Genomic DNA, 72,089 nt, shown 5'->3' on the forward strand with positions numbered 1-72,089 from the left:
TTATAACTTTGAGCCAAAGTGCTACACCAAAGTGCACCCGTGTTTTTGTTCTCTTCTCACGGTTAGATTGCATATCTTGAATTACAGTTTGATTGTTTGGCTGATCTTATCTGGAGCGAGTTATCATGAGTGCATCAGTAGAGTAGTAACCGTTAATGGTTAAGGTAATGGATTATGTATTATGCTCCCCCACAATTATGGGGGAAAGCCTGTATTTTCTGTGCTATTCACTGCATGCAGCTTTGACAAGAGTTGTGTGAGCATTGCACTCTACTGGCAGCTATTATGTACTACAATAAGGGGTCCAGCTTGCAGTCGAGACAGCCTTAAATTTTCAGGTCTATAGCACAATGAATACCTGATCTGATTTTTGTCATATAGCATCTGGAGCTGCGTGCCTCACAGCTGACAACAACAGCAAAAAACAACAACACAGCTGTCCCCAAACCTTCCCGCAGAGTTAGACCCCTGCAGTCGAGTTTGTGTTTTTCCTGAGTGCTGCTAATAAGACACAGGAGTCTTATTAAGTCTCACAAATTACAGAAAAACAGGGTACGTCACCATATTACCTCCAACTGTTCCTTTTTTGAGAGTGGTTTTAGAATTTGAAGCTGGCTGTTATATTAGCTTTTAACTACAGCCTAAAGCTTTTTGATTTCCCAGGTGAATCCACTGACATTTCTCATGCCTCCTTCAGCAAGCACACAGACGTCTTTAGGGCTCTGCAGACCAGCCACTCTGGGTCTTACAGTGACTATGCCACCAGATGGCAGTCAATAATACTGTAATCCCACAAATCCAAGAATCAATGCAAAGGATGCTTTTGTTGGAATAATTAAGATTACTTGAATTACTCAGCAGATTGTTTATATGGTGACATTTATTGCAACTTTCATTGCCTCTGCAAGACAAAATGCACCTTTATGCATTTCATTTCACTTTTTGTGTGCGCATGGCCATGCCCCACTTGTCTATGAATATTTAGACAAATATGTTGTGTGGATGTTGTTTTACAACAGAATCAAATCAAATCAAATGTTCATTGTATTTGCAGTGATATCAGTGGCTCCCACACTTTCTTAAATATCAAATTCAAGAAATATTTAAGGACTTTCCAGACTCAATTCTCACATATTTTAAGATATCATAGTCTAAGACATGGATCAAGGTTAATTACTGTTACAACACATAAATTTTGGAATGAAAACTAACAGGCTTTTTAAGCAACTCAAAGAGGGGGAGACTTCAGGCAGTTACAGTGATGCTGCGTTAAGTTGAGTGCCATACAATTTTGAGGTATTTCTAGTACTTGAGTATGTTCAGATACTTGCTTACTATGCTCATGCTTCACTACATTTCAGAGGCAAATATCTAATGCACCTATCAGCTGTAGCTACAAGCTACTTTGCAGATTAAGACGGATCAAATGATCAAACTCCACGATGTGATGCACTGTTATGGATTAAACTACCGAGCAGTGTGTGAAGTTGATCAATAACCATATATATATATATATATATATATATATATGTGTGTGTGTGTGTGTGTGTGTTTACATATGTTGTTTTTCTTTGTTTGTATACTGGAGTACTGTAACAAAAATAATTTCCCCCTGGGATTATTAAAGTATTTCTGATTCTGATAATACAGTTAGTGTTATCATTAGTAGGGGTCAAATACTACTTATTTTAATACCAACACTTTCATTCATTGTTAATGTGCCCTACACTTTGAAAGACACCAAACAAACATGACAGTATGACGCTAACACATATCAACATTTAAATATTAGCAGCAGGATACTGCAAAGTCACTATAAAGTCACTACATCAGGGCACAAACAAACCATAAGTCATTTTTTAATAACAATACATGCAAAGTCATCAATAAAGCTCGCTCAAAGTCTTTACGTGCCCAGGAAGACACTCAAGAAATGCTAAACAAAGAAATCCAACCAAAATCCAAGAGGTGGGACGTCAACTCTTCCTCCTCCTCTTTTTTCAGGAGCTCGTCTCTCATTGGTCAGCATCCAGAGATGCGCCACAGCTATTGGCTGGCTCTGGCTGTCAGTCAAGGACGGTGCTTGGCCGTTCGGTGTTCCGCTGATTCGGGATCAGAGAGGACGCAAATCAAGTGAAACAAATCTCCTGACAGCAGAAAAAGTTCATGCTGGAGTTTCCAAAGAGCTCAGAGGGACGCATGAAGGTAAGAAGACATACGGGAAATGTTTTTTTGTTGACGGTGTGAAGTTAGAGACGATATTTTTATCGTGTGTGTTTTTTCTTTTTTTTTTTTTTTTTTTTTTTTTTTTTGTGCCGTGTTTACAGTTTTTGGTCCAAAAAAAAAAAAAAGTGGCAAAAGTAGTCAAAGCTGCAGGGCTGAGCGTTTTGTCTGCATCTTCTGAGGATAAAACAACAATTTAATGTGTTTAGTTCGTGCTTAAATGTCTAAATCCCTAAAAAAAAAAAAAAAAATTAAAGCCACAGTGACATCTTCTTAAGTCGGCCTCTGATCTCCATGATGGTGTTGATTGAATTTACACTGGCTCCAGTTGTTAGATAACTCTTATTTACTGAGCCGTGGCAACGCTTTAGTTTAATTAATTACTTTTGATGTGTTTTTAGGTTGCATTTAAGTCAGTAGCTGTGCAAGTAAGTGAGGTGGCCTGCAGACACACACACACACACACACACACACACACACACACATAAAATAGGTTGGCTTCCAAATCCAATTTAACATCCAGACATGCTGCATCTGGTCAACAAAGACCTCTCAGGCTGTACTTACCCTCAGTTGACAAGTTTTTTGGGGGGGGCTGAAGATGTCTGTGACATATATTCATGCACACATTTATGTTTTTTTTGTTTGTTTTTTTTTTCTTGGGTCCTCCCCTTCCAAGTAAAACCAGCTGGAAGATGATGTGAGGGAAGACTGCACAATTCACAGAAATCTAAAAATAATCTGAAATGCTCTCCATATTGTTAGTATAACATTTGCTCTGATTCAATATGACTGCCCCGAGACTTTAAAAAAAAAAAGGGAAAAAAAGTAGTTTTTGATATGATTTGAGTGAAGGAGGTTCATTTTCCACTTATACTGTACACATTATAGGTCACAAACCGAGGGAGCCCCCGCCCCGGAGCAAAGCATATGTTTTTGCAGTGAAGAGCTCCTGTGTGTTTTTAATAACTTTGCACTGTTGCAGATGGGGCACATGGCTGACCAGGCTTAAAACAAACACGGATAAAGGGATTATGGACACAGGGCTTTTCGTGATCGGAAGTGCCGCTATGGAGAACGTGTGGGAATATTTGTATTTCCCATGCTAACGCTTTGTATAACTCCAACTTGAGGAGGGGAATTAGGTGGAATAATCAGGATCTAAACAAGCATGATGACACATGTAGGACCCCCGCTGGCCTAGATATTTTTCATAACACTGCGCACACTCTTCTCACAGTGATTACAGCGGCCTGTGAAATTAGCAAGCAAGCCTGTAAAACCAAAACCAAGGGAGGTGTGTACGCTGAAGTGTAATTAGCATTTTACCCCTGTGGTTAAGCCACAGACCATGAGTGCTGGTAAAGGCAGAACTAAAACACTGTGGGCCTTATTTGTGAGAGGTGGCTGCTGCAGGGATTAAGGCAGGCGGTTCAGTCCACCAGGGTTATTCCTCTTCTCACTTCTCCTTGCTCTGCATAAGTACCACAATATGTTTAAATACAAATGTGCTCATTAGCCGCATAGTTTTTGCACGTCATTGTCCGGTTTTCACGTTGCTGATGTTATTGAAGATCCCTGGGAAAATATTGGAGCTAAGAACTCAGATATGAAAAGCCGGTGGCTCTTATGTGTTATTTTATTATGCAACCAGTGCTCCCCTCACCGAATGACTTCATGATGTGGAAAGTTGTGGTGCTCAGCAGAGCCGGGCTTGTTGAATGAACGCTAGTTCAGGTGTGGATTACAATCTAGTAAACAGCAGTGAGTTAGATTTTCAAACAAGAGTTATACTTCTGTTATTAAGTAGTCAGTCAGCGCAGTGTACTTACAACATGTTGGTTCTCATCTGACAAAGGATGCTTAATGTAAAAACATCAACAGCTTTGATCTTATTTCAAAGAGGGGCCCGCATACGCTCACTTGGTCAGAATGCGGTTGGATGTTTGAGGTGTGGAGACCACAGGGTTTGTCAGCAGAACCAACACAGCTGTGAGATTAGAGTGCAGGGACACTACAAAGAGACCACATCGCATTTCCAACACAAAATAACCAACTGTCACGGTACCCACTATGAACGGGACACGCAGTGGGAAAACAAAACTAAGAGATTTGTTATTATTTTCAACACTGAACTTGAAAAAGTAAAGTCAGGCTGCACATTATCAGCTGGGCAGCTTGTGGAAGCCTGCTGTCTATTATTTGATATGCGATTCATCTGTGTCTGATGATGAACACGTTGGCTTTTATTGTTGCCATTTTTGTGCCATCAGAAATGAAATTAGCAACTTTGGTAATGGAAATGGAAAATTGAATCCCCAGATCTTAGTTGTAAGGTTACAGTTGTAAGTCTTGCTGTTGTTTAAACTAATTTATTCATCTTTTTGAACAGTAATTGCATTTTTTTCGCTGCAATATCGGCTCTACCACACAACGTGTTTGTTATGTAGTGCACATCTGCACTACTCGTAAAATTATCTCTTTGGCTTCTTTCCATGCAGGAGAAATATGTTACTACATATTTTGTAAACTGGATCTGTGCTGAAAAATTCCTCCCTCCCCAAAGATAATATATGTATATATCCCACAAATCCTCATAAGGCTCATAAATTAGGGGCTAGATCAGATAGATCAGTCTGGATGTCTGATTTGGGGGAATTGGAAAACACAAGATGCAATTAAATAACTGAGAAATTATTGTGGGAAAACGGTCTTCCAAGTTTAGTATAATCTACATTCAGTTAAGTTGACAAAGTTCTTCTCTTTATTCTTTTGTCCTCACAGTCCAAGCTGAATATGGAGAGTTTGTCCAAGCCAGAGTTGCTGATGCTTTTCAGCATCCTGGAGGGAGAGTTGGAGGCCCGTGACCTGGTCATCGATGCCCTAAAGGTACCCCGTCAATGGAGCTGTTAACATAATTGTAACGTTGAAGTGATTTTTCTGCACTGCATCTGTCTTTGTAATAGCAAACACTCCGGGCTTCAAACGTGGCTGTTTTTAGAGAACCATTTAATGACAAATGGTGACAAGTGCCAGAATAAACCTCTCAAAACACTGCTGTAGCATATTGTGACAACATTGCATACTTCATTTGTAGTTGGCATGGAGAGCTTCTTATGTTGGTCATTCATTAACAAACAACATTTTTCAAACACTTTTCTGCTCATCACTACTGCAAATGACATAAATTCAAGCTAACCGCGGCCACAGCTGATAGGAAGGAACATCAGCATTTTAAAGCCTACAGGAGACGTTGAAACCTAAATGCTTTGGTTATAGGTTATATATAACGAAATAAGAAGAACAAATCTAAAACATTTAAGATTTATTCTAAGTAAACCTCTTGATCAAGTTATTTCCTGTCAGAAACGTTCTCTCTATGGTAACAACAAAGTGTCTCTGAAGTGAAAAATTCCTCCTGATCTGTCTAATTTACCTCTGGAAAATAGAGCCATTGTCTAAAAGTAGATCCCTGAGTAGATGCATCCCACTGAACTTGAACATAAATTCAATTAAAAATAGCCATTATGTGGAGTATACACATACACACACAGCTTGACACAGTGCAGCTAGTTCTAAGCTTAGGTTGTCTTACTTTGGTGGGATTATTGCTGCATTTCAATTAAAGGATTGTCAGGCTATTTTCCTTTGCCGTGTCCTGCAGACCTCCAGTGGCTATTTGCATAGCCTAAAGGATGTTGTGTTATTTATTTAAACAGTTTTAAACTTCCGCTGTCACTGTGATGCTGTTAATAAACCACAAACTTAAGATAAGCAGTGAATAAGCAACTTACCGATGGATTTTTGCAAAAGATGTCTGCACCTGAAATGTTAACACACCACTGCAGACTTCATCCACACTGTTAATATTTGAGTTTTACAATCATTATACTCTTGGAGTGCTCTTCACTTTTCTGGTGTAAAATGGCCCATTGAAAGAACAAACCGGAGAGAAGGCCAGTGAACTGCAGAGCAGCCGTCTAAGAGGGCCTACTGCTCTGAATGTTCATGTGTTGTGTCTAGACCACATTCCTACATCTCTCCTGGGATCAGGCCATCTAAGGCAAGAAGAGTTACAGCACGCTGGGTGCCTGATGACTCAATGTGAGCGAGAGTAGGAGTGAACAAATAAACATTGGCCTTAACTGGAGCTTGAGGGGAATATGGCTGTGCTTCTTTCATAGCTCCACCAGCACAAACTGTTAACCCATTCAGGCCTGGGATTGGATCAATGCTGCAGTGTTCACTCTTACGACGCTTTAATTAAGGGTATAATCACAGACTTGCAGGGAATTAATTGCAGGGAGTAGGTGAAAACTGATCTCTTCTCTGCAGGATAAATGCTTTTCCAAAGGTGAATCATGAATTCATACCTTTCTGCTGTTAAGAACTTGGCGACGTGGAAGATTTTTATCAGTAAAACAGCTCCACATAATCCCTTTGTTTTTAGCCACGCTCGTGGCAGGGCGCTATGAACGGTGGTGTTTGTTTGTTGGTCCACCACTTTGGTTCAGACTGAGATATCCCATCAACCGTTGGATGGATTGCCTTGAAATTCTGCACAGATATTGGATGGCTGTGGCTCAGGAGATAGAGCGGGTAATCAGATGATCGGTGGTTCGATCCTTCACTGCATGTTGAAGTGTCCTTGGGAAAGATACTGAACCCCAAATTGCTCCCGAAGGCCTCGCCATCAGTGTGTGAATGTGTATGAGTGGTTAGCTCCTAAAACTGGTGAGCAGTTGGCACCTTGCATAGCAGCTAATGCTATCAGTCTATGAATGTGTCTGAATGGGTGAATGAGATATGTAGTGTAAAAGCACAGAAGACTAGAAAGCCACTATATAAGTACAGTCCATGTACCATTTACCATATTCAGGTTCCCAAGAGAATTAATGGTTTAATGGATTACCTGGTTTCAACTCTGGCCTGTGGTGATCCCCTGACTTTACCTCAAGTGCCAGCATGGCATTTATAAAATTTGATGTTCTTCTCAGGATGAATTGTAATAAATTTGGTGATGCCTCCAGTTTTCATCTAGTGACATCAGCAGGTCACAATTCTGTCCAAATTGGGCTTATGACAAAATACCTGCAAAAATATTGACATTCCCAGCTTCAGATGTACTTTGTGTTTAGTGATCAGCAGATGTAGCATGCTAACAAAATGTGACCCTGGTAAATATTAAACCTGCTAAACATCAGCATGTTAGGATGTTAATGTTAAGTGTTTTGCTGTGTCTGAGTCCACAGAGCTGCTAGCGTGGCTGCAGACTCTGAGTCGAGTTCCAGCAATAAGACGTGGACATGAAGTAATTAGAGAAGTAGGTCCAGTTGCTGACTTTAACTGACGTGTCACCGCTACACTAAGTGTCATGTGAGAAATGTTTATTTCAATCACAAATCACCATGGTAATGCAACACCACTGTTCACTTCTTTGCTTTTCACACCTTTGGCTCATCTGGTTAAAAAATATGGGAACTGGAAACTTTTCATGCGCAGTTTTTCGTTCTCTGTGTTTTAAAAAAACAACGAACAGTCTTATCAGTGATTTTCTACAGGATATAATGTAAGTACAGGAGGTTAATGATGTGGTTTTTCTGTGGTGCTCTATATTTAATTATGCAGAACTATCATTGGCATTCTAACTATCCGCTGCATTTTTCCCCTTGTGACTCACTTCTGCAGCTGCTCACACTGCAGCTTTCAAAGGAAGTTAGTCTTTGGCAATGCTCGTATTTGGCACACAAAGCCCTACAGTGATCCAGTAGTCCCTTTGCTTTGGGAAAGGCATGCAAGTCTTTACTGAAAAGTTAAAAGGGGGACTCAAATATGAAAATGAGCCTTTTAATTAACCATGGAGTTCACATGGTGTGGTTGACCAGAGCCTCCAAATGGACACACATAAAACAGGTTTACCTTGTGTGTTCTTTGGTAATGGCGCAGCACTGAAATAGGGCAATGTTTCTAGGTATGAGATGCACCAACTGATTAGATTCATCAACATTTATTGCATTTCATCCAGAATTATGCAATTATGATGGATAGTATTCTTCACATATTTAGTTCCTTTGCAGAGAACATTAAGTGCATATATCATATCATTATCATTTCAGGGTATTTAGCAATCTCCCCAAGCGGCTCTGAAATATACAAGATTCTAGGGTAGGAAGTTCACATATCAGCTTCCCTCAGTATTATACAGATCTTGTCGCCAAGCCTCTGCAACTAAAAGAGGTCCAGGTATGTGTCAGCAAAAGATAAGCTGGATTGGAACCAGTGCAGCCATGGCACAAAGACAGCTTCCCATGCAAAAGCACATTTGTTGCCAAGAACTGGAGCCAGCAGACAAAAACATGAATAATGGAGGTAGAGTGTGATGCATAGCACACATCGTCTGCGGGCTTATGGGTATTGTACATGTACAGTATGATGTAACACATAAGCTCTGGTAGATCTGGGCGAAGTGTTAAGTAATGTAAGAAATGTGTTTCCTGTAATCCCTCTTTTCGCTTCCTCCACCCTCTCTGCAGCAGCGGAGGATTGATGGAGAGGAAAATAGCCTCCCTTTGTATTGTAGCATTTGTGTGTGCACTGAAAGGCTGGACAGGGAGCTGAGAAAGAGGCATAGTCTGTGTTTAATAGGGGTCCTGTGATTTAGAAAAAAAAAGGTGAGAATATAAAGGCCAATTATCCAGTTATGGAAATGTGTGCAGGCTGAATAAATAGAAAAGAACACAGAAAACAAAAATCTATGCGTTTTCTTTTTGCATTGCGTTTTCCTCCTGTATGAGCAATGGTTCATGAATTAAGCGTTTTTTTCCCTGTAGCTGCAGATGAAGTCATAGCCTTGAGCAATGTGCTGTAGGTTTCAGGAAATCTGAGACTGTAAAAGTGACACATCAGTGCAGACAGTCATTGACAGGAACAGGGATGGGCTGTGGGCCATACATGTAGACAGATTTCTCTTTGAACTCGAAACTTAATGTCTAGTTTTAAGGAAAAAGACACCAAAAAAATCAATGGACAGTATAAAATCTTGCTCACTATATTCTATCTTCAGCTTTAGTATCTATATGAAACATGTTTGTATTTAAAGAAGATCTTTGGCAGGCAATACTGTCAATACTGTTGCATTGTATAAACACACTGAGGACAAAGAACATATTCTACATTCATAAAAGGTTTTCTTCAATGCGCAAAGACTTCTGTTGAGGTGCTGTGTAGTCACTGGGCTTTAGATATCGCCCACATTTGAGAGGCATTTTTGAATTCTCCTGGGCGTCCTGTGTTTTCCTGTTTCACCCTTCCACGCTGTTTGATCCACCTTCACACCATCCTCAGTGGACTGGATCAAATAACAGCCGCAAAACTTTGCAGCCTTGCCCTACTCCATTTAAGCCACATTTACGAGTGAGAAGATGATTATCACGAAGCCTGTTATCTGTTGTGGAATATTGTTTGAACTTCTGGTTCTTTGTCTGTAGCCATCCATTGTCAATCTCTGTATTTTTCAAACTGTTACCTTAGAGACTAATTTGTTTGCTTTGAAAATGCTTGTTGACTTCCATAGATTCATAGTCTGTATGACTATGGTATTTTTAAGTGCTTTGTCCTATGTTTCTTTCTCAGTGCTGCTCCCACCTGCTAATAAATCTGTGTAAGAAATTGTCAGTCACGTCAGATTGCCTTGATTATCGCTCCAAATGTTGGACATTTGAATCAATTATACTCAGCCCTGCATGCATAATTTGTGAGTCATTTCTCCTGTGAATATTGGGGATGTAGCAATCCAATATACACCTTATTAAGTGGGCCGGGTATGAGCAATGATGTGACTGATCCACTTTACATCCAATTTCTCTGTCAGAAGACTTCAGTTCAGATCAGCTAGTCGAATTCAGTCACAGTGGGTGGTTAACCTTTGTGGTGTTTAATACAAAAGAAACCCCTGGCCTCATGCAACTTTCTATACAAATGTTTTCAATAAGGTCTAAGCAGTAAAATGGACAGATTTTCAATTTGGGGAAAAGAAAGTACTGCTCATTACAGAGTGCTGAATCTGTGCTAGAGGAGAAAAGGTTTAATCTGAATCTAACCACAGTTCTACTTCAATGTAGTGCCATTCGTGAAGGATCAAGGGTACAATATACCCGTGTGCTCAGATATCACACCCATACACCCAGTCAGCACTTAAATGCTCTGTAAGAACAGCGACTTGGCTGAACATTACACTACAGGCACATCTCCACTCTTGACAACACTTTAAACTTCTTAGGTGTCTTGATATCAGTCATCAGGAGCTCTGTCCTCGCCGTGCAAGAGAGGAGATACTGTTCTCTCTAATCTCTTGATCCTCTTTTGTTGAAACCCCACCAAGACACATTGCCAGCTCTGCTGTAGCCCCCCCCTCCTCTCTCCTCCTCTCACACACACACACACTTCAACCCCTTTTCATGTAAGGCCCAAAGGCATCTGCTGAACCTGAAATCTCTTGCTGCTATTACCCCTCCTTTGTCGTGAGTTAAACAGAGAACAGGTCCGCCTTGGCCGAGGCCCAGTCCTGAGCAGCTGTCCTGCTAAAGATAGACAGACACACGCCATCTGTTGCTCCATCTTCCTGTTAGCGCTCTTTCTCTTGTATTTTGTGCATTTCCTTTCCCTCTCTTCCCCTTCTTTTATCGACTGCACATTTACCGCTCTAGCATTCAGAGATGTGATCATGGTGTGACGAACGCAGTGTTCAATTTCCTGTTTGAACTTCAGAGAAATTTGAACTAAGATCATCATATTGTATCATAATAACTTCAAAGTGGGATGTCAGTTTTGTGACTGAATGCTAATGCGTGCTAAATGAATTGCAACTTGGGTTAGATTTGACCATTGTATAGAAACTTAAAGGGCCATTATATACTATACACTGCTGCCATTATATACTAGACAATGATGCTATTCCTAGTTTGTAATCCAAGGTAGAAAATTGGAAAAAAAGACTAAATGTCTACAGTTGCTTTGGGCTAAAAATTAGGTCAGCATATTAACATGCTGATATTTGGTATATGGCACTAAACACAGTACAACTGAGGCTGATTAAAGTGTTTTGCAGATATTTGGTGATAAAGCATTGGACAAATTAACAATTAACAGCAAGATGGCAAAGGCTTTACAATTCATCACATTCATGTACTAAAATGAATGCCAGTCCTTCCAATAGTTACTGAGATATTTTGCTCAAAACCATAAAGTCATTAGGATTAATCCTCTGGGGAACACAATTGTCTGTACCAAATTTCATGTTGAGATATTTCAGTCTGGACCTAAATGTTGGACTGATGCTAAACTGTCTCTTTGAAAATGTATAGACAGAAGTCAACATAACAACCAGAAATTTCATCCAAGAGAAGATTCAAGTTACAGACCCTCTGTAAAGAAGGACATTTGTACAAAGGCATAAAGAAGCAAAGCGGTTCCAATGATTAACATTTCCCACTGGACTTCAGACCACAGACGTACTGTAGCTCATTAATCACTCTTCGCTTCTCTTCAGGCCCAGCGTAAAGAGCTGTTTATCCAGGAGCGCTATGGCAGGTACAACCTCAGTGACCCCTTCCTGGCCTTGCAGAGAGACAGCGAGGCTGTTGGGGGCCAGAACAAGGAGCCCGGCTGTTCCTCCCCCACCTCCAACCCACTGGTGGTTCTCAAACTGGTGGTGAGCCACTGCAGAAGGATGCAGGAGAAGATGTTGGCCCAGCTGGCTGCAGCGGAGAGCAGGCACAGAAGGGTGGGTGTGGATGTGCGGTTTTTAATTAGGGGGGGCAGAAATGAGCTGGTCCTTTTTATGCAGATTTAAAAAAATAAAAATTAAATCAGTCAAAAACATAAAAGATAAAAGCTTGCATCAATGGTGGAAAACATGGAAAAGAAACACAAACGGGGAAGGCAACAAGTAAAGTGCAAAGAGCTTTTAAGTATACAAAAAAATCTAATCTAATATTGAATCATCCTTCTTCATTTAAACCTTTTGTTGCCCAATATTTTCGTTCAGGAACATCAGGATAACTAATTAAAAGAACTTCATTGTTTTCAGCAGGAACCACATCCACAAGGTCACAGGTGCAGGGTAACAAATAATAATGAAAAAATGCCGGCACACCGATGTCTCCAGTTTTACCTTTGTTTTATGTGCATTTGAGGTTAGGAGTGTGAATACATTATTATTTATAGACTGATGGAAAAAAAACATGTCATTGTCTCCCAATTTCAGTACAGTCGTCCCTCGCTACAGTACGCTGTAAAAAAAAAAGCATGCAAAATTACACACAAAAAAATCCGCGAAACGAGTGGTACAGTCACTGTGATTTTTTTTTTGTGTAATTTTGCATGCTTTTTTTTTTTTACAGCGTACTGTACAGTATGAACGCGCATTGTGTTCTGCGTCCTAAATTGGCTAAGGGAGAACCGCACATGTGTTCTGCGTCCTGTTTAAGGGAGTACTGTACAAAATGCGTGTAAAAAGGTGTATAAAAGTGTGTGGTTAAGGGTTTCACGGCCTTAAAACATGTATAATAACTGTAAAACTTACTTCGCGGATTTCGTTTATTGCGGGTTATTTTTAGAACGTATCCCCCGCGATAAACGAGGGACCACTGTATGAGTTAAATATATATACCCAATCTGTGGGATCCCAAAATTCCAGTAATTTCATGTTAATATCACATGAAATGAATTGATTTGATTTGATTGTTTCGGTATTCAAATGACACCATAATATTTAAATTTCTGTTTCAAATAATGATTCCCAGTGCATAATTTGGAACTGAACAAACACAAAGCACTCCATCATTTTAGGCTTTGTAAAACCACAGAGTGGAAACTATACTTTTCTCCTCAGGCGGGGCTGAACACGACACTCATTTAGATAAGTAGTAGTTGTTGTTCAGCTCAACTGCCATCAGCATTTTTGCTTACAATGTAGTCATCATATTGCTTCAAAATAACTGTTATTGGACTTTAATATCAAGCAGGACAGACTCATGTGAGATCAATTTCATTCCTGACTCTCTGTCTCCCCGCTGTGTTTGCCTCAGGTCATTGCAGATCTGGAGGAAGAAAAGAGGAGACATGCTGAGGACACAGCAGAGGGAGATGATGTCACTTACATCCTGGAGAAAGAGAGGGAGCGCTTACAACAACAGGTGCCCTCTAATTAATAGTGATGGCAAATATTTGTCTGGAATGTGCTGGACAAATAGCAGTTAATGAGTAATAGGTGGAGTTTTAAAAGAAGTGGCGCCTGACAAGCTTTTTTATTACTGCGGGTCTCTTTCTCTCTTGGGTCTTTTTTAGCTGGAATTTGAGCGAAGTCAGGTTCGACGGTTGGAAAAAGAACAGAGGCGGATTACTGACCAGCTAGAAGAAGAACGGGCTCAGCACAAGCAGCTCTCCTGCGCTTTGGCAAAGGAGTGCAAGTGGGCAAGTGCCAGAGCTCTGGAGGAAGGTCACCGGCTGACTGAGCTGAACCGCAAACTCGACAAGGTATTAACATTCTGAATTTCATGTGTTGTTAAGTCTGGTTACATTTTTCACTCCGGGTGAACAGACTTTTTTTTTTTCCTCACGCAGGAGAAGGAGGCTTGTCAGGCCCTGAGAAAAGAGCTGGAGGACGAGAGGAGGAGAGCTCTTAGAATGGAGGCGAGGGTGGAGGAGCAGCTGGCGGAGTTTGACACAGAGCGAGAGCAGCTCCGCTCACGTTTGAAGAAGGAGGAAGCTCACTGTTTGCAGCTACAACAACAGGTGTGAGCACTTGAACACATTCATCATGCACGTGGCAGCACATTTTGCATGTATTATAACTACTTCAAGTTGTTTCCTCTAATCTTAGTGCAAGAGAAGAAGATTGCTTGCATTGTACAGCAACATTTCTGATTGAAATTAATCTTTTTTTTTTTTTCATCATTTTGTGATCAGGTAGAAGAGTTGAAGAGGAAGATGGAGGAGGCAAATATGATGAGAGATGTTAGGGGGGTAGTTACAGCTCCAGAAAAGGAGTGGGCCACAAAAATGCCTTTAGGAAAGACAGCAGCAGACACTATTAAGGTTGAGGACATTGAGGAAGACAGAAACCAGCAACCTGTCCAGCCTAAAGTCAATGGTCACCACTGTCCAATGGAGATCAACGGGCACCATGGTGCAAGTAACGCCCTCTCAGAGAAGATCTGCCTAGAGAATGGGAATGAAAATTCTCCAGTTCATCAGACCCAGACATCAATTTCACCCACCCCCTCAACACTCCCTCCTTCCTCCCCCTGCGCCTCGCCTGTTCTTGCCAAACGCCCACCAGGCAGCCCGAGCCCTGCTAGCTATCAGTCTCCCTACCAGGTCGGGATAAACCAACGCTTCCACGCTGCTCGTCACAAGTTCCAGGGTACCATTGAACCAGAGCCTCAGTCACAGACCACACTGCCTCCCCTTTCACCAAAGGATGTCTCCCCTGCGACCAGCAGCTCCTCCACAGAAGCCAGCCCAGTCAAGCAGATGGCGCGGAGCACAGTCACTCAAGTCCTATCTCGCTTCACCACCGTCCAGCAGAATACCACACCGAAGCTCGCTCCACCGAACAATTCACCCTTCGGTACAGACTACCGCAGCTTGGCAGCGCCCTTGTCTCCTGTCATCGCAAGGGCTGCGGCAGCACTTCCACAGGGGATCAGATCACCCACCATCCCGAGGGCAGAAAGGGGCAACCCTCCACCTATCCCCCCTAAGAAGCCCGGTCTGGCTCAAGCCCCTCCCTCCCCGGCCACAGTGCCGAGGTCTGCAGGCCATTTCTCTGACAGCCCCCTCTCAGGCATCTGTGGCCTCACCTCGAGCCAGGAGGGAGTCAAAGAACTGGACATGGTGGTTTCTTCTAATTAACTGATTGATTGATTTGTTAATAAATTAGTCAGCTGCTGCTCCGCTTGTGACACAATGATTTAATCTACATCTCATAATTATGATTGAGATATTATTTTGTACATGACAGGATTGATATCCTGTGCTTATTTGAACAGAGGTCCATTCAAACACTGTTGTAATTGTATTTATTAGATTTATATATATTTGCGCTGAGGCAATATTTTAGGTAGTGGTTCAGGTGCTGGTACTAATGAGCAGTTACAACTGATTTCATTTTAAACGTGCCAATACTGTATATTGGGCACACCGTACTGTTACAAAATATGAAGGTCTTCGATGATGTCATATTTCCAAAGAATAAAAATCAGTTTATCATGTGAAGAGGTTTTTTCCCCCCTATTCTTACTTCAAGTATGCCATTTGTTATTATAACAAATACTGTAATCTTCAGATGTAACGAGCAGTCCTTGGACCAATGATGTTATATTGTCTTCAGTGTGCACTCATATGTACGTAGCTGTTATTTTTATAAAAATGTGTAGTTGATTTTATAAATGTTACTTTAGTTATTAATGTATGATAGTTTTACACAACAGATAATCTAATCAGTGTCATACTAAGCTTTGTTCATGTATTACTTTAATGATGCATAGTTATGATAATCTTATAGACTCAGATTACATAAAGACATCATCATACAATACTTTCTTTAAGATTACTGATTCTAATGAATGTCAGGCCCATGTCATTTATAAGAAACCATAATAAAACACTTTTAATTGTCGAACACAGCTTTGATCGATATCACAACTGCCATGTTGGTTATCTGTACAGTTATCAGATCCTTTACAGTACTGTATAGCTGGAAAGTGACAGATTTAATAAATGAATCCCAAAGATGATATGCATTCATCTCTTCATTTCTCTCAGGGATTGTACAGTGTCTTTCCAGTAGGCAATGGTGAGGCTTTGTCAGCATTTCTGCTCTATTTCAGCTCTGTTTTTAGTGCCGTTTGTTTGGGATTGGAAAAAACTACTGGCCCGATTTTTATGAAAGCTGCAAAATTGTTGTCCACAAACCAACTGGTGATTTATTGTACTTGGACTAAACAGACAACCGCTGTGTAAAACCTAAATAAAAACTGTATGTAATGATGCAAAAAAAACTAAAACAAAAATTTTTGTGATAAATTTTTTATTGAAAAAAATAACAACAAAACAGACACACAGGGAGTGCAAACAGAAACAAAGTCACTTGTACATTTTCAGAGAGGTAACATTATAGAACCCCTAGACCTCTCTCCCGAACATATAACAGAAAATCAAGGTCAGCCGTGCTGCACCCTTTGTTAACTAACTTGTGTGCTGGCTCTTATGGTTGGTGGCTGGTCTTATTCTTATGGTTGGTCCCATGCGTATGGACAACAGACAACTCCATCAGAACAATTTCGAGAAATTAATTGGCCCACAGAACGCCTCAAAAACACGTGTTTGAAACACAGGTTCATTGGTAACAGGTGAAGGTATGATTGGGTATGAAAGGGGAATCCTCGAAAGGTTCACTCATTCATAAGCAAGGATAGTATGAGCTTATGAAAAACTGCATGGGTAAATAGTCCAACCGTTTAAGAAAAAAAAAAGATTTTACCTTCTATAATCCATAATATAATTGAAAGATTTAGAGAATCCAGAGAAATCGCTGCAGATAAGGGGCCAAAAACAAACAGTGAATTCCTGTAACCTTCTGTCTCTCAGGCTGCATTAAAAACCAACATAACTGTGTAACTGTGTAAAGGATATTACAACATGGGCTTGGGAAAACTGTGCTGTGGTCTGCTAAGTTGTCATTTCGAATTGTTTCTGGAAATCATTATCCTCGAGACTAAAGGGAAAAATGATCCTCCAGATTATTATCAGCATAACCTTAACTGATTACTCGACTGACTGCTGCAGGTCTTATTTGGTAAAATACAAGTAAATAGGTTAATGTGTTTTCAGTCAATTCAACAAAGAATCCATTGGCCAATTTGTGATGACCATTTTGCCCTGCCTAATAAAATTTGATCTTAGCTTTTGTTTCAGTAGATAATTTTAAAATAATAATTTACATATTGATAACACCAATTTACAAATTTCTTTATGTTTGATATTTCACTAAAGTAGCATTTTGGAGTAAAGATAATAAACAGTACAGTGTTTTTGTAATGTACCGCCAAATAACTTCCTGTAGAGGTCAGTAGTTGATAAGTAACTACGTGAAGTCAATTACAACAGGCCGGGGAATACAAAGATCCATAATTATGGACACAACAAACTGGATCTGTTGTTTTTTATTTGTAATATTCAGATCAGTAATAATGATATAAACTTGATTTGTTGATACCCTAAAAGAAAAGTAATAGTAAAAGTAATGAACCATGTTTACTATATTATTTTGTACTGTAAATTTATTTGTGAATCTATAATTATAGGAGCTATTTGTGAAGTTAGTCTTTGTTGTGTTTAGTTGTAAATTTAATTAGCTAATTATGAGTACGTTTGTTTGATTAAATTAAGTGTTTGCTTTATTTAGATTTGATTTTTTGCCAATATTCTTTGTTATTTGTTTATTTATTATTTGTTTGGGATATTTAGATTTGCAGGGTTGGTATTTTGGTTTATTTTTTGGTATATGGGTCACAGTGGGCACTTGAGGTTATTTAGATAGGTAGGCACCTTGAGTACCAGCATGCACCTGGGTGGGCCTATGGTTTTTTTACCAGCGCAAGGGAGGCAGCAGCAGCCATGGTTTTCTTTGTTCTTTTGTTTGTTTTATTATTTTGAAATAAATCATCACAAAACGCAAGGATTCAGTTTGGACATTCATCTTCTTTTGCCTGTGTTAAACCACATCCCCAAGGTGCATCAGTGGCCTTTTGATTTTGTTTGGTTTAAAGTTTAATTTGTTTTTTATGGACAAATGGCCACTACAATAATATTTCTGAAAATCACATCTTTTAAGATGATTTTTTTGGCCTTTTCAAGCTTTATTTGATAGAGACAGCTGAAGAGTGACAGGAATGCAGGGAGAGACGGGGAATGACATGTGGGAAAAATCCACAGGTCGGATTCAAACCCTGGGCTTCCGCAGCAAAGACTGAGCCTTCGCACATGGGGCGGCTGCTCTGCCAACTGAGCTAAATGCCACCCCAAAAATCACATCTTTTTAAATAGTAGTTATAAAAATAAAAAGTTCATAAAAATAAAAATTGTAAAATAAATTTCAATACATTTAATTCACATACATAAGCTTATTAGTCTTTATTCTACTATCCTCTGGAAGCAAATATTCAGTGATATAAATATGAACTGTGTATCTTACGGATGCATGTTTCATATTTATGTATTTGTGTGCATGGTGTGACTATATTTGGATGCTTAAAAGAAGAATCTCTGCGTTTGCTCCCATTTGATTGTGAAGATAAGTTATGAAACCCTTAAGTGCACTAAATTGTTTGGTATTTCGTGCCCTGTGTTGCTTCAGTTATAAACAGTAATTTAGTGGTATGTTGTTGTAACTCATGAAAGAAACTGGGTGGACGTGATGAGTTTGCAATTGCACAAGTGCACAAAAAACACAGAAAGACACTTAACAAAGACCTTCTGTGGGTTCTATAATGTCATGGTATATATAGTGTCTCCCTCACAGATGCTCTCAATCAGTCAATGTGGCCTGACATCATGACCACCAGATATATGCAGAGCACACGCTGACTGGGCTTGCTGTCACACTAAATCCCCCTCTTGGTTGTTAGAGAAGGGTTGGCTGGTTAACGGGACGGGTCACCTCTTCTCTGCTCAGCTCACCTAATTAACATTCCTGTGCAGGACAGAAGGGCCGCATCCCAAATCCAGCACAGACACGCCTGGTCCTCAGGCAAAGCCCCATCTTTCTCAGCCTCCATAAACACAGGCTCAGGTTGATGAGCTGTGAGGGGCCACGTCCTCGCTGCAGTCGGTGCCAGCATGGCCGTTCAATCTACTAGGAGCACTGGGCAGAAGACATAACAGTCTATCTTCTAAAACCTTGTGTGATTTTGCAAGAAATCCTAAAAACCTTTGGTATTTGGTCAAATAAAATGATAGATTTGACAGTACATGCACTCTGGTTTTTGGTTTCTTTTTGGCTTTGCTTGAGTAGTTGTTTGAATGTGAAGCATAATCTTCAAACACTGACTTAATATTCTAAGTCTGACTTCAGGCTTTGGGCTGCATGACTTGGAGAAAAAATAATGCCATTTTAAAATGTTTTATTCAAGCTGTGGGTCATGACCCAAAATGGTTTTTGGCTCTCCTTCTGTTAGGATTCCACATGACAAGAGGGGTAATAATTAACTTTTTTCCCTTTAGAATAAATCTCAGAGCAGTAGATTACATTTCTTTCTAAGTGCCCAACCTCAGAAAGTTGGCAAATCCTTTTTCCTGGCGTGGATGTAACAATTTTATGATGCTACAATTTGTTCTTATATAGATTTGTTGGCTCTTTTCTCTGTAAGGTCGTGTGAGACATGCTTGTGATTAAAGAACTATATACAGTGTATAAATAAATGAACTTGAACTTGAACTTGAACGGGATTGCTGCAGCCACATGTCGCTCCTGGGTGGATCTGGTAAGTGCTGTACTTTATGACTGCGGTGCACAAAAGCAGACATACAATAAGACACATGGTCTCATGGCTGCAGTGTCATGTTGTGTGAAAGAGATGACAAAACTGAGGTCAAGAAGGGAACACATAACCTGTCACGGGTTAAACCACAAATTTACAGCATTCTCATTTCAGACCTACAAAAGAAATAGAGTCGAGCCATCAATTATCTTGTCTGTATCTGTGATGACTGTTGCCACTGCACTGATCTCACAATAACGTCACAATCGTCGTCATCTGAGTGCTCGTGCTGTGCTGTGGCCTGCAGTGCTCCAATCTCTTTCGTATCCTTTTGCTCTTTTTTTTTTCTTTCCTCCCTTTCATCCCCTCTTCTCCATCCAAAATTAACCCAGGCCATGAGATGGGCCTAGAATAGGAGCCCAGGCCCCTTCACTGAGCCTCTTAAAGACCACAGCTGGAGCTGGCTCAAAGCGAGACAGAGGGGAGAGGGAGGGCCGGATGACTAGTGTTATCGCCACCATCACCTGCTCCCTGTAAAGCAATTTGTTATAGAGTTGTCACTGTAAAATCCATAGCTTGTACTGGGGTAAAGAAAGACAGGGTCACATGTAATGAGGATCCAAGTGTCGCTCCAAATCCAGATATGACATAAATGAAGGACAAACAGCTGGGCTATGTGTGTCTTTCTGTCCATGCATGTGATATAAAATAAGAGGGGAGAATGTCCAGTGACAGAAAGGACATACAAAGCTTCAATCTATGATAAGAACACAATGCCATGTGCGTTTTTTTGTTGTTTTGGGAAAATATGACAGAAGAATTACTATTTCCTGGTAAGAAAATGTATAATTTGGAGAATCCTACCGAACTCCATGATGATGACTGTACATTCACAAACACACTATTACATTTGCTGTCTGTGCTGTGGTATTTTTAGGCAGCTGCATTGTTACTGACCTTTATGTAGGTCTCTAACTAACACCCCTGGATTTGCACTGATTAAAGTGAGCTCACACTCTCACACACACTATATGCACATAGCGTCTCCTCCGTGTCTTTCGCTACCTGCCTCATTAGAGTCACACGGATACAAGCCAGAAATGTCCTTGAGGTGGCTCATATGTTTCCACATTGGCTCGATGAGATAAACATGTTCCTGAATTCAGACTGAACCACAAATATGCACACCAATGGCTTTACAGGAGAGGTTCAAGTGTGTGTTTTTGTTTTTTTATTAATTATGAATAATGTTCCAAAAAGACTAGAGGAACCAGTTCATGACAGATTACACAGGGTTATATTCTCCAGAGAGACCTGATCAAGGCAACAGCAGCAATACAAGACAAAGTTAAAGATAGACAGGGTATTCAGTATTTCATAAAAAAAGTATTTAAAATCCTCTAGGGGAATCCATCTAGACAGCTTACTGCTGTAATGTGTCCCAGGTGTAGGGGACAGAGTAGGAGAAGACCTTTTTACCAAACCCCGTATGGGAATGGAGAAAAGGACGAATCCCTGGGACTGGAGGCTGTGGCAGCACTGTATATGTAGCATGTAAATGGGTTAATAAGTGGGCAACAGAAATCAGGGCAAAGTACTGTGCATGATTAATGATGACCATTACAGAGTATGATGATGAGCCTGATGGTTATGAATCGCAGTTCTGTGACAGACAGCGTCCAGATGAGTGAGCTGAGAAGTTTCTATAGTCCAGGAGAGGCATTAAAGTATCAGCAACGATCCTTGATACACCTTTGGTGATACTAAGAAAGACCACTGAACTGCACACATTGCTTACTGTTGAAGAGGTAAATTGAGAACCAACCAACAGCTTGGTCTGACTGGCCTAGATCTGATAATGTCTGGCATAAAATAGCATGGTCAATGGTTTCAAATGTCTTGGGCAAATCAATAAAAAATGCAGTAGAATAGGTCGTTGCATCAAAGGATTCCACAATATCATTTACCACTTTTGTGGAAACAGTATACTGTGCGGTTTCCTAAAACTAGAGTGGCGAGGAGACAAAATGTTGTTCAAGTATACCTTGATCTGGTCATCCAGCAGCCTTTCAAGGACCTTACCTAAAATAGAGGGCTTGGAAATGGCTCTGTAGTTAATCAACACTGTGGGATCACCACTTTACAATAAAGGGGAAAACATAGGCAGGTTTTCCAAATGTCAGCCATCTGGCTTCCTTACTATCTTTGTTGAGAGATGCACATAGGCAGTAATCAGGTGTGTCACACCAGCAATCATACCTTTCACAAATCTGTGTTTTCTACTGTGAATTCCACTTAGTAGCTTTTCAAAACACAGAGGACAATGTTCTACTGAAAGTATTTTTCTGTCATCCCTGAAATGTAAAGACAGTTCAACCTTGCCTGAAATGGCCAAACATTGCGGCAGTTCAAGAATATAATATTCAAAGGCACCACATTGAGAAACACCAAACTTTCCGGACAAACTTTCCCTAGAGATCACCCAAGGCGGACACCAAAGTGTAGAGTTTAATTGCATTTTATCTGAGCCATTTTACCCTGATGTAGTCATGCAGGGATCAAGAGAGCTACAGCAGATTGTCTTCTGAATCCCTGAAAGGTGATTCACAGACTTCCAAACTGTAAGAATACATGCTGGCTGTCATGAATGACATAAATAATCACAAAAGGATGAGTAGAGTAACATCTTCTATATACCCCTGCCTGATGCTTCAACTATGAAAGGTTAAAAGTGTAGCTACTGTACAGATGTTATTGAAACTGTGTTAGAAGAACCAAATAATCATGTCTATAGCCGTTGATGGGTCCACAGACGTGGACCAGTTGATGGGTCCAAGACAAAAAGAAAAAGAAACAAAGGTTTTAAATAGGCTACTGACTGTCTGTCTACATTTTTGTTTTAAAATCTGGCCCAGCTGAATTTGACCTCGGGTCTAGATCATTTAAGGCCTCACTAATATCTTTAATAGAGAAGAAGAAAGTAGAAAGTGTGGTGATTAGAGGCATGACTTGCAGGAGGAGTAAGTGGGTGATTTACAGTCAGTTTATGTGCCAAACAAAGAGCTGGAAGCTATAAAATGTTTGTTGAAACAATTAGACACATTGGATTTATTTGACACATGAATGGAGTCAACAGCAATATTAAGAGTCAACTCTGAAGAGCAAGAATTGGCAGAAAGACATTTTTAGAGCTGGCCAAAATCTCCTAGGGTCATTTAGACTCCGTGGTCTGTGATATATAATAATCGCTTTTGGCTTTTTTTAATGGAAGCAGTGCAGTGATTACGTAGTTAACAGAAATGTAGCCAGTTAGCCTCAGCGCCAGACTTTCCTCGCATCAGCCCAAAGCTGATTCCTCTTGTGTAAGAAGTCTGCTAGCTCAGAAATAAACCACGGGCTATTACGGCCCTTCACCCTGAACTGGCAAATAGGAGCATGTTTGTTCATAAAATAGCTAGCTGTCATAAACTATTTCCAAGCAAGGTTAACTTCACTGACCAATAAAATATTGCCCTGTTTAAAATTAAATACAGCATAAAGGAAGGCTTGCTCTATGCTTAAAATGTATAATAGCACCAACCACTGATCACTGATTGCTCAGATCTTTAGTAAAGATCCCTGTTACAGAATATTTATGCAGCATATTGGGAACTGAAACAACCATACATCTACTGTTAAAACATATGAAACTTTCAGTGACTTGTGTAAGGTTAAAAGACAAACATTGAGCTTTAAAAGGATCCCAATTAAAGTCACCTACCTAGATGTTTTCCTTAAAATGAAATCAGAGCTGTATTCATTAAAGAGCATAATTTGTCAAAGTGTGGCAGTAGAAGGGGGCCTGTAGCAACCAACATCAGACAAATAAACTGCTGAACAGAAGCTTTGGAGACATGCGCAAGACTGGATTTGACATAGATCAGCACCGCCTTTCCTGGGATAGTCAGAATTCTTAATATTGAAGCCATCATTTACCACATCTTTATCCAGTTCAGACTTGGAGAGCCAAGACTTGGAAACAACGGTCGACTCAGCCCAGCCTTGGAATCTTAAAGTCTTGAACCTGGGATCACTCCGGTTAAAATCACCAGCTATGGATGTTCCATGCAACACCAAATATGTTTTCGTGCGTTTAATTCAGCAGTCATATGATACGACATTTAAAATGCCCCCTGGGAAGGATTACCTATCTCTGTGGAGACAGAGTTCTAGTTTAATGACGTGTCAAAGCTGAAAGCTTGACCTCTCATAGCTGAAGGTTCTCAAGCAAAACTTTCTCCTCTACACTGATGACACAAACTGACCTACCTGTCTACTTTATTGGTAAATGAAGAGTAATCAATACAATCAATATTCGTATCAATACTATTAATAATCTCTGTGAATAAATGATTCATCTAACGTGCTTGCCACAGGAGCCCTTCTGGTTCAGCTTTGTAGCTTTCAAACATTAAGTGTGTTATCACACAGTCCTTCATTATTTGAAACTCAATGTGAAAAATATATTTTAGTGCATTGACTAGAAATATTTGACAGACATGACACAGTTCTCTAGAGGGTTGTTGAGTGCTGAACTGCCTGCTTATATATTAAACTGAGCATACAAGTCACTGTAGGGAGTCCCTATAGGAAGACATTTCACAATGCTACTAGATATACAATGATATGATAGCTGAGTACAGGCATAAATTCCACAGTGGTATTATTATTATTAGAAGAATATCATTGGCTGTGTATTTAATGTTCTGGAGTGGCAAAAAGTTGATCTTTAACCAGCAGACGTCGCAGACAGGGATTACTTTCCATCCAACTAAATATATACATCTCCTTTCCTGCTGTCTGTTGAACTATATGCCACTATTTGTAATTTTCTGACAAAAGGGGGTGGGGGTGGAGGTGGGGGCAGGGGTGGAGTGGAGGGGGTCACAGACAGCTGACGCACCGCAGCTGAGAGCGCAGAGCGTTTCGGTGCGCATCTTCATTCTCGGCTCCAAGAGGAAAGGTGCGCACAATGTCTGACCCATCCTCGGAAATAGTTCTTCAACTCGACTCGTATCTGATTTGACTTTTTACCACTTTCGCTCCTGTGTCACAAGATCGGATTTTTAACAGCTTCCCCCCGCAGCTTTAGTGACATTAAATTCGGTGCGCAACAGCTGAGGAGAAAGGGTGAATTTATTCCTAATACAAGACTTTTAGAGACATCTGAGATGGAGGGTTTATTCTCACTTATTAATTACAACGTCCACCGCCACTGAAGATTATGGATGTACTGACAGAAACTCTGCATGGCATTAATAACTGATGGATTTTGAAACCACTTCTCTTCCTTTTGAAGTTCTTTCAGTTCTCCAATGATGGACGGCAGACAATCGTCAAGGACTTTCACACCTGACTGTGCAGCTTTTGCCAACACATGAAAGGAAGAAACATGTTTTGTCTGATGAAATCTCGGAGCTTATCAGACAGCAGCAAGGCTATGGGGATCAGAAATGGGACAAAAATCCGACATCACTCCAAACCCATCTCTAAATTATACTTTATTTTTATTCTGCTGCTGCTCATCTTTACGCCGAGAGTAGATTCATCGTGGTGGTGAGTATTATTAAGTGCATTTGCCAGTTTTAATTAGTTACAGTTTAACTGTTGCTTATATAAGCGAGAAGTTACAGAAGCAAGTGTAGAAAAAAGTTCTAAAAGTTCTCTAAATATTGGTCTTTGTTCAAACCTTTACTCTAGTTTGTCCTCTGTATTATATATCAGATGGAAATTCTCTTGTGAATAAGGCAAAAATGGATCTACCTAACTATATTCTTCTGATTTCACAAACATTTCGTCTTGATACAGCCATTCTGTCCTACAAACCTACAAAAATCAGTACCCATACATTCAGAATATCCAGTCCAATGAAAAGCTAAAAATGAAACTTTCATATCTGTATGGGAATGTTTGTGCTGATGTTAATTTCTCAATGCAAGGTGAGATGTTCAGCACAGCCGTGTGTATCATGTGTTTATGAAGATTAATGGTGTGTGTGTGTGAGGGGGGGGGGGTCTCCCCTCTCCCCTATCCATCCATCTTGCCCAGAGTAAGTGGCAGGTGCAGGCGCTGGTGCATGAATAAATGCTCCTTGATGATTTCTCCTGAGGTTTTAAACGCTCAGGGGGGGAATAAAAACCTCTCGGTGTGTAAGCAACCCAAACCCCCCCTACACACTTATCCCACCCACCTGAAATAGTTGTTCTCATATGTCAGGTCACACTTAGAGAAATTGTATTTGATGTGTACTGTATATTTGAACAAGTGTAGCGGTTGACATTCTACATGTTCTTCGTTTCAGCTTTGAATTATGCCTCTGCACACCTTCTTACAAATGGATTTACAAATAATGTAAATAATGTTATGAAAATGTAATTTCCCACGAGAGCCAAATGCATATGTCATCCTACTTGCCATTGTGTTAACCTTTTGCTGTCTTATGCAAATACTTCATGAAAAGCTGTGATTAAATCACTGAGAAATTCCAGAGAAAGAGAGAGAGAGAGAGACGCTGAGCAGGGGAGGTTTGGAAGCTTTGTGTCCAGATGATTAATACATATTTAATCCTGGTTTGTGTATTGTTGGAGCCTATTTTTAACCATTGAGATAATTTAGATGAGCACCATGTGTCTTGCTGCACAGGACCCCCTTCTCTCTCTCTCTCTCTCTCTCTCTCTCTCTCTCTCTCTCTCTCTCTCTCGCTCTCTCTCTTTTTCCATGTGTGTGTCCTCTTGGAGACAGTCAGGGGTCTTTTGGCACAGCCTGTATGTACAACACACAATAAACATAAGTAGTCCTTCTGCTCTGCTTTACTGCTCAGGCAGATAGTCACAGTTAGAACGGGACCTGGACAGCCATAACGGGAGTGGAAACTGCCTGCTACGTCCGTTTCTGTCTCGGTGGCCAGGCGACACAAATGTGGCCGCGATTAAGGACTATAATGATATCCGGATGGAGAGTGGAGCGTGCAGGCTTAGAGGGGGGTGGGGGTGGGGTTGTGTCTGCATATGGTTGATGTGTGACGCTGGAAGGGAAAGGCCTGAGCGGTCACTTGCACTGTAGATGACTGTCCTCATGTCCTGTTGATAAGAGGCCCCCCGCAGTGTCACAAAACCAGCAGCATGTGATCCATCCTTTTAAGAGTTTCTACAAAGTAAGGGATTATGTCTGAATAGAGCAGGAGGTAAAGGCCTGTCACAGGGAAAGAGGTGCTTTTCACTGAACGTGAGGAATTTAATAATCTCTCCTGAATATCTGAGTCTCAAGTGGACAAGGGCTGTGGATGTGAAGAAAAATAAGCACACTAGTTTGGATCTAATCAATAATCTACATTTTAAATGAAAAGTGTGGCAGTTTGGGAAATTGCGGTTTGCTTTCCTGCTGAGAGTTAGATGAAAAGATCGATACCATTCTCTTGACTGTCCACCAGTTATAAAGCTATGATCATTAGCTTAGTATAAAAGCTTGATACAGAAGGAAACTGTAGCTCAGCACTGTCCAAAGATATGTCTGTACAAAAAACAAAGAGTAAAACTGTCAAATTGGCATATTCTGGACACTATGTACCAGACTGTTTATTCTACCCAACTTTATTTTTTCTTTCTGACCATTGGTTAATGGGCAACTGATCCCAATCAAGATATATTCAAGCACATTTCCCCTCATTAAAACAGCAATTTGTCATTTTTACCCTTTGGTTTTTGTAGCGATTAAACAAACAAGATAAAACCTTTTAATCAGTGAGTTTTAGAATAAGCACATTTCCCCAAATGTTGAACTTTTCCTTTAACAGGGTACTCCAGTAATTTACTATTGCATTATGATAAAGTTCTTGAACTTGTGAGAGGCACATAAAAATAAAATAAAAGTAAAAGCAAAAATCGGAGCAGCAGAGACGGAGATGTTCTGACTTTAAATCCTTAGAATGCATCGAGTTCCTTGATTACACATAATGCAGCATGTTTATCAGACCCTCCTGGCCTGGGAAACACCAACGTCTTTACAACTCCACACATGCGTTCATGTTGCATTATTCAGATCTTAATTAAGCGTAAGCAAGTGGGAAAAAATACTAATGCCAAAAATGATAATTAATTATAATTGAGAGTTGTATATGTTGAGGCACAGTAAATGGCTGCAAAGCTATGTTCACTGATGGTTACACAATAGATAAAATGGAATATTAACACTAATACAATTGATTTAGCCATTTGAAATGAGGTACACAGCTTTTTTGCATCTGCATTTACTGTTGATGAACCACTACACATACATAATACAGCCAAAGTATCTAATTTAGGCTGTTTTGATGTGAATATATAATTTAGTTCCTGAATCGGAATTACAATATGTCTTCTCATTGTCTTCTTTCTACCCACACAGCTCCTCCGGAGCTACCGTAGTGAATATACTGTACACCTTTAAACAGGCCAAACTGTATTCCCTCATGATAGATACATTTTATCTGTCCGTGTGTCTGCAGGTACATCGGAGCACTGGGTGCTCGGGTGATCTGTGACAACATTCCCGGCCTGGTGAGCAAGCAGCGGCAGCTGTGCCAACAGCACCCGGATCTGATGCAGTCCATCGGTGAAGGAGCCAAAGAGTGGATCAGGGAGTGTCAGCACCAGTTTAGACACCACCGCTGGAACTGCAGCACGCTGGACCGGGACCACACGGTGTTTGGCAGGGTGATGCTGCGAAGTGAGTCTGCACATGCGTGACTGAGATTTCTATCTGTGTGGTTCTCTGCATGTGCGTGACAATGGTTGTTTATGTCAGTGACTCTCGAGTTAATCATCCTCGTAAATGTCTCCGCTGTTTCCAGATAAGCAGAGAATTAATAGGTGTCTTATTAAATCAACGTCGCTTAGAATACAAACATAAAGAGAAAGTGTTGTGGCCTTTTTTTACCTTCTCAGGAATGAGGGAAGATTGGGAAAGTGGATGTTCTCCGAAAACAAGTAGCAGATCACTACACTGGTGATGTATAAACAGTAATAGGAGATGTAAATATTTGGGTAGATGTTTCTGGCAGCCAGACAAAGCTTTACTCCCTGACATATCGCCTGTGTTCTGCTTCATTGCGTGAGCAGGAATGAGGACAGGAGGTGGGTGGGAAAGCCAGACCAAATAACCCCCAAAATCTCCTCTTGCCTGAAATGAAAACACAGCCCAGTGACTGAGAAAGCTGCCATCTGTGCAAATTAAAAAGGTGAAAGGAGAGTCGGCTGGACTGTGATGTTTTAGCCGACATGCTGCTACCTCTGTCTGAACCATCCACCATAAATGGACAGATTTCTGCGCTCCTGCTGTCTAAGATAAACTTGAGAATGGCTGCTTTACTGAGCAGTAATACAGTGAACTTGGGCACTAAAAGAACAGCAATTTGAACAAAAAATGCAAAACTAGTGTGGTTTCCGAACGAGCTTTACAACCCTGTCATTTATTAAATAGTAGTAGCAGTAAAAACAATTTATCATTGACAAGAATATATTATTTATCAAGGATTTCAGTGCAACTCTTCTCTTTTCTGCACACTCAGGCAGCCGAGAGGCAGCGTTCGTGTACGCCATCTCTTCAGCAGGAGTGGTCTATGCCATCACCAGGGCCTGCAGTCAGGGGGAGCTAAAGATCTGCAACTGTGACAGTCACAAGAGAGGGCGAGAGAACGACGAGAGGGGCACTTTCGACTGGGGTGGGTGCAGCGACAACATCAACTACGGCATAAAATTTGCAAAGGCCTTTGTAGATGCTCGAGAGAGGATGGTGAAAGACGCTCGTGCACGGATGAACCTGCACAACAACCGGTGCGGTCGGATGGTGAGCAGCAGCTTTAGTGTTAATACAACCAGTGAGAGAAGAGTACAGTACATATTAGCACAATTATTACATTTTTTTTCTATACAGCTTCCATCAAGCACCAAGCAGATAACTTAAGATAAGATATTTGAGCTCTGAGATTTCTTTTGTCTTTGAGTTTTGCACCAATACGATGAATTGCATTTATTTGTCAGGTATATATTTTATTGGATTGAATAAAAATAGATATATTCCCTACAGGTTGTTTTATCTATATCTGAATTAGGGATCCAACTAATGATTATTTTCATAATCAAGTCATATGCAGATCATTTGGATCATAAAACTTCAGAAAACAATTAAACATATTTTTTTTCAAAAACAATTTAAATAAAAACAAAAACAGAATTTTATATTTCACAACATACATTAATATGTTGATATATTTTGCGAATATTGCAATACATAAGTAAATATACCATGACATGAAATGATCTCATTTTTGGATTTAAAAGCAGAAGAGAAAATGAGTTGAGTAAAATTAGATCAAATCTTCTAATCATATACATTATAAATTTACTTTTATATAGATTTAATTTTAGGTGATAAGCTGGTTTGTTTTCAGAACTTTTGGTAAACTCTAGGGCTACAACTAATGATTATTTTCATTATCAATTAATCTGTCAACCATTTTCTAATTTAATCGATTAGTTGTTGGTTCATAAAATGTTAATAAATGTCTTGTTTTTCAGTTTACTGAAATCAGGTAATACTTAGATTTGAGAAACTAAAATCAGAGAATTTGGAAAGTTTTTCTTATTATCAAAATAGTTGCTAATTAATTTCATAGTTGACAACTAACTGTTGCAGCTCCAGTAAAACCTAGTCAGAATAAAGAATATTTAACTAAAAACTGACCTGAGACAAGGCTGATCACATCTACATCATGCCATGGGCAACTTCATAGGCTTAACACCCTGTCACCTTTGACCTCTGCTCTAGGCAGTGAAGCGCTTTATGAAGCTGGAGTGCAAGTGTCACGGGGTCAGCGGCTCCTGTTCTCTGAGAACCTGCTGGCTGGCGATGTCTGATTTCAGGCGAACTGGAGACTACCTTCGCAAGAAGTACAACACAGCCATTGAGGTGACCATGAACCAGATAGCTGCTGACAGGGACTTCAAGGAAAGCAGCAAGAATGAGTTAGTGTACATCGAGAACTCACCAGATTACTGTCTCATGGACCCCACAGCAGGTGAGTGAATGAATGGAGAAGAAGGTTTTTGTCACTAAAATGTAGGTTTATAGTCTTTAGGGGAAAGAATTAGGAGCTCTTTACAAAGAGTAAAAATGTATTCAGGATTGTTTTTAAAGGGTTGGTTCACCAAAATCATACAATGTCCTATGCACCTTTTGGTATTTAGCCAGGCTAAAGATTTGAGGTACATAAGAGCTTAAAAATCAGCTAAATGTATAAAATATGTCTCCTGTAGCAGTTCATATCAGCTGTTGCTAATGAAAGTTAATTCTGTGAGAAACTTGATATCAGGCCAAATTATTGTTTTATGTTCAAAGTCCTCTGTGAAAACCAGTGTTTGTACTCGAGGGATGAACCTCCACTCCTACAGAGCGATACGTCTTCTCTAGTTTAACAAGATAACTAATTGCGTCACGTCACTTTCAGAAGTTGAATTCACTTGACTTGAAATAAGAAAGTCGCTAGAACTGTTTCAGAGATGCCAAAAAAACTGAAATCCCTAGCATGTTCCTATGTATATGAATATTTTATTCAGGTTTTTTAATCGGCACCGTCAAATAAATGTAGTCATATAAAATATTGTAACCTATTGATTATATTGTTATGAGACAAGTGAGACCAGTGGGTGTCATTGCATGAAATCAATGAGAATCAAAGACTCGTCCAGCAAAGACTGGCATTCCTTTACAGCTTAAAAGTCAGTGATGTGACCTTTAACATCACCTTTAATTGCTAGTGTTTGCTTTGCTTTGTGAAGCCCTATCTCTCTCCTCCAATGCAGCACCTTCAATAGAGCGTAAAGGAGTTCACTAGCTCACTGTTAGGTAAGATAGCATAGTGCATATGTGCCGGACACGACAACAGGATAAGAGTGGCAGAATCCTCCAGTTTGACACTAAGGGGTAATAAAAGTGTGTTTACTCAAAGGAAAGACTGTCTTTCCTTGTTAATATGTGATCTTAAAATAAGCGTATGATCCTCCTTGACACCAATCTCCATTGTATAGGAATTCACAGCCTAAGGACACATGCAGGCTTGTTTTTCAAATCCTTCCTTTGGTCAGTATTAGCTCCACTCCCTAAAGCCTGAGGGGAATATCTCCTCTTATCCTTTTGTCTTTACATCAGCGATGCTCTGTTATTAGACGTGGCATCTGATCTTAGGCCTAGATTTAACACCTGAGTACATGGACACCTTTGTGTTTGGCTCTGAGACTATTCTGTCAACGTGTCTGAAAGCCAATACCCAGCTAAAGAGTGTGGGAAAAGTGATATTTCGCTTTGGAAAAACAGTTTCAGTTTTCAGCATCAAAATATCCACTGCCAACATTAGCAGTTCTGGACATTTACAGTATGTCATCACTGGAGGTTTTTCCGAAAATGGAATGAAGTTAAACTGATACGTGACTCGGAGAACCAGAAAACAATCACTTAAGAACAAAGTGAATATATAATTACTCCATTTTCAATAGAGAAGGTACATGTCACTCAAAAATTCCTTTAAAGCTGCACTTATAAATGTTTTCTTATTATCATTGGATCAAATAACTGCAATGTGAAAGGGGCCATTCATAGTGAAGAAGTGATCTCGGCACTGTGGCATCTCTGAGCTTTTTATTTTGGTTTCCTGGCCCACAGATTCATCTATCAACAACCTAATTCCCACCAGCAGCAGGCATCTATTGTCAGTAAGGAAACTGCGCAGTATCTGCTGAGCCCCAGACAGGTAGCTAATGAACGTTTAGCAGCTAAAGAGCCACGGTGGAGTTGGTTAAAATCAATATAAAGCTAAAAGGAAAGTTAATATTAGAATAACTGAATGTTGCAGGTCTACTGGGTGTGTATATAAGCAAAGTTTGCTATATCAGCTTTACAGGGTCTATGCAGGAATCTTGAGGTTAAATTTAATACCTTTTTAATACCTTCTAAATATTTTTTAAAACCTCAACGCAACTTGCCTCTAGTCATATAGCAAAAACAGGATTGGTAAATGGGAGGGCACATGCACTGTTACTGTCCCTTATTTATTTACATTTACATTTAGTCATTTATCTGTCGCTTTTATCCAAAGCGACTTCCAGAGAAGATGCGATTGCTGACTGGTGATGGGACTCGGTTGGAGCGGTGTACTGGGCATACTAGCAGCACAGAAGTTTGACATTAATGGCTGCTCTCCCATCAAGTTGTCAGTCAGCTGAACACTGTAGATAGATCCAACTACATAATTACATTTTTGAGTTACGCTACTTGATATCTGCTAAAAAAATGACGCAATGCCTAGACATCAAGAATACTTGACCAACGGTGTTTCACAGGAGGATGCTTGTGAACAGCTGTTCTACTGACATTTTTCTTTTTTGTCTTTTCAATGTCATTTTCTGTCTATGAAATCAAGTGGAGTCGTTGTTTCACACATCAAGCAACAACAGGAGACTCTGTCAGACGAGTTCTCACATGTTGACTAAACTTTAGAAACTGAGTCTCAAAATGACGTCACAGCTCTGTGATGAGTCCATGCTAGCTAAACAGTTAAACTTCAGCGCCAATGTTCCATGTTTAGATCCCGGCCTGGTGTGGGTCACATGCATGTTTCAAACAATACTAGCGTGTGACAATCTGCCAAGACTTCAACCCCCCTCCTCGGATATGTGCGCTATGGAAAATAAGTCTACTGTACAGTCTATGTAATAAATTCTGGCGAACTTATAATACTTTTTAAGGGCCTTAATTTTCACTAAGTTGATTTACTACCTTTTAATACTTTTTAATACCCCTCGGATACCCTGACTTTAGAATATGTCAATATTGCATTTACAAGTTGCACTACTGCCCCCAAGTGGCATAAAAGATCAATTAATTTAGTTTTAAAAACAAAGTGATTTGAGGATGAGGTGTCTGAAAATGGAAATTTATCACAGGCATTTTGGATCAAAGTAAACAAGACTTTGAGTTGTCAACAGGTACAGGAATTAATTAAGACTAGGCACAAAAAACATTATACAACCTTTCCCTGGTTATAGTCTGTATTTCTTGACTATATTTACAGTTAGGCCTCAAAACGCTCCCACCATGTGATTCATTTTGTAACATAACAAATTATGTTTTGATCCTTAAGTTTAATTGTTAGTTATAGTTTGGCATGGCTATTTGTAAGTCCATGTTAAGGTTGTTGAAGATTTGTTTTTTTATAAATGATTTTATTATTTCATTGATTTTGATGCTGATTTTCACTGTAACACAAATACATTTCTTTACAGGCTCGTTGGGCACGGCAGGCAGAGTGTGCAACAAGTCCTCAAGAGGCACAGATGGCTGTGAGGTCATGTGCTGTGGGCGGGGCTACGACACCATGCGTGTCAAACGCGTCAACAAGTGTGACTGCAAGTTCAAGTGGTGCTGTGCGGTGGAGTGCAGTGTCTGCGAGGAAGTGGTGGACGTTCACACCTGCAAGCCCCACAGGCGACCCGATTGGTTGGACATAACCTAACGAGGAGACCTGACCAATCATAGTCGACATTGACTCATTAACCTGCGCGCTAATGACTGCATTTTATTATGGGATATATAATTGGGATCTTTTAACTGTAATACCTCTGGCTTTCGATCCATTGACACTTCCTGAAGCAGAGACTTCACAGATCTTGATGCTAAACTGGAAATCAGAACCAGTTACTGATGGTGTGCTGCTTTAATACGAACAATTTGTTGAGCTTTTATAAGACAAACTTTGGATCTTTGATACAAAATGGCTGAATATTATATTATTCTGATGAAAATGCACCCTTTGTTAAGGCACAGATATGAGGTAATGTCTGCTTGTTTTACATTATGTGAAGCATGTGTGAGCATGACATAGCTCAAATTGATGATGATTATAATAACAGTAATATTTAGTCTGAAAAGAGAGATGTAAAGAAAGATGGAGAGATATTGTAAAAACAGACATGGTGTCATTTAAAATGATATGAAGTCATTGTATAGTACTGCAAATCATATAAATCACTAAAGACAGTTGCTGCTAATTGGTGAAACTCTAACAAATTAACAAAAGGTCAGAGGGACCTTATGAAAAAGTTCAGACAATCACACTGTGAATGCAAATGAACCACGGATGGGAGAACATGCAAAGACTTTCATGCAGCATGGGCTGCTTCTTGCAGAGCTTAACTTAACTGGCAGGTTCTCGGGAGAAAATGGACACACCAACAGGAAAAATTAAGCTTCATATGGACTTTGGAGTATCTTTCATAGAATATCCCACATGTCTGTAATTGGTCTGACACATTCTGGCAGTGTTGCCTTATGGAAAACTTAATAATTTCTACCTCTGGTTCTTGGTCTTTGTTTCCATTTTTTGTTTCAGTGCTACACAGACAAGCTTCAAACTATTGTCTTTAGGACATGTTCAGAAAACAGCCCTGCATAAAACAACACAGGCTGCTTAGTCATTTCAATTAGGCTACTGCTGCAAAAAAAATGTAATGTTGTCTGGTAAGAATGTTGAAACAAGCTCAAGTTTTGCTGCAACACAATGCAGCCTTTCTTGTGTAGGCAATTCAACTACATGCAAGTGCTCGTTCAATGTGGATTACTTAATGCAAATACAGAAATTCTAGTGTTTAACTGATGATCGTCATGAAGCAAAGTTGTCAAACCCAGTGTAATAGTATTACAAACTGCTGTGCAGTGATTTGTTGTCTGATAAGCATAAAAATGATTTGCCATTTACAGCTTCCCTTTCTGAATGTTATATCAAGATCCCTTAAACAACATGCCGCCACCAACACGGCTGTTTTTGATCTAATCTGCAGCCTTTGTTATTTGCCAAGGTTGAGCTACTTCCAGTTTCTCTTGGTCATAGCTGATTCTTAATTTCCATCCACCCCTCGTGCCTCTAGTTTGATGGTAGTGAACTCCAACTCCAAAAGTCTATGGAAATGTTTTTCCTTTGAAATCTTAACAATACATGATTTTGTTTTTGTAAAAACCCTGCATTGATGTAAAAGTCAACTTTTAAAGCTATGGATCACTTCTGGTGAGAAACATTTAACATTTAAAAGATTTTAAAGGAGGTAAGGTGTTTACCCTTGGATTGCTGTCCAGGAGCTTTGTGCTCAGGTAAATCTGTTTTATTATTTTCTTTGGGTGCTGCTGGGTCCCAGTTGATGAACTGAAACTTTACTGATCTGAAGAAAACATTTTGCTAAGTTGTGATGATGGTTCATGATCTCTGTAATTTACGGTGCTACACAGCTCATTTTAAATTAGCCTCACATCTTTGTCACCAACAGTTTACACTGCTGTTAACGTAACATGATCTCCCACAAACTAGACTAGACATTAATTACATTAATAAAAGTCCCACAACATTTAAATGCTGCTATATTTTTTATAGATCTGAACTAAAACTGAACAGCAAGGTGTGTACTGTAAGCTGAAGATCCTAATAATACATGGATAATATTAAAAACAATGTTCATACAGAGCTTAAATCTGTACAGAATCATGTTACCATTCTCAAACCAGTTATTGTTATTATACACACACTGTCTCTAATCTCAGTGGTGGGCTGTATCTTACATTTTTTTCTCGCTACTTGGTCTTCATTACAAAGGCCAGCAGAGCATATTTCTTCTGTCATCATATTGTGACAGAACACTTTTACAATGCAATCTTAAGCAACTGTGCTTTCAGTCCTTTGTGCACATATTCACTGGCTCTGACTGGTTTGTAAGAAGTGAAGTATTTCATGAAACTGGGCCAAGATATTGCAGAAAGAGCAGCGAAGTAGCTGCGGACCCTGAATTTGACTTTTCAACATCTGGTAATGCAGCCAGACATCATGTTAGGCCATTGGAGACACAAACCTCAGAGGGGTTTATAGATCTAAATGAATCTGACAACAAGCTGTGGATGCTGAGAGTCAACACATTTTTTCAAGTCCACGTAATGAGGAGGGGAGCCAAAGTAAAGTGCTTTGAATAAGACCAAATGACACACCATGTCAAACGTTCACAAGTCAAAAGTTAATTGCAAACAAAAAAAAGAGGTTGTTCTGAATGTAAAAGAAGAGTATGTTGGCTGTGTTTTTCTTAAAGATTGGAAACACACACACACCACACACACACACAATGGGTGACAACCCGGGCCTATGCTGCTCTGGCCCTCAAAAATTCATATTTCAATTCCCCAGTTTGTAGTGAGTGTAATAAAGCACAACACTGACAATTCCAGTCTGTTATGAAATTTAACATTTTATGCCTAAATCCACATTGGAAACCACTGGGCCGGCACTGACCCGTGCTATGGATTTATATTGGTTGAGGGTTAGTGTCGTGGTTACATGCATTAATTCGGGTCCTCGACATTAAAATATTTTCATTTTCAGATGCGCTGTGGTTACATTTTAGCCAAAAAGAACAAACTTTTTTTTTTTTTTTAAATACGTTAATGATACCTTGAATTTTTCACAGTTTTCAGGCCGATGCCACATTTTTACATCCAAGCCAATAATTTCCCCTGTCAGCATTTAATGCACCTGTGTTCTAGGAGGTATTTGCACTTTTAAAATGCAGGTCCCAAAATACCTTACTGTCTCTAAATTAAACCTTGTTGATCCACCCTCTGTCACTCCTATTAGAGGTCTCTTCACTTCCAGCTTATATGGTCTCTGAGTTTTAACCCTCATTCTGTTACGGCAGGGAGGGGATAAAGATAATACGACAAACCATGTTGGTGTTTTAAAGTTCAGTCACTTCAATGTCAGTATATTTTCCAGAGACATAACTGAACTGGCTCACTGTACATAGCAACATTCACAATACATTTCAAAAGTTAAAATATAACATTATCTTTAAGGATTCATCAGGGGGGTTTCTTTCCAAAGTAAATCATCTAAGCTTTACACACGGAGTGTAGATTAATAATTCTTTGCTGATCTTTAAATCTGCCGTGGTATGCGTGCTGCTTTGCCCCCCCACAACGCGTGATCCAGATGAACTCTGTAAAAATAACAGGAGTGGCATCGCAGGCATTCTCTGTGATATCAAATGGGCATCTCAATTTAACAACATTTCAGAACTAAAATTGTCCCGGTGGGGAGAGACTAACAGTGTGGTCCACACAGATGGTTCGCATTCAGGGAAACCAGAAGAAAGAAATGTTGTAATCCATCCATGCTTACAAATTGTAACAAGTCAAAAATGATTCAGTGTTGTGTCAGATGCAAAAGTAAACATGTATAATATTCTCCTTGAGTTTGTCTGAATAGTCCTTCCAGTCCAAAAGACTGCACTTCAACTAATTACATGATATCTATGATGTACAGCAGTATGGGCAATATGTTGATATGTATACATTGTGAAATTGTTCCCCTTGAGACTATTTAAGATATTCTGTAAAATGTCCCAGTAGTTTCTTTGTTATTCTTGGAGTAGAAGATGGCCCTTATGACCCTATCATCAGCAATTAAGAGGTTTATGTGAACATGAAACTGGACTTCACTATAGCTGCTATAGCCAAGTGACATAATATACATTTGTGTAGTCAAATTCAGCTATAAATCTTGCATACAGTGTTTCTATAGCACTGACAAAGAGAAAGACTCCCACAAAGTAAAGTATATTTTTTTTACAGCATCGCCCAAGATCATCACATTGTAGGCCGACACTTTGATTTCCTATGACATACAATAAATGAGAATGTTGGAGATTAGTGTCTTTCTCAAGGATACTTGGGATACCCACTGGATGTTAAAGATCAAATGCATAATCCTTTAATTCATTTAGCAGAGTCACATGCGGTGGATTTATTATGACAATAGGAAAACACGCCACAAAAACAGCAACCAACAAGTAGAACAAAGAGTAGATAAGAGCAAAGAGACACTGCTCGTAAGCAGATCTGCAGGGAAGCAACAGGACAGCCGGCAGCATCAGTAGCTTTATGGCTCATTAGTATCGCCAACCACCAAGCACAGAAACAGCCGAATGGAGCCAAAACATTGCTTAAGATAATGTTGGCACAGCACTTACCTTTGTAAAGTAAAGCAGTGCTAGCAAATGAAGAGTTTCCACAACTTCCATCTTGAAATAGTGTTTGATATATTGTTGATTTCCAGCAGGGGAAGCAGAAAGGGTCAGATCATTTTGCCATTTTACGTGGTGGTGTTAGCAGTGCTATCCGTTTCAATTTGTTCACCAGTTGGTGATAGGATATGTCACATGACAATATAGCTTCACATTATCTATTGCCGTCTGGAGCTTGAGCTTGATTTGGGGATGGCCCCATTAATAGTCACCCCACCTGGGTGTGTGTGGTTTTGGTTTTGGTAACTTATTTTGAACATCTTGTATAGACAAACATCGCTGACTGCTTGATATATGAGCTCCTTTTTGAGTTTTAGTGTTTCAGATGTGTGGGAGAAAAGAGAAAAAGCAAGCGGTTTCAATGACCCAGTCATGGCTGTTAGCTGATTATTAACTCCCTGGGTGGTCATCAGGAAATAGGCCAAAACCAAATACACTACTGGAAGAAATTAACGGAACAGATATAATTTAAATAATATTTTTATGACCAAAATGATACAGCCCAGTGCATGGTTGTAATTGTTCAATTTGATACAGAATATAAGAAATAATGAAACATAAACAGAATATGACCCTTAAGGAACACTTGCACCTAAAAACAAATTGAAAACATATGTTTAGCGAAAAGTAATTTGTAAGTAAAAAGACATTTATTTGGCACAAATGTTCTCTAATAATTTGTGTACTCCCTCTCATGTTCACACACAAATTTGTGCGATATCGTTTTGGGTGTGGGTCCTGTCGTTCGTCAAATAAGGCTGCGAACATTATCTGGAGGGTGTTCTCTGCCTCTGACACACCTATGTATCATACCCAGACAAGCTTAATTGGGTTTAGGTCAGGAGACCACAAGTCAATCATTGAGGTTCACCTTCATTCTCTCTCATATTGTCTCATAGTTTCATTTTGAAAACACATTTCAGACAGATCTACTGAAACAGTCATACAAACACACATACCACAACAATGTGAGCAATATGATATTTTGATAGGGGAGGCAGATTTTTATTACCGTGACCTTCACTGACACATTTGGCAAAGATCCCAGGCCACAGGAGTCCATTAATTCATTGTGCTGGTGAGTTTACTAGGCTGGAAGCAGGGTAACAGCACATAAAAAACACTTTTTTACTTGCACTGTCAAGACTGCATCTCCACAGTAGAGATTTTAAGTGTTTGTGTGTCTGTGTGGGACATCATTTATTACCTCTCTGGCTTTCCCAAAGCATAAACTTTAAGTCATCTTTTTATTATTTTTTATTATTATTATTTTTTTTCTCACTAATCCTACTGGCTATGGCTATACATGTTGTAAATCTCTAACATCTCGTATCACAACAGGCACAAGGAGATAAAGGAAATTCCTATATACCGTATTGTTCTGATTGTGTCCTTTCTTTTCTGCTCTGCTCTTACCCTGACTGTGATGCACTTTGCTAAAGAGGTCAATGAGCAATTCATGTTTCAATATGCAGCATGAAACCGAGCTCTGGCACTGAGAGCAAACACTTGAGCGCCCGTCAACGGTCCTCCACAACGATTTTTCATTGCTGCTCCTCGCCACTTTGTGCACGAGTGTATGGAGTGTGATTATGGTACCAGTGGTTCACTTGGAACATGCGACACAAAAAGCATCTACTGATGGTGGTGGAGTGGTGTAATCATAAAGATGGGCATGATGGCTCTTGGCTTTATATAGGAGCAGCAGCAGGGTGGCAGGGTGAGTCGTTTGTCCTTGAACAAGATACAGAAGTGATTTTAAAAAGATGAAGGGAAAGGACACCCAAACAAATGGAAAATATTTAAAAATGCTCTCACTTTATCTTGAATATAGTTTATTTTGGGTATTACCTGTCTATCCACACCTGTAGAAATTGTTTTGGACCAAATACCTGTCTATCCACACCTGTAGAAATTGTTTTGGACCAAACAAAAATGTTTCTTTTCAGTATCTGCACAAAATACAAATTCAGTATTTTTTAAACTAGCAACTAGCAATTTCAGTTTAATTCAATTCAGTTTACATAGATATATTAAGTGGAAGTGATCATCATCATCAGAGGGGGGCCTGGTTCCAATGGCATGGAGGTCCACAATGACTGCAGACCACCCTCTGTTGCAGCTGTCATCCGCCTTCAGTGCCGTTGTGACATTTTCATCCTCTGCCACTGAGGTCTTTGGATTGCGCTTTGTCTCGAACCTCCCCTTTGACCTTACCGCCATGGGTGACCCTACCAGGAGCTTAAGCTCCAGACAGCATTTCTCCCATGTTCACTGGAACACACAAGGTTCTCCACCACAACAAGGAGGGGATCCAGGGAGAACTAAGTGGAAGTACATTTTTTATTGACATGTATGATTCCGATCTTGTCTCCACTTAGAGACTGTTTTAAGTACAGAGGACTGATGAACTGTTGATGCGCAACAACAATCACCTGAAACTCACTATCAGCAAAACCAATGAGCTTGTGGTGGACAGACAGAGGAACAGGAGGCCCCTTATTCTGACTGTCTTCAGAGAGAGGAAGTTAAGAGGGTTGACTTCCCTCGGGTGCAAATTAATAAAAAACTGGACTCACAACACTGAAGCCCTCTTCAGGAAGAGGCAGAGCAAACTCAGATCCTTCATTGTGTGCAAAAGGCTTGTGTAGATCTTCTATCAGTCTTTGCTCGTGTGCTGAGGTGGTGGCATCAACGCTTGGAGGAGTCGCAACAAGCTGTTAGGAAAGGCCAGCTAGTTGATCAGGTTGTAACTGAATGGTGTGAAAGCAGTGGTGGAGACCAAAAGGGGAAAAAAAAGGCACCCAATTTTCATAGTGTCTGTAATTTTGGTCTATTCTATACATGTGACATCTGTTGCACATCCTGGAGGAGAAACCGTTGTTGCTCTTCCTGAGGTTGTTTCTCAAGTGAGTTGAGGAGAGGATGGTTTACTGTACAGATTACGAAGCCCCTTGAGGCAGATTTGTGATACATCAGTAAAATTGATTTAACTTGACTTTTAACTTGTTCTTCTTGTTCTGCTGTATCGAAAATTGTTGTTTGAGTGAGTTTTGGCCAAAGACATGTTTTGTGATGTCACAGTGACCTTGACTGTTGACCACCAAATTATTATCAGTTCATCCTTGAGTCCAAGTGGATGTTTTTCTGTCAAATTTAAATAAATTACATCCAGGTGTTCCTGAGATATAGTGTTCATGAGAATGGGACGGACAGATGCACAACCCAGGAAACATAATGTCTCCGGTACAGCTGTCCCCAGTGAGGAGAAATAATAAAACCGACGTGCTCCTGAACAAAACAAAAACAAATCACAGAAGGAAATTGCACTGAAAGAGTAATTTATTTTCGAGTTTTGCTTTCAAACTCAACCAAGGGTAGTTACATCCGTTCAAACATTCTCCTGTCTTCAGCATGTACGCATGTATGTTACATTTCAGCTGCACATTATAGAATAAGACATTTCAAGTGTCACAAATTTAAAACAGTCAAATATTACAGGCCAGAGTAAATGCAAAACAGAGTCTTTGTAGTTTGAAGTACATCAGGGTTATTGAAAATATCATCCAAATTTGCAACATACTGTAATAACACATTCATGTGCCATTACATCACAAACATTGTTACTTGGCCACTATCTAATAATGCTAATTATTTGGTCAATGAACAATTCTGTTACAAAATCCAATGTTTGAAGGCATCTATTTATCAAATTGAACCCATTAAAGTTTCACACAGTTGCCACTAAACTTGACATCAATATTGTAGGTGCATTAAATACCAAACTGGTGTGTTTAACTATTGTGATGTACTAAAAGGCACTTGGTCACTTTTTTTTTTTAACACGTGGAATGAAGAGTTGTCAGTATACCTGGGACATGAACTCTACATTGTTTAACCGCCAACAATGTAATAACTATCAAGGAGCATAACTTGACAAAGTAAACATGTCTGCCTTAAATGGTTTAAAATGTAATAAACCTGTTAATGTTATATAAAGTTGAGATGATGTTGCATTATATGATCGTCATTGACCACTGTTTTTTTTTTTTTATACACTTTAATCATGAAAAAGTTCATAATAATAGGAATATATATTACATTAACAGGCTGTAATACAATTTCAAACCAAGCACATTTGTTTGTGACAGGTTATTACATTATCAGCCAGTTGTTATATTATACTTTGTATCAAGGTAATACTGACATCTCAGCTTATTTAGGAGAGGAGATCAAACCTGTTACAGTAAAATCAACACTTGTACAATTTTCTGGCAAAATGAACAGACGGTCAAAGGCAGTGCAAGAGATTTTTGTACATACAAAGTAAAATAATACTTACTTTGCATAGTATGCACAAAAAGTATGTTGTACTGTGTAATATATAGTACATGTCTGTTCATTTTGCCCCCTTAGAGCTACTGTAATTCAGTATAACTACTGCAATGAGTGCCTCTTTCATTTTTTTTTTGTTTGGCAATGAGAGAAGCTGACTAACACGCTGACTTATACCGTTCTGTAGTGCAATCAGCACAAATGAGTTATGCCATGAGGAGCCTTAACTGTGACCAGTGATGATCCCATTTACATCTCAACGTTGTGGGGGCGGCGGTTGCCCCAGTGATATAGTGCTGAGGTGTCATGCCATGGTAACAACTGTTCAACTGCAGAGGCGTTGTATACACTGCAGGCACTTCAAGGCTGTAAATCACAGCTCTGTTTTTAGGAGGCCTTACAGACTTTTAAATCTACACCACTGGGTGTCTGTGGGGCACTGAGGGCTGAGATAGGACACATAGGTTCCCATCCCAAATACTTGATGGGATCTTTTTGAGCAGAGAAAAGAGAGGAATAGGAGGAATCGAGTAGTCAGTAAACATGTTGCTTCTGTTTCCAGTAACACACCACTTCAAACAAATTCATGTGACTAGACAGTGGTTAGAGAAGCATTAAAAACATGCAGATTTAGCTTTTTTTTTATGATTTAATTTGTCATTGTGCTGGAAAAAGGGAGTGCTTCTGACAGACTCCTAATTTGATTTTTGTTCAAAAGAATCTGCAGCCAGGCGTTGTGGGATACGTAAAAACCTGCCCACTGCTAACATAATGACAAATGAATAACCCTGTGAAATCATTGCAAATGGTATTCACTAAATGTGGTCTTGGAAAAACTCTGGCTGCTGGAACAGTGTGGGAGAACATCTTAAGAGTGGTATTACCATGTTGATACAACCTCAGCTAACATAATCAGTAACAATGCAGCAAGTGGACAGTAATGCTGAAGACAGGAGAGCAAACACTTTCTGTTTGAGGGTTTGGAGTGGTACTGGTGTGTGTGTGTGTGTGTGTGTGTGTGTGTCTGTGTGTGTGTGTGTGTGTGTGTGTGTGGAATGGGGTCAGATTCGAGTCAGCTGGTGCCAAAAACTGGACGGCATGAAGCTTTCCATCTTGTCTGCGAAGAAACCCAGGGGTGCAAAGAGTGTGCTGAAGAACTGAAAGGAAGGAAAAGCAGAATGAGCCTCCAGTTGAAGGTCAATAAAACCTCTTCCCACCAATTTTTAGATAAGGTTGAAGCTTAAACAAATTCAAAAGAGCTACAACGCCCACAATTTCACTAAAACATTGTGAGTGCGGTAAAACATTTCCCCGTTTTAGACAATTACGATTCAATTACGAAGCAAAAAGAAAAAAAAAAACTCAGGCAAAAGCACAAAATCCCAACCAGACGCTGACTCCAGCTCATCCCTGTCAAACAGACAGGCGAACACGCACAGGAAAAGAATTTAAACAGAAACAGAAACCTATGTATGATGTATATAAGGACATATGTTTGATTCTTTAGCCTGTTGTCTGAACTGTTCTTGCTCAATTTTGTAAAACAGATAAAACACAGTGAGGTAAGATGCAAGTTTTTGTTTTAAGTGACACGATGTGGTTAAGACGCCGAGTGAGATTCGCATCGTTGCCGCATGGCAGGTCACAGCTGAGCATATTTACACATGTAATCCAGAAGTACAGAGAAGAGAGCGCAAAAGCAGCATCATCCAAGTATTATCATTTTTTGAATTTTGTTTATAGGAAGAGCGCTGACAGTTTAATATACTTATCCGATTTAGGGATAAACTTTATATTATCCATGATTTACATGTCAACACTCTTTCATACACTGAATTAATCATGTTCATTCTTTCTGTTTCTCTTTCGGTCTTTTTCAGTGACGAATAAATAATAGGAGACGGAAATAAACCTGACCTTTTTTTGACCTTTGTGAATTGTCAATTGGCAAAAGGCAAGCAGTACTTTAAAACCACAATGAAAATCATCATTTAAAACTGATTTATGACGTATGAATATGCATATCTTATTAGTATTTGCGTATTTTGGCTAATATTACACATCATTTCCCTGAGCAAAATCATGAATACATTATCATTAGCTCTCAAAGGAGGTGAATGGATGTACTTTTTTTTTATTATTATCTGTTTTCAGGTATAAAATAAGAGCAATTACAAGTCTCCAATTCTTTGTAAGCAAATCTGACTAATGCTCCTCATACTAGGAGCAACTCAACCACTTGTTTTTATTATTACAAGCAGGGCGTATATCCACTTAGATCCAAGATTCAAATCTAGGATAAAAGTATCAGGTATGTGTATAATAGAGCGTTTAAAAATGCACATGTTAGTGATTAAAGTAAGCTGGTAACAGTGAAATGTCCTTACGATACGGTTTCTCTCTGAAACTACTTGAGGTGTGCTTGATACACTTGACACTTTAATAGTCCAATAAGTGGACGTATCAACGTAGCCAGACAAGTGCAAATCGAGCACTCCTCTAATCCTATTTAATATATGAAACATATTCAACCATTATGCTATACATGTCTGGTATCTGTAAATAGAAGGAAAGGCAGACGACCACCACCACCTAGACTGTCTTGCCTTCCTTGGAACTTCTGTTCAAGAGCAGCAGATTCAGAGAAATCTGTTTTTCCTCAGAAGGCAGAGAGGACCTCTGTGTTCCTCCCTCAATGGTTTTCATGCACTCTATCTGAACATTACACAAACCAGGCTCGCCGGGGCTGCTGTAAAAATCCTATCTGCACGCAATCTTTCCCATAACAAAAGGAAGAGCACTTGATGTTCTCTGTGGCCTTGTTGTTGCTACAAGTCTATGAGTATGTCTAAAGGCAGGCCCTAATAAACAGGGTGACCATAAACAAAGGATTAACCAAAGGATGGAGTTGCCAAACTGGCAAAAACAGATAATACAACACTTCTATAATAAACAAGTTATGCACGCATTCAAAGTTTCTAAATCTTTTGAGTGTTGTTGGTGATACGCTTGCATTATTCAGCTCTTGTCACAGATAGCTTAAATTGGACTACAGCTTGTTTTGGTGGGAAACCCAGAAAGGCCTACGACTCCCATGAGCATCCAGCGTTACTGACAGTGATGGACGACAGCAATTACCACCGGGGTTAAAAGGTTCAGGTTACATACAAATATGCAAGAGCCAATCAACAACACAGAAACGCCCAATCAGAAATTAACCGAAGCTGTGTGATGATGATAAAAAGATCTGATCTATAAACTTTAAAAACAGCAACCTTTTGAGATGAAATCGTAGTTTGAGTACTTACTGCTTTGGCAAAGACACCCATGAGCTCAGGGAACTGATGTGTGAGCATGGCCAGCATGGCAGTGAAAGAGCAAAGGCCTGCTGTGAAGAGGATGAAGAAGGGAAGCTCTTTCTTTGGGTACACAGACACCTCGTGGAAAGCTGGAGCGAGAAAGAGAATACAAGACAAGAAACAACATGGAGTTAAAACAACAACAACAATCATACAATTAAACTGGGTGGGTGTGTTCTTAAGACTGCACGTTGCTGCTGCTGGCGTTGTACTTACAGGGCAGTAGTTCCCTATCTGCTGTTTCTGTGCATCCTGGGTAGGGGTAAAACAGGTGACCTTTCTCTAGTGGGTAGGGAATTATCCGGAAGGCTGTTAACACAGAAAGGAAATTGAATTAAACTGAATGACACACCAAGAATGACAGTACAAAAAACTACTTTAAACAACGACACTGCTATTTCAAACTGTGGCAAGAGGAGGCCATTTAAAACAGCTGACACGATCTTCAGTAAGTGACTGAAGTAGCAGAATATTATACAGAGTGACAAGATACTAACACTCTAATAAAATATAACGATAACACTTTTCTTGTGCTTGGTGCGAGCGATGATCTCCTCCCTGGATAATTGTGAGTATTCGTGGGTGTGCTGGGCATACAAAACCTATGACACATAATTTAAAAATGGAGAACAGCATAAAAGGAAGAAACTCTGGGTCTCAGCTCGTTTGAAGCACTCTATAATTGGGACTTATGAACATACAGTATGATTTTTTATTTTTTTTTTTAAACTAGAATGACCTCAAATCATCTACATTAAATCAAACTAAAAAAAAAAGAGGCAATGGTGACACATACTGCCCTCCCAGGTGCAGTGTAGTAGGTTTAAGGCTCCCTCTGCCCTCTTCCAGTGCTGCAGGTGGAAGAAAGCATATGCCACTGCCTCGCTGTCACCCCTCTTCAAGATGTGCTCTGGAGGCAGGATCAGGCTCTTCATCTCCAATAAGTACTGCAGACAGGGAGAGGAAGAAATACAGGACTTGTGGTAAGTTTACACTACAGTACCTCTCTGCTTTCTGGCTCCTGAACTTGATAAAGAATAGCAGAAGTGTCTCGAAGAGGTTCACTTTATACCGCTATCAATAATGTGCAGTGAAGTCCATCAGTATATGTCTGTATATATGTGCACAATCTGCTTTCTCTCCATCATTTAAACTACAGTGGGATTGAAGATAATTTTTTTGCGTAATATTTCTATTTGGTTCATTATAGTTCTATAGCGTTGAGTCCTGGTGGATCTTACACACAAAAAAGCCAACTGTGTACTACACTTACAGCAATGAGGGTGAGCCAATATAAAATTGTGAAAATCTGAACCCAAACACTGGTGGGCTAAGACGAATACCAAGTCATTCCAACATCCTATTTTCTCTCCCCACAGTCTTTTATGTTGGCTAAAAAATAAAACATTTAGCAAGCTCAACCAAACCACAACTAAAGTTCCAGTAAATACTCTCACATTATTACACTCAGCAGGTGGCGAGAACAAGGCGACTGCTTGCCTAAATTCTGCTGACGCAAGACAAAAACAAAAAATCTGCCCTCTTGTGGTAAAAAAAAAAAAAAAAAAAAAAAAATCAATTCATGGAGCTTTTAACAGTTTCATTCACATCGTCTCCTCGGTTCTCAGTCAGCACTACACTCATTCTGTTCTATTGTGCAATTCCTCCGGCTAACTCCCTCCAGACAGAAAACATATTTTCTTCATGTGAGGTATTTGTTGACAGCCGTATTTTGCAATTGTTCAAGGTGGGAGGGAAAAGCTTTCCAAAGCTCTCTGAGTGTGTGTTATTGTTACAGTACAGTACATTCATTCCATAAATGCGTAACATCCCCCGCTCACCCCTCCTCTCTCCCCTACTGTGTAAGTTTGTCCCAGCGAGTCAGCCGGTTCACTGTGCTGAGAAAGGCCCACATCCCAGAGTTACAACTTATAGAACAGGCATACGTTCTGAAATAACATGGAACACACTAATAGACATGATTATATTGTGTACTACCTTTCTGTAATATGTATATATTTTTATTAGGCTCTGGCTGTGTCTATCGATAAGACATTTCTAGGTGTATACTGACTTTGATAAACCTGCCACTCTATGTACTTTTTATCTGTGGTGCCCAGTGTGGCAGGGGTCTGTGTTAAACAAAACCCATGTGTGGGACTGGGGCCCCCTGGGCTGGATTCCCAGGCGGCCAGCTTCACAGCGCTCTGGATCTCAGACTGACACTTTGGGAAGGTTACCCCACAACTAATCCTGTCTAATCCCTTCCATGGTCACAGGCTCAGCCAGCCAGCCACCCATCCATCTAACCAGCCAGACCATGCTGCTTCACCCATCTCCCCCCTGCCTTTCTCCACTCTCACCCTTAATTATCACAGCCTGCCTACAGCTGGCTTTCTGATGTGACTCATCCCTGTCTTTCTCCAACCCTTCTTCATGCTTCTTTAGCTTTCAAGCCTTGGTCTCAGACTGGTTACCTGCCTCACTTCTTTAGCAAAGTCAGTCCGTTGGTGTGTCAGTCATTTGACCAGTGTGAAATAACTACTGGATGGATTGTGATGAAATTTGGTACACACATTAATTACATTGTAATAACTTTCATGATCCTTTGATGTTTCTTCTAATGTACTAATACTTTGCATTTAGTGCGAGCTAAACAGCCGTATTCATAAAATACTTCTGTATATTATGCTGCCAGGCCGACCTCACTCCGCCTGAACGGTAAAGGCTCAAATCAAACAAGTCAACAAGTGTGAACACCTCTTCACTCAACCATTCTAGCAGACTCTCGTGACTCCTAGCCTCTTCTCTCTCCATCCTAACATCCTCTGTAGTCATTACACAGAAGAAAGACAGCGAGAGACACCCAGAAGCTGCTTGTTTGCCCTACTCACCTATCCTGTCTGACTTACTTAAATCAGCTCTCCCTCTGCTCCAGCCAAGACATTTGACTGTCCGCCCTCATCCACCTCACCAATTCGGTCTCCTTTTCTTCCGAGCACAAACCTTCCACCATTCTCTACTCCCCTGGCACCGGTGCTGAGGCAGTCAGCCAGCTCAAGAGGAAACCGACTACTTCTTGGTTGTAGAGCACAACACAACTGCTGTAACTGATAAAATAACATTGAATATAACATGTGAGGACATGCAGGGGCCTGATCTTAAACTTCAAACTTGATCGTTTTGATAAGCAAGTCTTGATTAAACCTGGATATTTTAGATAATGGTGAATATTTTACACATATTTCTGTTCTACTGTAGCTCTATATTAAATCTGTTGTTGATAATGAATGACTAGTATATCGCACCAGTGCAGGTCTTGGTCTTCTGTGTTTTAAGATTAACCATTTAGATGGGCTGGCTAGTCAGCTGTCCTTCCTCGCATGCCACAGCATTAGACCTGGTGACACCTCAGTCCTCTGTGCTGGCCTACCGCCCCCAACCCCCTCCCGTTCTTCGGTCTGCTTCTCCACTCCCTGTCGCCTCTTTGATGAAGGGATTGAGTTTCATGTGTTCTCCTTTTATCCCAGGGTAGTCATAAACGCAGAGCATAACTCATAAGCTGCCTTCTGATTCTAATCTGCAGCACTTCGCCTCTCACAATGGAACACACAGGCAACAATGACATCAGCCTTGTAGTTGCTCTGTAAGGGTCAGGCAAACACACGCGTACAGTGAAAGAACATGAAGACAAACAGGTGCTGGGGTTAGAAACACAAACAAAGATTAAGAATTTCATACAGTCAGTAAACGCTGCTACTAGCTACACCAACCTCTGCTGGGGGAGAGGCAGGAAAATCGCAACATTTATTCCAAAGTGGGCCAGCATGAGGCAAATCCTAACTACCTCCTTTTTCCTTGTCTGAGCCAAACCTCATCCATCTTAATTCAGAAGAAAAACAGGTCTGCTGCTCTGTCTCAATTTACAAACAAAAAAAATCCAATTTCAAAAAGGTAAACTAAGGAAAAGGTCTGCATTTATGGGCCTTGACGGGCGATCTAGATGAGAACACGTCAACCAGAATGGGGTGAGATGAGAAACTGCCTTCTAAAGTGGAGTAAACTAGCAAGGTAGATGAGATCGGGTCACTCAGACCATTTCAAAATGAACATGCACGGACTGGAGTGGTAGTAGATGTAAATGCGCAGCAGATTTAGATAGCGGGAACACTTAATCAGCCATTTAAACATGAGGTAAACTGTCAGTTTCCTAACCATTGGCTAGAAGAGAAGCTGATTGGAATGGACAGACAGATGGAGAAAAGGCTGGAGAAGGAGGATAATAGAGATGGACAAGAAGATGACGAGGAGGAGAGGAAAACAGAAATGAACAAAAGGGAGAAGAAGATAAATTGGGGCAAAAAGGAGAGCCATTTAAGGAAATGGAAAGGGGTCATGTGGGAGGACATCGGCACTGAAGCAGACTGGAGCATGTGTGTGTGGATGTGGGTTCACTGTGTGTGTGTAGGTTTTCCAGCAGTTTGCATATGCTTGTGATGTAGCGTAGCAAGATATTTATATGTTATCTCCTTGGCATGCTTGAACACAACCACACACTTAATGCTTCACCTGACACTGTTCCTCCATCACCCCACATGTCCCATTAGGCCATAAGGTTGTTGTTCGTTTACTTAAAAAAAAACACATTTACACCTGGAGGTTACCGAGTGCAACAGTCCGACCTATTGAGCAGTTCTACTGGAGAAACAACAACAAGTCAATTTCACTAAACTTTCGGTCGCCACAGCAACCAGAACAAAACTGGTACATTGATGATGATGGCTCAGATTTGCCAAAGCTAGTCTGCTTTGTCCAGTTCAGTGAAAACAGTGGTATCTGATACAGCTTCACTATAGCAACACAAACAAACACAAGCTTTCTTTGTTACTGGGTCACCTTTAATACATCTCCTGCCACCTTACAAAGATATACGGTTTATTTATTAATATCTTGCTTAATTATAATTTCTTCTTGCTTGAACTCTTTATGAAGATTTAACTTGAAACGATATTGACCTTTCCTCTAGAAAGGAGCTAGGAGCCTAGATAAAAATGATTTGTTTTGTCTGGAGGTTGCAGGATTGTAATAGTTTACTAAAGTTTCAAAGAATAGTGCTACATCATAGTAAATTGCCAAAGCATGAACAGGTTTCTATAGCACTTGGGAAACTAAAGTTAAAGCTACACTAGAGGACATAATTAGGCTTTAGAGAACTTTGCAGATCCTAGTTTAGGGGCCAGCCCCAGTCTAAAAAGGCCACAGTCACAGGTGCACTCATCATTCAGACACGCCAGACAACACAAAGCAACAACCCGCCTCCCTCCCCACAGACAAATGCTGAAAGATGAGCCTACCAATAATCCTCTGTGAAAGGTGTGTTACAAATTTCAGAATGTCATTGGGCTATTCACCTAAAGTCACAGAAGTCATATTGATAAAACTTGGCAGCAGTGGCCAACATCAGACTCTCTGTTTGGCTCAAACGGGGGATGAGGGAACATGAGAGGATAAGAAACAAGATGAGGGTACGTGATGAGAGGCGAGAGGATGGCTGCCCCTGGGCACAGTGGGGAGGGAGCAGTTGGAAAGACATTGAAGATGAGGGCCCTCACTTTAAAAATCAAAGGCTGGATCAAAGTGCTGGCTGACGCCCCCTTCTTCCACACACACACACACACACACACACACACACACACACACACACACACACACACACACACACACACACACAGATTCTCTTTATATCTCTCTCGCCTGAGATGAAACAACACCACACTACAAAGGCTGAACTGAGACAAAACTCTGTTGCAACTAGTTGTGTATGACTGTGTGTGTGTGTGCATGTGTGACATCTAATCTTGTGGGAACTGATATGAAGGGCTTGAGAGATATCCAGTTGTAGTCCAGTGTTCTCCTGGTTCAGCTGTATATAAATCTGCTCACTATGATGAAAAATTATGACCCATGTGTTTTACATTGACAGTTTCTCTTGGGACCCAAATGTGAACTATAAACTAAACAACCTGTAAAAACACATAATACATGCATGACTCCTAAAATACTCTATTGTCCTGAATAGTGGTTGATCAATAGGACAAATATGTCATAAATACGACAATCACTAAAACCACTGATATAGAGAGAATCTGCAAATATACAAACAAACCATGATTTATGGTTCAAATCAGACACTACAGGTGTGATTAAATGAATGGAGAGTTACTTTAAGACCTATACTGACACCTGCTGGTGAAGCAGCATATAGCACGTCTGGAAACGACCGCTCCATTTCTAAGTTGTACCACCTGTTACTGCTGCCATAACTCATCTTTGATTGTCTGACTGATTGCTAACCCGTCTGCGTGTTTTGCCTGTTTGTTCTGCGTGTCATGTGAGAGCAGACTAAACATAGACGAGATGTGATTTTAAAAATCTACCCACATCACTTGCGGCATAGCAGTTGCGTGAATGAAAATATACTTGATGCACAAATTCCATAAAGAGTGCGGAAATCAATGTGCGCAGATGAAAAGGGTTAATTGTTTATGCAAATATATAGCACAGCTAAGGTGACGACTGACAACGCCACATCCTTAAAAGGTGGGGTAAGAGATTCTGGAGAGATGCAATACCACATCAAATGCCGTAATATAGTGCGAGCAATGACACATCAAGTAATGTAACTATCGCTGGACAGCTGTTGTGGGTTTGCAAACTGTTGCAACATGCAGAGAGGACAATACAGTTTCCCAGAGTGAGCAAACCAGCTCCAGACAGCGACACTCACAACTCTCCACCTAGCAGAATTCCAGCGGACTGTGAGGTGATACTCTCTGAATTTGAAAGAAATGAACTGGAATGACCAAGAACTGCTTACCCCACCGTTAAGTTATTAATGGCTTTACATAGTCAGAGTCTATGTGACACTTTTTAGTCCAATGACTGACCTTTGGCACGTGTGGATTGAACTCGACGGCTCTGTGTATGGCCTCCACAGCATTCATCTCTGCTGTGCTTAGCCCTCGCCTTGACGCGGCCTCTGGAGAGAACCTGAGACAAAGAACCTCATATGACAAACTGCTGCTGCTCACAAACTCATTTCACGTCGCTGTTAGTACAGTCATATAAAAACAGGAAAAGAGCCACTTGTGTTGAATGCAACATACTTATCTGATACAGCCCGTGCTTTCAACAGCGCAGATGTGTAGCATATAGTGGCTGATTTTGGCAAGCTGATGTCTACAATGGCAGAAGAAATTGGGGTCATGTGACAGAAGGCATACATTCTCCACACAGATTCAGTCGTACTAAGGTAATGTCAATCCAAACAGAGTAAGAGGACTTCAGAAAAATGGCATTTTATTGGGTTCAGTATTACCATCATATTTTGCTAGGACTGCTTGAACATCAGCATATGCTTGAAGCTCTAGAAGTGCCTCCAAGAGGTTTTCATGTATATTTAACATCCCCAACAGGGGGAACTCCTTCATTAACTGTAAAGATATGGAAAGAAATATAATTATTATTAACATACAACAAAACAAACATAGAGTAAACATGTTGCCTTGGTAGTTCATTTGACAAACACTATGAGATGCAGGTTTTTGATGGAAACTCACATCTCTCATCATTTTTACTGCTTCTTTAATCCGTCCCAGTTTGCGTGCACACATTGCCAGTCTGCGTTTTATGTACACCAGTAAGTTTATATCTTTTCCAGCTGTGGATGACAAACAGAAAATATGAGACAGTCAATTAAAAATCCTGAGCAGTCTATGGAAGTTTAAAACATGAATAACGCGGACAGATTTATAAAGAGGCCTCACACCTGAAAAAGTAACTTCACCCAACATTTAGTGGTGTTGTTTAGAGGAAAGGAAGTGATGGCGATCTGTTCTACTTACAGCCGCACTTACATCTCATATGGAGTTGCACAATAGTGAAGCGCTGCACTTCACAGGGTGCGGCAAAGAATGTTGCACAAGCAGGATTAACAGTGGGCGTAGTTACTTATCAACTAGTTAGACATATTCTTGCTACTGTTCCTTGAGGTTTACGATGGATGACAACTTAATGTATTGTCAGAGACATTCTTACCGATACTTAGTGCTTTTTTGAAGAGGCGTTCAGCTTCTGTGATAGTTGTGGCTTCTTCCTCTGCCAGGAGTACATAGGCTGCAGCACATCTGCACACACAGAAATGTCAGACAAAGAAACAGATTTTCAACAATCCATTTTCCTCTCATGAAGACCATATTGTGTTTGCATGCACAATCAAGGCAATAACTGATACATTAATAAATTTATGCTCTTAACTGAAGCACGTACAAACACAGAAACTACATTCTAACTGCATTACAGTCGTCCCTCGCTATAACGCGGTTCACTTTTCGCGGACTCGCTGTTTCGCAGATTTTTTTTGTGTAATTTTGCATGCTTTTTTTTACAGCGTACTGCACAGTATGAACGCACATTGTGTTCTGTGTCCTAAATTGGCTAAGAGAGAACCGCACATGTGTTCTGCGTCCTGATTAACTAAGGGAGTACTGTACAAAACGTGTGTAAAGGTGTGTGGTTAGGGGTTTTACGGTCTTAAAACATGTATAATAATTGTAAAACTTACTTCGCGGATTTCGTTTATTGCGGGTTATTTTTAGAACGTATCCCCCGCGATAAACGAGGGACCACTGTACAACAGTAGATACTAATTATAATATACTATTCACTGTATTATTTTTATAGACATTGTGTTTAAGGAGATGATATTTAAGAGTAGGACTTACTCGTGGTTCATTTCTATGGCCTGGTAAGCTGCTCTGATCCTGGCTTGAGGATTTCTCTCTCTCCAGGCTTTCTGCATCACTGTAATGAGATGGTGAACTCAAAGCTTATTATAGATGTGACCCAACAGTCATGACATATTTAAACTGTACACATCCAAAGTCAAAAGCTCCAAAACAAAATACAAGAAGCATTTCATCTAAATACTTGCGAAGAACCAGAGAAATCACAGTCTCTTATGGTCTCTACGGTTAAGACATATCACATCTTTAGTTTGTGTATGATTAAAACTCACCAGCATCTTCTGGCCTTAACTGCGGAGTGTCTCCTGTGAAGAAGGTCTGATGGTCTTGAGCAGACAGGTTCATATCATAGTATGTTAAGGGTTCCTTCCCTGTTACCCAGGTGTACCTGTAGTGCACAGAGTGAACGACAAACTGTTTTGCTACGATTTTACGATTCAAAGAGGATCAAATAAAACGGAACTTTCTGGCACCGGAGATAGAGTATGCATATTTATAAATAGGTTCACACTATGAAGCATCAATTTTAAATACTCTAAGATGTATTATTCACAGCTCAATCTGAGTTACACCTCTACAACCGACACATACCTGTTGTATTCTGCTCCTCTGAACAGATTCAGAGGGTTCCTCCAGACCTTACACTCTACCAAAAGGGAGATATTGTGATTAGTGATAGTAGCACTATGAGTAGTTCTGCTGTTAGTATTTCTATTACACACATATTTACCTGAAACACTGGGTCTAGGCTCTGCCTCTCCATTAACTGATGCAAACAGACCAGTCGTGGAGCTGCTCTCTACTCCACCCAGAAGAGGACGCAGGTGGCTCACGGACACTTGCTCAATGAACGAGGTCCCATATTTACGAAAATACCACCACTCAAATATCTGTGATGAAAACAAATGGTGACAACACGCTTTACAAAAAAAAGAAGCTTATAATACTCTTTATCGCTGAGTTGCTGTTGCTATCGTATCACATAGACCAGTGGCTCCTGAACCTTTTTAATTTTAACATTTTAATTACTTAAACTCTGCACAAACCTAAATTTGTATATGATATGATAGACATTATATGTTATTTCGATGTCTGCACAAGTCTCTCTAACCTGAATCCAGATAGTCTTTCCAGCACGAGAGCACACCCTCGTTTGTTTAATGCTTCAAAATAATTAAGATTAATTCAACATTTGCTCCGCTCCACATTTCATCCTTCCTTGCAAAGTTTAACGATCATTGCAGCAGACACAAAATCTGGCTGGTGCTGATGTTCTTGGTTGTAACTATAATTATTTTTCATCACAGCCTTGCACTTAATAGTGATACTTCTCTAAAACTAAGCGTCCGCGATGAGTCTACTCTTGGTTTCCTGAATGAAAACGTGAAACTTTAACAAGCCATTGCATTAAAGTGTCCTGAAAGCTAAATATGAATGAACAAACGCTGACTGTTTAACATGATTTCTGCAGTGTAAAAGGTGATAACTCACAAGGATGAGTCCAGAGATGAGAGAGGAGGTCCCAGTGAGAGCCACGTAGAATTTGGGGGTCAGTGTGTTCAAAAACACTGAGGCTGAAACACAGAGACAGGAGACAGTCAGTGCAAGAAACACAGAGTTGTGAACATGCAACATGCAAACATGACAAACATCAGCAGGGGGTCTGGTGGAGCAGGTGACATGCAGCCACACAGTCTCATACGATGTGCAGGAGTAGCGTAACACAACAATAAAACTGCTGAATTTTGACCACATGTTCAGAAATAACACAACAAGGAACCGGATATAAACATTAAAAAACTCGCATTGAACCTGAGGAGAAAGTGTCCTCTGTCTGTGTTTGAATCAGTCAGATAACGAGCTGTCAAACCAGCAGCTCCCGCTCGCTGCCTGCTAAAAAAAAACCCAAACGCTAACAATAGCTAGCTAGCGGTCGCATGAATTCACCTGAGGTAAGAGTTTCCTGCAGTTTGAGCGGGCTCCACAGCACGTACACCATGATCAGCACCATGCCGAACCAGATGAAGCACACGTAAGTCCATGACCAAGAGAGCCAAGACTTTAATTTCTCTGTAAATCCGAGAGATTGGGGATTACTGCCAGCGGTGTCCTCCATGTTTCTCCGGATGCCTGTAAACAGAGGAGTCACGTGACCGCGAAGGAAGACGACTTCTATTTTGAAAATCTCCACGAAGAAAATCCATTTCCGGCTGAACAACGAGTAATGTTGTTTACTCATAAATTAGAATAAATTCAATATCAACAACAACAGAAATCGTTAATTCATACAAACATAGTGCAGTCGAGTGTAACATAAATAAATACTAATGGTTTTAGTACTTTAGAACAGGGGCACCGACAGGAATTTTGGGCCCCATGACAAAAAAATCTAATTGGGCCCCTAATTTTATTAGTGATGGGAATTTCGGCTCTTTTTGGAGAGCCGGTTCTTTTGGCTCTGCTTACTATAAGGAGCCGGCTCTTTCGGCTCCCAAATGGCTCCTCACATTTTATTAATTGGTTTTATTAATTATTAATTATTATTATTTTATTTTTATTGCTGTTATTATTATTTTATATTTTTAAATGTTATTATATTTTATTTTATTTTTGACATTGTAAAGCACTTTGGTCAGTGCAAAAATCGGTGTAAAAATGTGCTATATAAATAAAACTTACTAACTATTTAATTAATTTATCACCCAAAATAATGCAAAACTGCCTGAAACCGTTTGTCGCTTTCTCTCGGTCTCTCGTCTCCCTCCTGTCGTGTTTGTCCCTCCCCGACCGCTGTGTGTGTGTGTGTGTGTGTGTGTGTGTCACCACTGCCGTGGATGCTGCTATACAACTTGACCAATTACGTGCAGCTTTCACACAAAAAAGTGGAGAAAAAAAAGTTTTTTTCCCTCTACTTTTTTAATTGAAAGCCGAACGTGATTGGTCAAGATGTGTGAGAGCAGGCATGGCATGAGGGAGAGTGTCAGGGAGAGGAGACAGTGAGGCACCAAAGTGAAAAAAAAAAAAACAGCTCCCTAAATCAGCTCCCAACGAGGAGCCGGCTCCCGTCGTTCATTTCAAAGAGCCGGCTCTTAGAACCGGATCGTTCGCGACCGACACATCACTAAATTTTATATTGGTGTTTACCTATTTTTGGGGCCCCTGTCAGTCGTGGGCCCTTAGAATTGTCCTAACTTTCCCCCCTATATGGCACCCCTGCTTTAGAAACCAAATAAATGACAAAATCTGGCGGTGGGTGAATATAAATAAATATACAAATAAACATTGGTTGCACATATATCCATTATAGAAAATTGAATATTAACTAATCTGTGTAACAATATAACTATGTACTAATTATTTCAGTAGGAGTGAGTAGAACTTTGAGTGCATGCTTAATATACTTGCCAGTTTATACTTATGATACATAGTTCAAAGGGAAATATTGTACTTTTCACCTGATCTAGTTTATAAATTAATATACCTATCACTATGACATTATTTGAAATGGGACAGTTGTGCATAATGAGTACTTTTCCTTTAATATAAAAGAGGGGGCACTCTCTCTTTACAACCTGTGCAGATGAGTGCATGACCCATCTTTTCTCTAATATGCAGTCCTTTTTTTTCAGTGGATGTATGTTTTAGTCCTTAGATAATGAGTCAATTTTCCATGAAGTATTTATACTCAACAATGTCCAGGTCAGGAGGTCAGGAGGGAAGAAAGTGTTCAGGAGCCTCTGATGTCTCACATTCTGCCCAACTCATGCTGGTGGTCAGACTTTAAACCCCTACAGATAACACCACAAATACTATACGCCCAGAAGTAGAATGTATTTACCCATGTCTGTGTGTTACTGTCGGCACATTCTAGTCTGGAGCCACTGTTGTCTGTGTATGTTAATGAAACATTAACGGCAAGCTATCTATTATGTCTAGGAAGACAACATTAGGTCTCTTTGACCCCGGTCACCACAACGTCGAGATAGGCTGGCACCTGCTGTCCTCAAACAAAGCCAAACAACTACTACTGCCAAGGACCTCAAGGCCAACACGTAACCCTGTGTAACCTAAGAATAGAAAATTCCATAACAAGGTGTAGGCCTAATACAAAAGTTGATCTTTAGATTTCCATCAGAAATCCCTCCATCTTTTAGAGCTAATGGAAGTTTGTTGTAGTGAATCATGATACATACAGTAAATGTCTTCCTTTTCCCTTTTGTTACACATCTACTGTTCTTAGAAGAGGTTTGTTTTCACGTGCCAACACTTCAATCTGCAGTTCTTTTTATTTTTTATAATTTCTGTATCATAAAAATGTCTAAGCTGTAAATATATGTCCCCTTTTTTCCTCTAAATTTTATTTTAACAACCTTTCACTTCTTGTGTAATGAGTTTTCTAATGATGCATGACCTTTAATAAGGAGATGGAACTTTACAACTTTGACAAGTAAATAATCCATATCTATAAAATATTCAAATCAAACACACTGAGTATTATTTGAAAGCTCTATTTGTCCCCCCACACAACTAAACCACACACTTGCCCAGATGTAGGCCTTGAGCTGTTGGGGATATTTGCTGACATCTATCATCTCAGCTGCAGCCAGGCTCCTTCACAAACCAATTTTACATTTTAGCATGTACTACTATTTATGACCAGTAAGTGGGGCCATTACAGCAATAATACATTCACGTCTGTTGCCGTCTACTGACAGAAGGTGGAGACAACGTTCAGTTTTGTTTACTTCCTTGTAGTCTCTGAATTCATTACAATATTTAAGAAATTTGTGTTTTCAGTCATGCAAGTCCTTTATTTTAAACCTCTGAAAATGAATTACAGAACATTTTTGCAGGCCGTATCTAATGCTGAGAGTTGGATTAAAATGATATGTTCAAGGTGCCAATCATTATAAATTCAGAGTACTCTACGTTTTGCAATGATTTACATACCCATACACGAAATAATACAGTAAGATTGTTGTTATATGGTTGAAGTATATTTTTGGATGTACAGTATACAACCTGCAGCACTTCTCACCTTGTGTGATTGACTCACATCCTAACGGTGCAGGAATAAATGTGATTTGTTGAAGTGCATTCTAGTTGGAGGTTACAGCCACTGAATGACAGAGAGCCAGATTTGGTCCTTCTCACACATGCCCTTGGGTGTTTGCTGCCTGATGCTGATGGACAAGCACACGCAGGGTTAAAGGCCTGTCATATAAATCAGGTACAATCACTTTAGAGGTGAAAACATGCACAATGCCACTGACAGGGAGGAAGAGGGGGGAAAAGAAAGAAAGAATAAAAGTGGAAGGGAAAAGCAAAAAAGACAGATCTGCAGAAGTTATCTAGAGTGCATATGACCTGTATGTCTGAATGTATTTCCAGCTGAAATGATATTTCCAAATGACCTCTGCTCAGTGACATACATGTAGCTTCCAAGAATATGTCAGGTAAACAATGTTATCTCTTTCCTATGTTTACACTGCACCACTTGTATCGGTTACACATCAACATAAGTCAAATAAAACACATGTTTAAATGAATGCAAGGGCATTTGCAGACTTTCTTTAAACATCAGAATCAGAATCAGAAATATTTTATTAATCCCCGCAGGGAAATTGTGTTCGTTACAGTTACAGTTATCAGAATCAAACATCTAAATGAAAAAACAAACAAACAAACGCATTTATTAAAATGTTTATTTGGCACAGGAGCAAAACCTTGACTTTTATGTACAGTAAATTACAAATAGAAAATATAGCATTGCAATAAAAAATGTGAACAATGGACAGCATCTTAGTACAAAGTGTGACATGACCTGTACTCAAACGGTCAGTCTGTGTCCAGCCGTGCAGAAGCAATATCTCTCATCATTCTGCAGTCACCTGTATACTTAAGGTTCATTTACAATTTCACGTCTGGTATCCATCCAGCCATTCTGGACTTCATGTTCTGTTTATGTAGTTTCTTTCTTTTTCTCTCCCCAAAGCTTTTAAGAGTCTTCTAATCATACATAATTAATCAGGATTTTCACTTAAATGCACTGCTTTTCTCACTCTCATTATTACTTAAGAGGCTGCTCTGTACGGCTTGAAAATACCTGGCATTGTGTTGATCATATTGGTAAGAAAGCCAGCTGTTTGAACAAATAAGAATTTGTATATTAAAAATATACTAAACTTGGGGTGTCCATCAGCTCAGTTAGTAGAGCATCCACCCCATGTAGGCTCAGCAGCAGCCCAGGGCTCAAATCCGACCTGCGGCCCTTTGCTGCATGTCGTTCCCCTTGTCTCTCTCTACCCACATTTCTGTCACTCTTCAGCTGTCTCTGTTAAAAATAAAGCTTGAAAAATGCCAAAAAAATATCTTTAAAAAATATATATAATAATAATTATATATATACAAAACATGTCTTCATATTTTCACATTTGAAATTTAATCATGCCTACGTGATGTCAGTGAAACGTCTAAATATAATCTCAGAAGAGGTTTGGACAGTGCAAATGTTTGCTTTGCACTATAGTGCACTGCATATGCACATACAGTCTGACTGGTCGTTTGTCAGCTCTGTATTTGGTGGTCCTTGCTGATGGAAAACTTCAAACTTTATGAAACTGGTTCTTGTCTCCCACACTGCTTTCTCTGTGTGAGTTTATATTACATGTCTCCACGAAGGGACTCTCCCTCCACAACTCATTTCTCTCGAAACACTTCATTTTCAGAAAATGTGTGTTCTTTTTTTTTCTTTTCTTTTTTTTGTATCAGGAGGCCATGTCGTTTGACCACATCTGAAAGCAATGGTGCCGCAGAAAAATGACTTCCTCCATGACAGGCTGAAAGACCATGGAGCAACATTTTAACCTATTTCTCTGGAAATCTGTGAGGACGAGTGGACAACTACAACAATGACTAATTTACACCACATCATGTTCAAGCAGAGAGGATACCCACCATTCAAACAGCAGCAGCAAGGGAGATACATGTCATGTAACACTTAACATTCGCCTGTTGATGGATGTGTTTTTTAAAAAAAATAATCTTTTTAATCATCCAATATTATGACTGCATGTCCCCATTTTAACAGAAAGGAATATAATGTGTCTGTCTTCTGAAATTACTTTGAATGTCAAATAAAACCCACAAAACATGGAGCGTAATCATCGTCGTTATCAGTACAAGCACCGGTAACATGAATGAAAACACAAAACATGGAATAACAACATAAGTGCAGCAAGCAGCATCTCATCCAGTGTGTACACCGGCTTTTTCATCATATACAACTCTAGCCGACTGTAAGTATAAATGGAAGAGGCAGAGATGAATAATACATATGAATTACCTTCATGCAGTCAGGGTCTTTTTTCCCTCTGCTGCATGAACATCATTTTTTAGCAACAGCAAAATAAAAGACGAGGTGCACAGATTAAAAACCACAGGTATCATGAGTGTTTACTAGTGTGTCAATAGTTTATAGCTTTTTTAGGTGCGTTAAATATCTAACAGTACTTTCAGGATGGTGTTAAATGTTGTGTAACTGCAAACAACCAGTGTAATGAAAGTCCTTGCACTAAAATTAGAGCTGCACTGATCCATCCTGCCTATTTAATGATAATAAAGTCCCCTGAGTTTGTACTGTGAGATGACAGGTCTGACAACATTGGCAAGTTGAAGCATTACGTTCACATTCTTTCTATTCTTCTCCAATGTTTTTTTTTAACGACAGTTGGACAGACAGGACTAGTTAGCTATTTGCTTGTCAGCGTCGAGGAAGCAGATATGGGCACATCAACATTAAAATCCATAATACGTGACAAACACAAAAGTATAATCCAGACACCAATATACAAATACAAAAATGAAATGAGCTTGTGATTCTTCCTGTCACCTTGTTAATAGTTAAACACTCAAATACTCAAATGAAAAAGACCTGTATTTTGAAATACTGTGCATTCAATGAAATATATAAAACTTCAGTTTGCAAACACGAATAATTAGGGACAGAATCAGGCCTTTTATGAGTCAGTTAAACACAACCTATTAAGATCAACCTACCAGATCTTTTGAATGTGATTCATATCTTCTCTCCCTGTGAATTCCTACTGTGATTACTAATGTTTTCTACACACTTCTTATTATGAGCATTATTAGCTTATTCCTATTGTAACTGTTGCAAGCAAGGCACAAATGTTTTAGCTGTATTCTTAGTAAACGGTGACAAGATTATGAGTGTACACAGCCATGCTGATGGATCTGTAAAGCAGCACATAATGCAAGGCGTGCCACAGCAAGCATGGCCGGCATACCATGTTCATCTTTCCACTTAGTTCATAGTGCTAATCGCATTGAACAGTAAATACAACCGAGGTGGGTGGGAGTTTAAGATTTTACACAATGATGGTGCTAGATTAAAAGCTAACAGAGCTCCAAAGTCATTACAGTTTAACTTGAGAGTGTCTCAACCCTAAATTTTTGGCAATTCATTCAGTATTTGCTGCGATTTTCTCAGTACTATAAATGTCATTGTGCTGTTATGGGAGAAAAGTAAGTGAAACTTTAAAATGAGTAAGATTAGTCCTCTGGGAACCATGAATGTCTGCTTGAAATGTCATGGCAAACCATTAATCAGCTGATGAACCAATCAACAGACAGGCAGACAGACATACTGATGTTCACAGAGTCTTGCCATCTGCGTGGTTTAAAACAGGTTTGCTACAAAATGACTGTGATCTTACTCAAGAATAACCCCAACCATCAGCATTTCCTTAAAGGTACCTGAGTCTCCCCAGTCCATTCACAGGACCTGATGAGGTTTGACTGAAAGCATGTGAAAGAACACGACAGTCTCTGTGGTTTAAATACCACCATCACAGTCTACAGACCTTGATTGCAGTTAGTGCTGTTGAGAATCATGTAACCTTTATGGGATGGTTTCAAAGATGACTCATAGGCAAGCTAATTTTAGAGGGCTTTGGCCTTGAAGTATACAATTATAAAACATGAAAACGGAATGACACAGACAAAGAAAGAGACACACTCAGCTGCTATATGTACAATGACAGTCGCATGCTCACTCTCAGTGGAAAAAAGAGGGGAAACCAGTCTTGAATTTAGAAGAGAGTTTTGAATATTTAGATTTGCTTGGCATGCTTTACACTACTGCATGGTTCTCATACTCATACACTCATATAGAATTTGAAATTTGATGATTTTGGTATATCTGCGTGGCCTTTACTGGCAGTAATTTAAGACAAATGTAAAAAAAGACCAACCCTACTCCCACTGCACATGACAAGTAGAAGATATGTGAAATGAAACTGCCACAATGCAATCTGAATAACTGAAGTGAAATGATTTATCTCCACAGAATAAGATATGTTGAGCAGGAGCAACCACAAGCTACATATTGTCTAACACTACAAGTGCAGTGCTGGTTTATGTTGATCAACCAGTCTGAATCAGACTGAAAGAGTCAGGCTTAGGAGGCAATGCACAAAAAAATATCTACTGGTTTATTTTGTGTTTAATTTATTCTGAATATATGATATGTATATTCTATATATCAATTGTAAACTACTGTTCATCTTTAAGGCACATTGTATAAGCAAATACATATTTAAATAAAGTAAAAGTTGAGTTATTTGTGTTTGTGTGTTCACAAGAGATACCTCACACATACACATCTGTGTCCCAATGTTCCAACCAAAGTTAGAACTGACACAACATAATCTCAAAAATAACATAAAAATAAACTAGCTGTGAGTTACAAATGATGTTTCTGATGACATTTTGAGTATAATCAAAAAAACTGCAGGGTAATGTTGGTGCTTGAAGAATTGGTGGATTGTGGCTCACAATCACGTAGAGGATTTATGAATTGGTCATACAATTTTGATTATGATCCAGTAATATTATTTGGAGATCTTTCATCTTATTTTAGCTAAATATATTTGCAGACGAGAGCCAGATTGTTTAGAGTATTCAAATTGTATTGATGACTAATTGTAAAGACACTTATTTTTATTGTGGAAAACATTTTGTAATATGCCAATATGCCAATTCATGCGTTGTTCATTAAAATCTGATGTCTGAGGGCTGTCATAGATTATAGTTAAAGAAAATAAACAAAGACAGAAATACACCATAGGAAATGATCCACAGATGATTATTCAGTATTGAGATATATTCTACACATTTAGGCTTCCAGTTTGTCCCTGTAGTAAAATTACAATACAACCGTTTCTGACACTATTGCCAGCACAGCAGTCAGCAGAAGAGAGAGCTGTTGGATACTGACGGAAAACAAAACACCAAATTGAACCACAGCTAGTTCCACCGCTGTGTGCCTGACCTTTTACATCGAAACAAGACACGTTAGTGTCACCTGGAGAAAACACTGCTGATTAACACAGCTAATCCGCTTTCCCTGACGTCACTACAAATCAATGTTACCTGGCCTCTGGTATTTGTGGTTGGACACTGAGTCAGACGTTAGAGACGACCAGATTCAAAGTGACAGCGGGAGCAAGCGGGGGTTGCTTTTCATATTCGCAGGAGTCTTTTTTAATTTTTTTTTTTACATGAAACTAAAATCTGGGGCAAAGTAAAGATCATGCTCCTCAAGCCCAGCGACAAAATCTGTCTGAAGTGTCTGTTCTGTTAATTGAGTCAATGTTTTTTTTCTTGCTAAAAATATTCCGTAATAAAGTTTGAATCCACAAGCCATGATGAATGGTTAAAAAAACTAGAAATTATTTTTTTTATATGGCAAGAAGGTAATCATTGAAGCCATGATTATATAACTATATAACTGTGTAGGTAAACAATATATAAATGTAGGAGGTAGCTGTATTACAGTTGAATGTTTTAACACAAGAAATCATAAAAAAATAAATAACAACTTCAACTTCTGATCCCTATTATGAGACATATTTTTATCCAATCTGTTTCTATACAATATACAGTAAGTGCCCACTGCAATATCAGAATACAGTGTGATGGTTGTACACTGTCAGGCTGATGCCAGTCAACCATGCAGTAATATGTTCCCTAGACTGACCTCTAGAATGATCTAATAGACGTCATGATTGTCCTGGCGGGGTCTCTATAACCTCCCATGAAACACATTGTGAGGCTGTAACCATGCAGCTTAAAGACTACATTGATCAGCTCCATCTGAGATGCAGAAAGCAGCTGTAGCCCATTTAAAAAAAAAATACAGAATGCTAAAAAACACATTTTCTTTCAAAGAAAAAAAAAACACTCAGTATAGATTCTGTCTTTGAAGTGATTTTTTTTTTCTCTCCTGTGGACATTTTGTGTTTCGCAGAAGCTGTGCATTTCCAAGTTCCTTGCCATCTGTGTAAATGTGATACCTCTCCTTAGTACAATGAACTGGAAATGGAAGCTGTGTTTCATATAATCCCCAAATCCATCCAACTCTCACATCCTATCATGCAAATTTGGTGCAGTTTGAAGAGAATCCGGTCTTCCAACCATATGCCTGAGCCGTGTAAAAGATACAACAATTTATTATGCATGCATTGCACTAGGCTTATGGTAATAAGGTATTAAATTAGTGCTGGACATTATTGCTCTTCTATATCACTTCTGCTCAAAAGATTTTCATAGAAGTCACATAAAACAGAAAAAGGAATGAGATTTTAGAACTGATTTGCTGGTGAGTTACACCTGTGATTTCTTTGTTTAAAATAATATTTGACCATTAAGATTTATTTAGGTGAACTGGATCGGCATTGAATTACGCCACTATATTCATGCTGATTCAAAACCGGGCTATTTATGTAGATAAATAGCTATTTATCCAAATGACTTAAATGGTCTTGTTTTAAAGTGTAACAGACTCTACATTCACTATAGCTATAGTTGTGTGGCTCATATTGCACAACATTTTATATGATGATGTCACATTAATTTAACAAAGGTATGACAACTTCTACATTCTATATTGCTATGAAAATGTGTCTGAAGTAATAAAGGGTTACCGCCGTTTGTTTCAATTTACAAATGCAAGTTGTGATGCAAAACAAACTAAGATAAGTTCACTAAACTTGAGTTCAATAAACAACCATTTACCGTTCAGTCAGAATTGCTTTCACTTTTACACTCCTAAGCTCAGATAATCAGACAACGGTGTTAAAGCTGTGGCTGCTTCTCTGTGAGTCCATTTTGTACTTGTGACCTTGTTAAATTAGTCGCGTGAAGACTGAAGTGAATGCTAACTTTCATTATGGTTACAGTAGCTCGCTTTCATTATGATTGCAGAGGAAACAAACAAACATGATTTAAAGATTCCCTCCAGGCATGTTTTATGAAATACAGAATCTGCTTTGAATAATAAATTTATGTCTGGCAAAGTAAGTGTTTCTATCATACATATTCAGTTAAAGAACCAGCGTGTAGGATTGTATTTTCATTAGTGCATAATTACCTGTACATAAGAATATTTTTGTTACCTTAGAATGAGCCTTTTACATCTACAGGCACTGTAAGTCCTCTTCCAGAGTCCACCATGTTGTTTTTACAGTTGCACACCCGAAATAGGGCCTTTCCCATTTTTTTACACATTTCATGGCCACCATAGTTTCTCTTTCATGAGGATGAGACAAGGGAGTTGCAATCAGCAACTACATCACTAGACACCATTATCCTATCCTACACACTGGTCTTTTAAATTACACCTGCTTCTTCTACCTCATTGAAAACTTCAGGAGAATTGGAGGTGTCCATTCCATAAGTGTATCTGCTGGACAGAAGATGTCTGCTTCTTTATTGAAAAACTTCTCAGTGTAAGTTACTATATATATATATGCTGGAGGTTTTAAGTTTTCACATCACACTTCAGAAAGCTGTATATTGAACCACAACTAACTTCTAGATTCGCTTTCATGTCACAGAATGGTAAGGTGATCACCAAAGAAACTTTCCACATTCGTCTTCTTGTGTCAAAACTCTCTACCACTGTGTAGGTCAAACATCCAGGCGAAAAAGGAATAGTGAAACATATTTCTGAGCGGAGGGGGAAAACTTAGCATGTGCTAAAACACAAGCAGAAAGTATGCATCAAGTATGCACCGAGAGACAGGTGTCTAGCAACCTTTAACTCTCAAACATTGCATGGGAAGTATGCTTACATGCTCATCACGTTTGTTTAGAATCCTAATTTGATGAATTTAGTGAACATTAAGTTGTACATTCATCCACATAAGCTCATAATTTTTAAGTTGACTTAGCTGGACATTGACAATGTATGTATTTGCAGTAAGTTGCTGATGATATGCTATGATTTCTGTATGATGCTTTACAGGTCACACTCCACCTTGTTTAACTGGTGCTTTTAAACCAGTCAGCATAGTCAGCAATGTCCACAGAAGCTTCACACTCAAAATCAAGAACTGTTAAATCTTTTAGTGTTTTAATTTGAAGTAGATTCAGTGCCTAAAAATTCTATGCATTTAAACATATTTTATAATATCAACAATGTTTGTCACATAGATATCAAGTCACATCAAAATGTCGGAAAATTATGTTATTGTAATAGCAGACAAGTGCCAAAACCGCACTAAACGTTTGCTGTTGAACTTATCATGGTAACAAGCCAGCAAACATTTTCAATACGGATGCAATTTCCTTGTTAGACTGTATTTATGATGTGGAAAGACAGTGAAGTGTGATTTTTTTTTTTTTAAGTTTCATATTTCACCTCTAACTCTCGGTTTTTCATTACTTGTTTAGGGTTTTTTCCCCTGGCATGAAACAAAAAGCTTATAAGCCTTAAATAAACATGCAATAGAGAGAGAGAGAGAGAGACGGGGGATTACAGCAGATTGTGGGCAGACTTTGTTAAACAACTTGGAAAAGAAAGAAACGTCTGCAGTCATTTTCTAATACTTTCAAACTGCAACAATGTGACATGGTGCAGCGATCACCACACACCACACGTTTGTGTGAATTATGTTTGCGTGCAAATTACAGTTTGATTTTTTTCAATAGGGCAAGGTTTTGATCAGTGTGAAACCACTCCCTGTGTTATTTTATTGCATGAATGTGCAAAATGTGAGAAAACACCCACACGCACGTCACGGCCCATACTATACCTGCTTGTTTTTGTCACCATCATAAACAACTGCTCTGCGGCTGTCATTTCCCATGCTACAGACTTACTGTCTAAACTAGTGTAATGCAACGATGTTATTACAAATGCCATACTATACCATTATAAATGCTGCCACAGCTAAATCACCATTAGCTGCTAGTGCAGCTGCTATTGTTGGTGATTTTGTTATTGCAAATTTGTAATGCATCGCCTTCGGGCCATAAATCTTGCATGGGACTACTGTGTATAAGTCGTTTGTATGGTCTTGACTCATCAATCAGAGCTGGAATGTTTGTGTTACAACTGCCACTTTGTATGATGGATGAAGATGGGTGTTTTCTAACAGTACAGTAACTGTGGTAGGGTACGGTGGCTGTGTGTGTGTGTGTGTGTGTGTGTGTGTGTGCGTGTGCGTGTGTGTGTGTGTGTGTGTGTGTGTGTGTGTGTGTGTGTGTGTGTGTGTGTGTGTGCACGCGTGTGTGTGTGTGTGTGAGATGGAGCACAATGTATGCAGTGACACTCATTATTCCATCTGCAGCCGGGAGTGATTGAACACGCCACATATTAACTGTCTTTTCCTCTTAATCCCATTGTGCTCAGTGAGATTAAATTTGAACACTAATAAACGTTTTTTACGACTAATTAATGTTTTGCACCTTGCCAAGAATCATTTTCTTCCTCTACTAATTCTAATTGGTCCAATTAATCATGCAAAAGGTAATTAGCATAGTTTGATGTGTGGTAAAGCCACTCTGGAGCCCACAGGGGGATTTGGAGAGCTTTTGTTTCTCGATACAAACAGAAAATTAGTCAAGGGTGGTAGGCGCTTGATGCTGAAGCACAGTGCAACACAATACTAATGAGTGTGTTCTATTGTGATGGTCTTTATGGGACTGACAGCCATATTCATAGCAAAGGCAGATGTACATTGCAAATGAATGAAAATGACTGGCTTTGGCTGCCCGAGAGATCTGTGCAGTGTCCTGAAGATTTACAGTAAGAAAGGCTGTTCTCTAGCACACCGACACACACTGAGGCAGGAACTTATTTCCTGGTATAAATAGATTTTCAAAGGTCTCCTGCTGTAGCCTATAATAGACATATATTGATTTAGATTTTCTCTGTGCGTGCAAGTCTCTTTCCTTTTTCAAATCAATAGTGAAAACTTTTCAGGAATTTCAGGAAGATATTTTTGGGCTGACATTAGTAGCAAAGAAATCAATTCCAAAGATGTTTTTTTTAATTATCAAGTCAACAAAGTGTTTAAATCTATATTCAAGTGTTTTCATAGGTTTACACAATCTCAGACTGGTACAAAAGAGAGTACAAAGGTTCTGTAAGCGGCTGTCAGTGTGTATAAACGTACATCAGGTCCCAGCACTTCTGAGTAGGCAAATGCAAGTGTACACCTGCTGTGGAGATTAAGATGCGGGTAAGAGGCCAGTGATCTATAATCTATTTTACACTAACCACTTCATTTCTGAACAAAGGCTGCTCAACAAAGGTTTCTCATGTGTTGCTCCTCCTGCTGTGGGTCTATTTAAGCTTGAAATCTACTTAGCAGTGTATATGTATGACATAAAAGGAAGTACAGCACATGGGTCAATGATTATTGTATGGTAAGGAGATACTAGGTGTAGGGTGTTTGTCAAATAGAATATATGAAAAACAAATAGAATATATATGATATGATGGTATAATCCAATTAAATTTTTAAAATAAATTTTATTTTTATAGCCAAATCATAACAAAAGTTATCTCATGACACTTTTCATAAAAAGCAGGTCTAGACAGTACAGTATATAATAAGATAATAAGACATGGAAAGACATGCTGGTAATATAAAAAATAAAAAGCAGGTTGATATGTTTCTTAAAAGTATAATCTGTAATCTCAACGTAAACACATGGGTCACCTAACCACCAAAACTCAAAGTTTGGCACCTGATTGAAGCCGGTATGTATGCAGAAAAAAATCTATGCAGAAAAATCTACAGTTATAGTCAGTTAAAAAACACAAACCTGTTGGTGGAAGTCATCAGTCCCCACTGTGAATCTGATCGTTACATTTACAGTATGTGAACAAAACAGTTAGGGCTTGGTGCTTTAAGGAAGTGATGTGTCCCATATATGATTACATAGATTACATATATTACATACATACACATTACACACACCTAATAAATGAACAACTATCCTAAACGACTCATAGAATACATAACGATACGTTACTTGAGAACAAACTGTTGGATATTGTACTAATATGTACTTCCTGAATATCTGTGAATTTGCAATTCATCAACAAATCTCTTTTGATTAATCGCCATGGTGCTTTTGGCACAAAATCAATAACTAATTAGTTACTGCTTCGGTCTGGTCTCCTCAGGTAAATTGGTGCCACATTTACAATTCGGGACATTATTACTTCACAATTACTTTATCATTACTTTTTCATGTCAGGGACTGTTCGATGACGTTATAGGTGTTTCCCCATGTCTCAGTTATGCAGCCTGAATTACAGGCCAA

The 72,089-nt window shown here is 39.5% G+C and overlaps 3 protein-coding genes across 3 annotated transcripts; 2 read left to right on the forward strand and 1 right to left on the reverse strand.

The window, feature by feature from the left end:
* The first annotated feature begins 2,055 nt into the window (after positions 1–2,055).
* On the forward strand, positions 2,056–16,022 carry cttnbp2nla (CTTNBP2 N-terminal like a). The gene is made up of 7 exons (XM_010735095.3): positions 2,056–2,205; positions 5,008–5,112; positions 11,771–12,004; positions 13,311–13,418; positions 13,570–13,758; positions 13,846–14,016; positions 14,191–16,022. Exons 1-7 carry the CDS (start codon positions 2,167–2,169, stop codon positions 15,136–15,138), a joined length of 1,794 nt encoding a protein of 597 aa, XP_010733397.3. The 5' UTR covers positions 2,056–2,166; the 3' UTR covers positions 15,139–16,022.
* An 8,738-nt stretch (positions 16,023–24,760) lies between these two features.
* On the forward strand, positions 24,761–37,981 carry LOC104922301 (protein Wnt-2b-A). The gene is made up of 6 exons (XM_027278862.1): positions 24,761–24,935; positions 25,105–25,361; positions 28,288–28,508; positions 29,350–29,627; positions 30,609–30,858; positions 34,118–37,981. The coding sequence occupies exons 2-6, from the start codon at positions 25,183–25,185 to the stop codon at positions 34,345–34,347; spliced, it is 1,158 nt and encodes a 385-aa protein (XP_027134663.1). The 5' UTR covers positions 24,761–24,935; positions 25,105–25,182; the 3' UTR covers positions 34,348–37,981.
* A 4,290-nt stretch (positions 37,982–42,271) lies between these two features.
* On the reverse strand, positions 42,272–57,593 carry st7l (suppression of tumorigenicity 7 like). Its single transcript, XM_019267889.2, has 15 exons — positions 57,393–57,593; positions 56,937–57,019; positions 56,176–56,335; positions 56,037–56,091; positions 55,718–55,833; positions 55,425–55,503; positions 54,739–54,827; positions 54,261–54,361; positions 54,020–54,134; positions 53,808–53,880; positions 53,589–53,691; positions 47,438–47,588; positions 46,858–46,950; positions 46,591–46,730; positions 42,272–44,439 (listed from the first exon to the last, which is right to left on the reverse strand). The coding sequence occupies exons 1-15, from the start codon at positions 57,559–57,561 to the stop codon at positions 44,344–44,346; spliced, it is 1,623 nt and encodes a 540-aa protein (XP_019123434.1). The 5' UTR covers positions 57,562–57,593; the 3' UTR covers positions 42,272–44,343.
* Positions 57,594–72,089: the final 14,496 nt, after the last annotated feature.

The sequence above is a fragment of the Larimichthys crocea genome, chromosome VI, assembly GCF_000972845.2.
Source record: "Larimichthys crocea isolate SSNF chromosome VI, L_crocea_2.0, whole genome shotgun sequence".
Taxonomy (NCBI): domain Eukaryota; kingdom Metazoa; phylum Chordata; class Actinopteri; family Sciaenidae; genus Larimichthys; species Larimichthys crocea.

Excerpts from the sequence above, each read along its gene's own strand:
- st7l (XM_019267889.2), bottom strand. The coding sequence starts at position 57,561 with ATGGAGGACACCGCTGGCAGTAATCCCCAATCTCTCGGATTTACAGAG. Across the intron at positions 56,336-56,936 it reads TCATCTCTGGACTCATCCTT|ATATTTGAGTGGTGGTATTT; the intron begins GTGAGTTATCAC and ends TTTTCATCACAG. Across the intron at positions 47,589-53,588 it reads TCAATCCACACGTGCCAAAG|TACTTATTGGAGATGAAGAG; the intron begins GTCAGTCATTGG and ends CCCTGTCTGCAG.
- LOC104922301 (XM_027278862.1), top strand. The coding sequence starts at position 25,183 with ATGAAAGGAAGAAACATGTTTTGTCTGATGAAATCTCGGAGCTTATCA. Across the intron at positions 25,362-28,287 it reads AGAGTAGATTCATCGTGGTG|GTACATCGGAGCACTGGGTG; the intron begins GTGAGTATTATT and ends GTGTGTCTGCAG. Across the intron at positions 28,509-29,349 it reads TGGCAGGGTGATGCTGCGAA|GCAGCCGAGAGGCAGCGTTC; the intron begins GTGAGTCTGCAC and ends CTGCACACTCAG.
- cttnbp2nla (XM_010735095.3), top strand. The coding sequence starts at position 2,167 with ATGCTGGAGTTTCCAAAGAGCTCAGAGGGACGCATGAAG. Across the intron at positions 2,206-5,007 it reads GCTCAGAGGGACGCATGAAG|TCCAAGCTGAATATGGAGAG; the intron begins GTAAGAAGACAT and ends TTGTCCTCACAG. Across the intron at positions 13,419-13,569 it reads GGGAGCGCTTACAACAACAG|CTGGAATTTGAGCGAAGTCA; the intron begins GTGCCCTCTAAT and ends GGTCTTTTTTAG.